Source organism: Phyllobates terribilis, unplaced genomic scaffold (assembly GCF_046119375.1).
Source record: "Phyllobates terribilis strain yellow unplaced genomic scaffold, ASM4611937v1 Scaffold_11__3_contigs__length_659146591, whole genome shotgun sequence".
Lineage (NCBI taxonomy): Eukaryota > Metazoa > Chordata > Amphibia > Anura > Dendrobatidae > Phyllobates > Phyllobates terribilis.
The window spans coordinates 395,577,094-395,649,182 of NW_027362771.1; the positions used below are offsets into that span (position 1 = coordinate 395,577,094).

General features: G+C 42.4%; 1 protein-coding gene across 1 annotated transcript; it reads right to left on the minus strand.

Annotated features, from left to right (window-relative positions):
• Positions 1–31,470: 31,470 nt before the first annotated feature.
• MAPK6 (mitogen-activated protein kinase 6) lies at positions 31,471–42,340 on the minus strand. The gene is made up of 6 exons (XM_073653035.1): positions 42,176–42,340; positions 37,912–39,074; positions 34,762–34,906; positions 34,335–34,499; positions 34,018–34,219; positions 31,471–33,869 (listed from the first exon to the last, which is right to left on the minus strand). The coding sequence occupies exons 2-6, from the start codon at positions 38,464–38,466 to the stop codon at positions 32,774–32,776; spliced, it is 2,163 nt and encodes a 720-aa protein (XP_073509136.1). The 5' UTR covers positions 38,467–39,074; positions 42,176–42,340; the 3' UTR covers positions 31,471–32,773.
• Positions 42,341–72,089: the final 29,749 nt, after the last annotated feature.

Below are 72,089 nucleotides of genomic sequence, written 5' to 3' on the forward strand. Positions count from 1 at the left end.
CCTATAAAAGGAACTGACAACCAGATGTATATATATCCAATAAAAGGAAAGAGAAGTGGAGAAGTAAGGCCAGTATCCACTGAATAGTGTGTGGAAGGCACCGCTCACACTAATAAAGAACAGAAATACCACTTAAAGTGCAAATAGTATTTATTTTTATTGTACACGATATTCCAGCAATTTAAAATAAGTGCAAATATCAAAAAGCATAATAAAGAATGGCTAAGGAGAGAAATACGGTGAGGGGTAAGATGGAAAAAGAACCCCAACAAAGAGAAAAAAAAAAAAAAAAAGAAGGCTCATACCCTGCTACAGAAAGCACTCCATAGAAAATGCCTACAAGTAAATCCTAGAGCTCCAGCCTATATCCAAGGATGTAGGAGGCAATGGGGGTCTAAGAAAATAAATATAAATAGAGGGTAGGAGGGCCAGCGGATAAGTACAACAATATATAATAAAATAGCATATAAGTAGATATTCAGCATAGCCACAAATTACCTTGAGTCATGGCAGAGGAAGGAGATGCAAAGTCTGCACTACGGGTAAAGAACAGCGCGCCTCGACACGCGTTTCACCTGAATGGCTTCGTCAGGAGCGAAGCCATTCAGGTGAAACGCGCGTCGAGGCGCGCTGTTCTTTACCCGTAGTGCAGACTTTGCATCTCCTTCATCTGCCATGACTCAAGGTAATTTGTGGCTATGCTGAATATCTACTTATATGCTATTTTATTATATATATTGTTGTACTTATCAGCTGGCCCTCCTACCCTCTATTTATATTTATTTTCTTAGGCCCCCCATTGCCTCCTACATCCTTGGATATAGGCTGGGGCTCTAGGATTTACTTGTAGGCATTTTCTATGGAGTGCTTTCTGTAGCAGGGTATGAGCCTTCTTTTTTTTTTTTTCTCTTTGTTGGGGTTCTTTTTCCATCTTACCCCTCACCGTATATCTCACCTTAGCCATTCTTTATTATGCTTTTTGATATTTGAACTTATTTTAAATTGCTGGAATATCGTGCACAATAAAAATAAATACTATTTGCACTTTAAGTGGTATTTCTGTTCTTTATTAGTGTGAGCGGTGCCTTCCACACACTATTCAGTGGATACTGGCCTTACTTCTCCACTTCTCTTTCCTTTTATTGGATAAATGTACACTCCAAGTATGCAGGAAATACTGGAAGGATGGTCTGAACCACATATCGTTGTTTTGCAATATGTCGATGACCTGCTCATTTGTGCCCCTTCTAGGAAACAATGTCATGGTGCAACTATATCGCTTATGATGTTTCTCTATCTTCAGTTTTGTAAATCTTCAGTCACCTTTTTGGGACATTGCATTACACCAGGAGCCCGTCATTTAACAAATGCATGCAAACAAGCAGTACAGGCATTCACCGTCCCCATTAATGTTGCAGCCCTCAGAACTTTTCTTGGACTTGTTTCCTATTGCAGACAGTGGATTCATGCCGTCTCTGTTTTGATGCAGCCCCTTTATGACTGTCTTACCCCAACACCTTTTGTACTAACACCAGAGGCAATAGACTGTTTTTATTCTCTCAAAAACCGTATTTTGGCTGCTCCAGCTTTGGGTACCCCTAACTATGAGCTCCCATTTACTCTGTACCTTCATGAACAAGCTGGACATGCAGCAGGAGTTTTAACTCAAACACACGGTGATAATCAGAGACCTGTTGCCTACTTTAGTGGCAGATTAGACACGGTAGCCAGAGGTACGCCATCCTGCGTACGTGCTCTGCATGCTGTTGGACTATTACTCCATAAATCCGCAGACATTGTTCTTGACCACCCGCTCACCGTTCTAACGCCTCATGATGTCTACACTATATTGAATCAAGTGCAACCCGCTCACCTCTCAGCAGCACGTCATCTTAGGTTACAATGTGCACTGTTAATGCCTCCCAATGTTTCTTTACAGAGGTGTACTACCCTGAATCCAGCAACTTTGTTACCTCTCTCGGATCTAAAGGAGGGGTCAGGCACTGTGCTTTTTAAGGAAGATCCAAGAGAGGAAATTCCTCATGACTGTGTACAAATGATGGCACAAGAAACGGCAGGTTTACCTACTGTATTTGAACATGAATTAGAAAATGCAGATTTTGAATTTTTTGTAGATGGATCCCGTCATCAGGACGATTCAGGTACTTTCCATACTGGATATGCAGTTGTCTCCCTCAATGCAGTAATCAAGGCAGAACCAATGCTCCCACACCAGTCGGCTCAAGAGGCCGAACTTAGGGCCCTAACCGAGGCCTGTAAACTAGCAGAAGGTAGTATTGTTAACATTCACACGGATTCTAGGTACGCATTCGGTATATCGCATGATTTTGGTCCCATATGGAAGTCAAGAGGCTTCCTGACGGCAGCAGGACACCCCATAAAGAATGCTGATGCGGTCCAGCAGTTAATTGATGCACTACAACTACCAAAAAAAGTAGCTGTCATAAAGGTAAGAGCACATACCAGACGCACCGACCAGGTGAGTAAAGGAAACGCGATGGCAGATGCAGCAGCAAAAACAGCAGCCTGTAAGACGCAACAAGGGCCAACAGTACGTCAGTTAAGTGCCCCTAAAAACCCCTTTGTGTCGGAGGACATCTTATCCCAAATGCAGGCTCAGGCTAAAAAGGAGGAGGTTGATAAGTGGTTAAAGGAAGGTGCATGCCTGAATGAAGCAAATGGGGTATGGGGGAAAGGGACACGACGATGCCTTCCAAGGGCACTGTACCCAATGGCTGCCCAGATGCTACATGGACCGGTACACCAATCTAAAACGGCTGTGATGAGTGTGATGCAGAAACATTGGGTGGCACCAGGATTCTCCACCTGTATAGAAAGCCTGATACAAGGGTGCATGATATGTGCTACACATAATCAGGGTAGAGTAGTTAAAACACCACCCAAACACACCCCCTGGCCCCTCTATCCATTCCAGAGACTGCAAATTGATTATGTTCAGCTGCCAAAGTCAGGATCATGGGAATATGTGTTGGTCTGTATTGATTTGTTCTCAGGATGGCCAGAGGCTTTCCCGATTGCCAAAGCCACGGCTGCGGCAACCGCAAAGAAACTGCTTGCGGAGGTGGTCTGCAGGTATGGGGTACCAGAGGTAATTGAGAGTGACAGAGGTACACAATTCACAGGTGAAATAATGAATGAAGTCATGTCAGCTCTAGGAATTCAACAAGCATTCCACACCCCATATCACCCGCAAAGTAGTGGTAAAGTGGAAAGACTGAATGGGACACTGAAATTAAAAATTCAGAAAGCCATGGCTGAGACAGGAAAACCATGGCCGGACTGTTTACCGCTTGCTCTGTTTTCAGTAAGATACACGCCTAATAAAAAGACTGGACTCTCTCCATATGAGATATTGTTTGGCAACGTACCCAGCCTAGGGTGTTTCTATCCGCAAGCATTAGAAATGAACAACCTTGTGCTAAGTTCCTACGTGAGGGCTTTACACAAAAAGATTAAGCAAATACATGATAATGTCTTCAGTTCTCTTCCAGATCCAGATCAAGACTCTAGCAGCCATACGCTGCAACCTGGAGACTGGGTGGTTATAAAAAGACACGTGAGGAAAAGCCTAGATCCACAGTTTGATGGACTCTTTCAAGTTCTGCTGACCACAAGTACAGCCATAAGCTAGAGGGAAAAGAGACCTGGATCCACGCATCCCATTGCAAAAAGATACTAGGGGAACCAGCGGACAAAGAATGAAGACATTGTTTATACTTACCTGCATCCTTGCGACCACAGGTGCATGGACTACGTTGGGTACTACAGATGGAGGCGACAATAGATTCATTAAACACCATCTTGCTCTAATCGATGGACTAAAGGAGCAAAACCAAACTATTGCTAATTGTTGGATATGTACACATGCCCCTGTGACATCCACTAGCATACCCTTTCTCGCTGTCCCAGTCTCATGGGAAGAGATAAACTTTTGGGTGAACTGTTCAGATACTTGGGCCAATAATGCCACCCAGAGACTATGGAATACCACCGTTGGGATTCCTGTGGTAGGGTGGACAGAATTTCCCTCGTGGCAAGGGAACCTGATGGGTCAAATAATTCCCAGGTTGTATATAGCATTTAAAGGAGGGGAGTGGGTACCTCGTAACAAAACAAAAATTACTGATTTTGGTAAGATACCACAACAAGGGTTAAAAGTAAGTTTCAAGCCCACCTCAGACTGTAGTGATGCCTTTAAACCTTCCCTGTTGGAAAGATAGCTTTATGATGAGGCCAACCTAAAGAATCAGGATTCCTGGTGGGCAAACACCTTTTCCTTTCTAAATCCCGTTAATTGGTTTAGAGGTATCGGTGGGTGGTTGGCTGGTATAGTGCAAGCTATTTTTCAGGTTTTGCTAATGTGCCTTGCGGTTTATTTGGTTTTTAAGTTTTTTCTAATGTGTATTCAGCGTTGTACTAAAAGAAAATATAGAAATACATATTGATAAATGAAGGAACAAAAGGACGGAATGTTATAGCAGAAGATGAGGTCCCTCAAGTTTAAAGGCCCCATCTATGCTATATAAGTCTGACAGTTACTTTAGGTCAAAACAACACCAGCTAAATGTTCCTTCCTTGTATCAATAGAGACTAATGTGTCCTTGCTAGCCATCAGAATGTATCTGATTAAATGTGTCTAATCAAATGTGTCCGATTAAATGTTTCAACACAAGCACGAGAATAGAAATCAGTCTTTGTTTGCTAAATTGTATAATCGGACCATATATGGTAAATCCGTTTCCTGCCTTCAGGGTGTATAAAAACCCTATGCTTTGTAATAAAATTAGAGCTTGTTGACACATACATCCTGTCCTGTGTCTCATTCTCTCCGATATCGTAATCTAAGGATAGAAGACCCAGGAAGCAGTGACGTCATTATCTTGATCTGGTCTTTCTGTAACAATTACTTCCCATAAATCATCCTTAGATAACAACATCTCTACTTTGAATTTCCATAACTGATAATTTTCACTATTCAGTTTAGCTGTGAATTTCAGTTCTGTGTTACTCATCATCTTTATATAGTCTTACTTGTTTAGAGAGTTGTACTGAAGATATTCTCCTGTTTTTTCTTCTTGCTGATAGTTCCTGTATGTCCTGCCTGTGTTGAATTCTCTGTAATTATATCCAGCTCCTGGGATCATGAATTCCTCTGTCACTCTGTATCTGGATTTATTTCCTTCTGTTTACAGAGCTTATCTGTGTGCTCCGTTATCTGGGGTTATAAACCAGGATCCTCTTGTAGTGCGGGCCTGTAGTGTCTGGGCTTTAGTGTCTGGGCCCATAACCTGTCGCAGAGTGCATCTTCTTACAATCACCACTGTACTTACAAGAGCTTCAATCAGCAAGATATTTTGAGTAAACAGTATTTACTTCATACTGGTTAAACATGAGATACAATTCAGTTTCACACAGTCCGTGTGCTGCTGACATAGCACATTCAGGAAAGAAAAAGAAAAAAACCACAGGAAGTAAAAACAACCAACAATTGAGAGCTTTCCTCCCCACCATTACAGCAAGCATATAACTTTACACACTATCGCCATCTGCTGTCTGGTTAGTATAAAGTCCTCCTTTCACTTATAATAAGTCCTAATCTGTTGCATATGTCAACAGATTTAATTCCAGAAAATCTAAACAGGGACATAGACGGCCATCTTTTTTCTTCACGAAGAAGAACCCTGCCACCACGGGCGAAGATGAAGGCCTGATGTGTCCCTTCTACAGATTTTCTGCAATGAAATCCTTCATGACTTGTTTCTCAGGGCCAGAAAGATTATACAGTCTGGACTTCGGTAGTTTAGCTCCAGGGGTCAGGTTAATAGGATAGTCATATGCACGATGAGGAGGGAAATCCTGACACCCCCTCTCAGAAAAAACATCATCAAAACCAGACAGGAAAGCAGGTAATATTTCCATAGAGATTGTAGCAAGGGAAATATGTAAACAGTTCTCATGGCAGTAATCTCCCCATTCAATGCCAATCCAACAATGGATTATGTTTCACCAACCAGGGGAGACCCAAAACAATTGGGGTGGGAAGATTGTCCATGACATAGCAAGGGATTATTTCACAATGAACTGACCCCACCTTCAATTTTACATAATGTACAATCTGAGTTAATACTTTCTGTGCAAGTGGCGCTGAGTCAATGGCCAAGATGAGAATAGGTTTAACTAAAGTACAGCAAGAAAGACCATAAGTTTTCACAAACTCAGCATCAACCATGCTGACTTCAGCTTCACTGTCAACAAACACAGAAATTTTCTCGGTTTTGTTCTCTAGCACCACCTCTGCTGTCAGGACAAACCGGGAACTGCAAGTTGGCTATAAATGCACCCCTTGCTTATCCAACTCCAGACTACCAAGAGTTAATCGAGTCTCCTTTTGCTTAGGAACTGAAAGACAGGCCTCAATAAAATGTCCCTTTCTCCCACAAAAAAAAATATGCCTTTTTTCTTGCGAATCTTCGGGGAAATGTATGATGCAGAGGCACCCCTTAATTGCATGGGTTCATCCACCTCCCCCAGCACTGGTTCACCACCAGACCGCTCCCCTGGCAGAGGTACACAACCCCGAAAAGAAGGCCCAGGAGAAGGTTGTCTCACCCGCCTTTTCTGAAGGCGTCTATCAATACGTATAGCCAACGACATGGTAGCTTCCAAGGACTTAAGGGTTTCATATACTGCCAAAGCATCTTTCAACCTTTCAGTAAGGCCCTCACAATATTGGCTTATAAGGGCTGAGTCATTCCATTTAGAATCCGTTGTCCATCTACGGAATTCAGAACTGTAGGTCTCCACTGACCGATTCCCCTGCTGAAGGCGACGTAGCCTAGACTCAGCCAAGGCGACTCGGTCAGGGTCATCGTAAATGAGGGCCAGGGCCCCAAAAAACCCTCCACAGACTGGAAACAAACTGAATCCTGAGGTAAAGAAAAGCCCAGGATTGAGGATCTTCCTACAATAGTGAGATAACAATTCCCACTCGTTGCTCCTCACTTCTGGAGGAGTAAGGACGAAGTTTAAAGTACAGTTTGCAGGCCTCCTTGAAAACAAAAAACTTGTCCCTACCTCCTGAAAACCTGTCCGGGAGGGCAACCTTGGGTTCAGGCTGGATAGGCCTACCTGCGAGGCCCCCACATTAGCGACCAGTAGCCGCTTATGCTGTTGCTGAATCTCATAGCGGAGGTCATTCACCTCCAGAGACAGACCGCGCAGCTGCTCTGCGAGCTCTGCTACTGAACCCATACCAAGGATAAAGGAGGAAAAAAAACACGGCCAAAAAAAAAAAATTAAACCCAAGTGTCAGGTTTTGTTTTTTTTTCCTAAATGTGCACGGCCGATGATAATGTCACACACATTGTAGGAAAGACAAAGTGCAACACGAAGGGATGAGGGGAAGGGAGCCCAGACACTAAGGAAAGAGGGGGTGGAGATCTCCTAGGCTGATCTGATATCACCCTGTCTTCCCTACCGTCCCTATATTGGTTTCTCACCAATCGCTGATCAGGAACCTAAAACCCTGTATCTCCCTGGAGCTAGGCCCTGGCTAGGGATGGAGGATGAGCGCTAGTCAGTCCCCACTAACAAGTAAAGACAGCAAGGGGAGACAGACATAGGGGAAGTAACTTAGCTTGAGCCGACTTCAGAGAGATTACACACACGGCCTCTTAGCACCAAAGAGGAAGTAAGCAGACTGCAACAGCTCCAAGCCTTCACAAGGGGTCATGTGAAGATCACTGGCACCTCCCTATAGCAAACAGGAAGTATTTAAACACCCAGACCTGGGTGTCAATTAGCCAGAGGGAGGTAGCCGCTGGGTCCTAGAGTGAGACAGATCTAAGAAGGTGTCTGTAATGCCAAACGAAGAGATCTCCTGCAACCAACTGCAGGGCGACTGTCTGTAACATCTGTCACACTCATGACAGCCATTTACCGATCGGATTATTTTTTTTTATATTTTGATAAATCAGGCATTTCTGAACACGGCAATACCAAATAGGTATATTTTTGATTTTTTTTTAGCAGAAATGGTCTTCTGCTATGAGCGCCTGCACGAGGCGCTCTTAGCAGATCAGCAATAACAACCACAGGGGTCTTCTGCAGACCCCATCAGCGCCCCGCAATCATGTGAAAGGCACATCGTTGGGTGGAATTAGTGACGCACTTCTGGCGCGGGCATGTTAAATGCCACTGTCAGAGATTGGGATTTAACATGTTAACAGCCACGGGTAGATCATGATTCCATCTGTGGCTGTTAGAGGCACATGACAGCTGATCTGATTAGTTGTCATGTGTCTGAAAACATGCAGGCTCAGTGCCGGAGCCTGCATGGAATGCAGGGATACGACCTATGACGTACCTCTACATCATAGGTCGTAAAGGGGTTGAGGGCGCATTTATATTACACGACCTGTGGCCATTAAGCGACCACCGGTCAACTACATGTTAATCGATCGGCAGTCACTTAATATCCTATTTAGACAAGCCGACTATGCTTTCATTGTACACGAAACCATCAGTAATAGATCGTTCTATGCAAATATATTGTCATTGTTCTCGGTAGCACATTTCCTGTTTATACAGAATGATATGCGATTGGGAATGATGATCTTTAAACAAGCTTTCACCTGAAGAGCATTTTGGTCACTTGTTAGATGGTTGGCGGCTCTTTTACACTGCTCAATTATCTGAAAATGACCATTCCGAGGAACACTCGTTCCTGACAATCATGAAGTGTAAATACACCCCAAGGCTTCTTTCACACATCCTGATATTTCCGGTACTGGAAAAACTGTAGCGAGCGGGCCCCAGAATTGTGCTGAGCTCACTGAGTGACAGAACACTGCTCAGTGAGCTCAGCGCAGTTCAGGGGCCCGCTTGCTGCATCTCGTTATTCTCCCCTGCTCCTCAGCGTGTGCAGTTGCCTCAAGCCACCACACACAATGATGAAGAAATGTCACACAGATGGATTACGATGTAGGACACTGGATTATTTCAACTACAGGTGAGAGATATTGTTCTTTTTATTTTTGGTTAGTTTACAGGTTACAATGGCTTCTGGGAATTAGGTGTAAAGGTGAGTATAATGTGTTTTTATTTAATTTTTACACTTGATGTATTCAGCGGGGGCTAAATACAACTCTCAACATTGTCCCAGCGTAGTGCTGATCGCAGCGCTGGCAGGGGACAATGGTGTGAGCTGCCTCCAGCACCCGGCGCTTGGGAACAGTGAGAACTGTACTGGTGTTTCCGAGGCGCCAGTAAGTGTCACACTGATGACACACGGATGTCATCCGTGTGTCATCAGTGTGCACGTATGTGGGACATGTTGCAGCCCGTGCGGCGTGCAAAAAACTGACATGTCAGCGTGTTTTGCCCACAGACACATGGTCCGTGGAAATACTGCTGTCAATCGTGACAGGGACAATTAAGTAGTTAAAAGGGGGTTAAAAGACCCTCTTTGACACCATCGACCCCCCACGATCATGATCGCGGGTGCCGATGGTTGCCATAGTACCCCAAAGTCATCTGATGACCCGAAGGCACCAGTGGGCTGTTAGATCGTGATATAAGCAGGGTCAAACAAAGTCAGTGAGACACTGACGGGTCTCAGGCAATGCAGTAAACGAGTACCATTATGCATGAGACCCGTGATCAAAGCATAAAATATACATGTCCCCCAGTGGGACTAAGTGAAAAAGTAAAAAAAAAATTCTGGAGTATTTCTCCACCTATTAGGTGAAGTAAGTTACTTGCATTTTTCATTGCAGTTTTGAGTGCATTTTTTACATGTGTTTTTATCGTGGTTTTGGCACTGTGGTTTTTAGCTCTTTTTGGTATGTCAAGTTTTAAATTAAGTTGCTTTGTGTTTAATACCTCCTGGTATTTGGCTTTGACAACATTTTATTGATACAGTAATGTACTGATTACATGCGCTTTTAATGCGTTTCTTCAGCGGAAACATACTAAAAACTATGTTTTTTTACCTGTTGATTTTTCGCATGTAATGCAATTCTGGGGGAATCCGCACATAAAATTGACATGTTGTGGATTTGAAATACAGACCGGAGTGGGCATAAGATTTCTATAAATCCCATCTACTTTGCTGGAACTTTAATATGCTGCATTTTTTGCACAGTAAAAATATGCAGCTTTAAAAACTCATCATGGTATTTTACTCTCATATACCTATGAGGAGTTTGAGTTTTGGTCAGGAGACCAAGAGATGATCCAGAACCAACTGTGCTTCCAATGTACACCACCTGCACCAGTAATAGATCCTTCTGTACAGATATACTGTCATTGTTCTCGGCAGCACATTTTGGTCATTCAGCAGATGAATGGCAGGCCTATTTACACTGCTCAATTATCGGAAAACGAGCATTCTGAGAAACACTCATTCCAGAAAATCATATGTAAATGCATCCTAAGGGTAAGTATTGCAACAGATTTGCCAGATGTGGACTTTCCATGGTCAACATCCCACATCCTTGTTTCACAGTCCATGTAAGGGCCGCAATTTTTATACTAGAGATGGGTCTCATGACCAGACCTCTACAGCCTCTTATAAGCCTTATGAGGCTTTCAAGTTTTGGAAAAAAGACCCACTTATAGTCCAGAATTCTTGAATCATAAGTTGACCATGCAACTTGATGCCTGAAACTGGCCAAATTCCCCAATTACATGAGCAGATAATCAATCAGATTCTAACACTAACTAATGAGTGCATGTGATAAGTAGGTGAGGCGACTGAACAATTAGCAATAAAATGCTTGTTGATTGTGTGAAAAATCACTCATGAGAACTGAAAAATAATAACCATGATGAGATTGTTGTATGTAAACTTGAACTGATTAACTGATAGGTATGACATCATTTATATAGGTGACCAATTAATGAAGTAAGAAATATTACTCAGACTTTATGACTGTGTAGGTCGCTCATAGCAATTGGTATTAGTAATACGAACATCTGCTCAAGTAAATGGGCCTCTGGAATAGACTCACACATTGACTTTCATTTACTAATCAGTTCATATCAGTGTTTAATGTAAACTGAGCCTCAAACAGTTCCAAATTAATTGTGCAAAATGTTCAATTTCCATGCTTTGCCCTCAGAAAGGTAAAACAAATGTGGGCATGTTTTAACAGGAGGGGGCAACACCAACAACATTTAGACAAATTTGTTAGGCATGAAGCCAGAAAAGAGAATAAAAGCCAGAAATTGGTGTGCACAATGGGCTGTACACTGAGCAATATAAGCCATTGTACAATTTTCCACACAGAATTTAATTTTTTACGAACAGCACATACCTCATGACTTTCCTACAGTACCCCATGATGTCTCTGTACGCCCCTGATGCTATGCCAAGTTCAACAAGTTACTGTCATCTGGTTTCTTTACAGTGTCAAGTGTCTGTAGCTATTGTAATATTTATGTATAGAGTCCTTCATAGCCCTAATTTATATTTTTTGTACATGATTTATATGTTGTATAAACTATCTCTTACAGGGAATGCATGTAAATGTATGCAATGCAGACACTGTGTCTGACATATTTTGTGAGTGGTGGGTGTGCAAGCTGGTTGAGGTCACATGGGCGAATGTTAGAGCATGACGATGCCCAAGCTTCGTTAGTGGGTCAGGAGTATAGAACAAAGAATCAACTGGGCCTTATGGACAGTAGAAAAAAAACATCAGGTAAAGTTATCTAAGAGCATTGCTAGAGAAAGATGTCTGTGAGTCAGACTTGGCTGTGGATGCAAGTTTAGTACTGGAGGAACAATCAGACATCAATTTTCACCTTACTGTCCTAAGGTTGACCTGTAGTGGCAGACCATGCCAACCTGGCCTGCAAACATATGTGTTTTGAATAGCGTGGCCTAATACAGTCATATGGTCTGTAATGTTAAATGATGCTGGGGCCTGAGACAGTGAGAGCAAATGTGGCCATTGATGACAAACTCTGTCATGGCATAAGACAGTGGAGATATGGAGTTCTCTAAGCCTTCAGTGGCCTGAGATGAGATTAAAAGTAGGACAGTGGCCTGAGAGTTCTGCTGAAGGATCAGTCTCCAAGTTCAGTTTTGACTTGCATTATTTATGTATATTTTTGCTGTATATTTCTGATGTACATGTTAAAGTTGTATGCCATAGCCATAAAGCATAGTGCCACAGTTCTGTAAAGAAACCATCAAGCCTGGTGACCCAGTTCTGTAGTGAAACCCACCATGCTTAGTGCTACAGTTCTGTAGTGAAACCACCAAGCCTGGTGCTACAGTTCAGTAGCAAAACCACCAAGTCTGGTGCTAGAGTTCTGTAGTGAAACCACCAAGTCTGGTGCTTCAGTTCTGTAGTGAAACCACCAAGCCTGGTGCTTCAGTTCTGTAGTGAAACCACCAAGTCTGGTGCTACAGTTCTGTAGCAAAACCACCAAGTCTGGTGCTAGAGTTCTGTAGTGAAACCAACAAGTCTGGTGCTTCAGTTCTGTAGTGAAACCACCAAGCCTGGAGCTACAGTTCTGTAGTGAAACCACCAAGTCTGGTGCTTCAGTTCTGTAGTGAAACCACCAAGTCTGGTGCTACAGTTCTGTAGCAAAACCACCAAGTCTGGTGCTAGAGTTCTGTAGTGAAACCACCAAGTCTGGTGCTTCAGTTCTGTAGTGAAACCACCAAGTCTGGTGCTAGAGTTCTGTAGTGAAACCACCATGCCTGGAGCTACAGTTCTGTAGTGAAACCACCAAGTCTGGTGCCACAGTTCTGAAGTGAAACCACTAAGCCTGGAGCTACATTTCTGTAGTGAAACCACCAAGTCCGGTGCCACAGTTCTGTAGTGAAACCACTAAGCCTGGAGCTACAGTTCTGTAGTGAAACCACCAAGTCTGGTGCTTCAGTTCTGTAGTGAAACCACCAAGCCTGGAGCTACAGTTCTGTAGTGAAACCACCAAGCCTGGTGTCACAGTTCTGTAGTGAAACCACCAAGTCTGGTGCTAGAGTTCTGTAGTGAAACCACCAAGTCTGGTGCTTCAGTTCTGTAGTGAAACCACCAAGTCTGGTGCTACAGTTCTGTAGCAAAACCACCAAGTCTGGTGCTAGAGTTCTGTAGTGAAACCACCAAGTCTGGTGCTTCAGTTCTGTAGTGAAACCACCAAGCCTGGAGCTACAGTTCTGCAGTGAAACCACGAAGTCTGGTGCTTCAGTTCTGTAGTGAAACCACCAAGTCTGGTTCTACAGTTCTGTAGCAAAACCACCAAGTCTGGTGCTAGAGTTCTGTAGTGAAACCACCAAGTCTGGTGCTTCAATTCTGTAGTGAAACCACCAAGCCTGGAGCTACAGTTCTGTAGTGAAACCACCAAGTCTGGTGCCACAGTTCTGTAGTGAAACCACTAAGCCTGGAGCTACAGTTCTGTAGTGAAACCACCAAGTCCGGTGCCACAGTTCTGTAGTGAAACCACTAAGCCTGGAGCTACAGTTCTGTAGTGAAACCACCAAGTCTGGTGCTTCAGTTCTGTAGTGAAACCACCAAGCCTGGAGCTACAGTTCTGTAGTGAAACCACCAAGCCTCCAAGCCTGGTGTCACAGTTCTGTAGTGAAACCACCAAGTCCAGTGCCACAGTTCTGTAGTGAAACCACTAAGCCTGGAGCTACAGTTCTGTAGTGAAACCACCAAGTCTGGTGCTTCAGTTCTGTAGTGAAACCACCAAGCCTGGTGTCACAGTTCTGTAGTGAAACCACCAAGCCTGGTGCCACAGTTCTGTAGTGAAACCACCAAGCCTGGTGTCACAGTTCTGTAGTGAAACCACCAAGCCTGGTGCCACAGTTCTGTAGTGAAACCACAAAGCCTGGAGCTACAGTTCTGTAGTGAAACCAATAATCTAGAAACTGCTTCTCCTGTTATGCAACCCCCAAGCTCTCTATGTATGGATTGTTACAACTGCACATAGAGGACTATGGGTCCATTGTAATTTGAGGTTACGTTTTGTTGTGTACAGATAGTTTAAAAGATTTTTAGACAACTTTTGTCCATTATTTGATATGTGTTTAAAGAAAAAAATGAAGTTTTTAATATTTGAGGAGAGTGCCTCAAATGACCCTTTATTCGTTTTGTTTGGGGTAAATTCTCAGTGCTCCAGCTCAAAAAAAAAGCTCCACATTTTTATGAATTAGAAGCAGAAAAGACTCCACAACGCTCTACAATCAAATACCCTGTGTACAGGAATTCCCCTTCACCACTCCCGTATTCAGAATTACCATACTCTGAATATAGCATGTGGATGTTGATGAGCAGCAGTTGAAAGGAGCTTCTTAAGGAGCATGGCTGTGCATTGAAACAGCACTGAAACATAGTGTTTAGGGAGAGAGAGAAAAGGCAAGGTAATGAAGTATGTTACAAAAATTCATATCTTTGCAATACCTGGAGGATAATTTCATTTTTTTTTTTAAAAGTTTAGTTACTCTCTACCAATAAGCAAACTATTTGCAATTCATTTCTAATTATACAGTGGAAAGCCGCGATGACTGTTAGAAAGTGGCAACTCAGCAGGCGAACCTCAGAAACGTGTGGCAAACACTACATAGCACATCAGCCTCAAAAGCAGAAAAATGCATGTCTAATACTTTGTGTGAACATACTGGTATAAGTAATAGTTAACCTCTATAAGCTTTTGTGGAAGGCATGAGGCAACTGTGCTGAAAGCGGTGGAAAAATTGCAATTACTGTGTGAAGCAAGTTCATGTTAATATTTGACTAAATGGCTTCTAAACAATGTCCCCTCATATGATAGTCAGCAGTCATGTCGCACACAGAAAAAATGTTTACATTTGTAGAAGGTATTGTTTTTACCATTTTGTATCAAACAATTATGCAGATAGGAAGCTAAATCCGGGAACTACTGCATGGGAATTTGGATTAGAAGATAGCACCTGAATAACATCCTTTTCAAGAGTATTTGCTTCTCTTTTGACATGCAAATTGCTTACCCATGACCTTAAATCACATTTCACTTATTAAGTTCAAAGTCACATCAAGACTATGTTCATTAATCCCATAAAATGCTAAGGAATGGCACGTGGTTAGTTAGGAAAGAGTTGCTGATTGTTGACTATGTGTAGTGTAGTAGGGCTATGTGGTACTCTGTTGGAAAATGTCCACACCAACTTATATATTTTTTTCCTCCATAGCTAGTAATGTCCACACCAACTTATATATTTTTTTCCTCCATAGCTAGTAATGTAATATATTGCTTCCTCATTAGTGAGGTCCACTGCCAGAACCCCACGAAATCTTGGATTCAGGCTGCATTCACACAGTTGTGGTGTTACCATCTGAGAGAAACAAACTGATAATGTTTCTCAGGTATCATGCTTGTTGCATCCATGTTGCATCCAATGTTTTTCCTCATCCTATTTTAAAAACTGAAGGAGGTAGACTCTGAAGAATGGAACAGTAAAAACATGGATGGAATATGAACTCTTAAAGGGGTCCTGGAGTGTAAAATGAAAAGTCTGCAGTCACTCTGTGTGACTGCACACTTGTGAATCCTGTCAGCGTACGCACTGTACTCTGCGAGGATTTACCGTTGTCTGCCCCGGGAACGGCGGTCAAGTATGCGATATGTACACTCCCGGGCAGTGACTGCAGACTTTTCATTTTAGGCCAAACAACCCCTTTAAGCAAAAATAATGTCTTCTGTTTTTCAGCGTGTCAAACAGATCTCCATAGATCTTAATGTCTGATCTGCAAAACAGATGACAATAGGACATGTTCTGAGTCTCGTGTGTATGGATCAATTAAATTCTATGGATCAGTAACATGGCGCGAGGCGGTAGCTGAGGGCAAGGTACTCGTCTCTTGTACCCCGGCATGTTACATGAAGGTGAGGGTCCCGGCTGGGTGTGTGGACTTGTGCTGTGAGGGCACTACGCCCATGCAGACCGCATGTAACCGATGACGCTGGTTTGTCAGGACAAGATGTTTCACCATTCAATGAGGGAGACTACCAGTCAAAAAAACCCTTTTTACTGAACAGGAACTTGGTAGGGATTATGTACAGTAGATAGTGGGCACACAACTTGATGAACGTTTCCTTTACAATATGGAGCATTTTTCCCCACACAGTTTCACTTCCTTCCTCTTTACTTGCTTAGTCTCTCTCTTCAATGTTCCTCTCTACTTCATCACAGCCCAGCTCAGTACCAAAGTCCAGTTTGTAAGAGTTCTATGCTCAACCCACGGTTCTGCGTCCTTTTTCCCTTAGGGGAGCTACTTTGGCAGTATGGTGGGTACTTATCTGTTCTGTCTCCGACGCCCTGGAACTCCCGCCCGGGGCTCTCTCTTCATCTTACGTACTCTGTCCCATTTAGGCCTGTTACCTCTCTGAGTTATAAACTCCAGGCTGTACTGCTAGGCGTCCTGACCCAAGACCCGTCTCCTATCGATCACTCTGTTCTTTCACTCACTTCTGTTCTACTCTGCTCAGGATCTGGTTATCCTCTGTCTCTGTCTACTCTCTCGTTAGCGACACCCACGTCATGCAACACTGCTCACACTAGACCTTAAAGGGGTATTTCCATCTCCAAGATCATATCCCGATATGTAGAAGGTGTAATAATAATAATATTAGTAAATACCTCCAATTAGAAAGGTAGTATAGTTTTTCTGATTCGCTCTGTCTCTTTCCTCACGTGCAGGCATTGCTGGACCTTAGATATCCATTCATCCATCCAATTAGCTAGTTGCTAGTGGTCATAACCATGGATACCTAAGGTCCTGCAATGCCTGCACATGAGGGAAGAGACATAGCGAATAAGAAGAGCTATACTACATTTCTAATTGGAGGTATTTGCTAATATTATTATTATTACACCTACTACATATTAGGATGGGAACTTGGAGATGGGAATACCCCTTTAAGTCTTTTCTCTATGCACATTAGGCCTTTTCTAACATTCTAACAGGAAATCGTCTCTGTCCCTGCAGCTTAGGACCTCTTGCTCTGGGCTAGTCCCAAGCATTAACTATTGCTTTCCCTACTGTCAAACAACACACATTAGTAATATCATTAACACATTGCACATTTCACATTACACAACATAACAATATATTTGCTCTTCAAGGGGGAACGTGGGCATTATGTTAATTTCCGTGTTCCGTACATTCAGACACAGCCATTATACAGTACATAGCAGGGGCACATGTATAAGATTATCTCAGCACAGGAACATCTTATTTAAACACATCCAATTGGGGAACTTATTATTATTCCAAGAACTATAGATTAAAATTAACTTTTGTTCATGAGAAAACCCCTTTAAACTACATGAATTTGAGAGTTATTTGATTAATAACTAAAAATCTAAACCAAATTATTACTTCAAAACAGAATAGGAATAAAATCAATTGTTTCTTGTGTGACCAAGAATAACAAGGGCTTACATCTTACATTACTACAGTAAGATTCACACCCAACCTTGCTGTGGATGATTTAGGTGAATATTGCTTTTGGCATGGCTTGCTTCCTCTTCCACCCACACAGCTTTTGACATTCTCCTCTTGTCTGACCGCCACCACCATTGCATGATAAGTTCCTGTCTTGTAGTAAACTGCCTTAAAGAGTTAGAGCAGGCCAAGAATCTGCCAGTACCAATATAAGTCAGATACGGGAGTTTGGACTAAAAGAAAATATTGTGGGCATCTTTGCAACTGATGGTAGTGGTGAGCCTGGCTTCTAACTAGTCAGCAGGATAAAAATGACTTTAGGTATATGAGACTTATTGGCTTTATTAAAGACACAGAAGTACATTTCACATATCGGTTGCAAGTGCAAGCTTATATCAGTTTCCTGTTTACTCAGAACATGAGCTGAGCTTACAAAGCTATTTCATACCTTTTTCATATTGGCCCAATGAAGTCTAAACAGACATACCTTTTTGCCTGTCATGTTAATTGAATATTATGGACACGCTTAGCATGTATGTTGGGAGCTTCTCTTATTGTTCACGCTAAACAAAGGCTATACAAGGCGCTTTCTCATGACAAAAGACATTCAGCAGTGTCAGAATGTAAAATAAAGTGAGCAAGTTACTATTTTTAAACCAGCATACCCAATTAAAGCCTCAGTCACATGCTGCTGTTTTCTTGTAAGCTTTGATAACTGACACAGCCTAAAAGCCCCTATACATATTAGATGCTTATTGGCCAAATGATGCTTAGGCCAATCATTTGGATGACAAAGCAAACAAAAGCGATCTGCAGTCCAAAATCAGACATGCCTGATCGACATCTACCCCTACACCCATACACATTTGAGTGTCGGCCAATAGATGTCCGTGGGTGCGGCCAAGGTTAATCTAATGTGTATGGGGGGCTTTAGAGAGCAGGGAGCTTTCTACCCTAACAGATTATCGGCATGTGACCAGTGATATGTAATCATTTTTTTAAAGAAACCTATCAGAAACCTTTGCCGCCCCCCCCCCCCCAAAAAAAAAACACATTAAAATAATTGTGCAGATGAGCCAGTTGATCCCTTTATGAAACCTAGGCTCTGCTTCAGAAGTGAGAAATCACATTGTGAAGTTGTGCCTGGAAATGCATTGGAGCATGACAATCCACTTCTCCATGCAGGAGCAGTGCTTTGGTCATAAAGAGCTCGAATGGCTTATCTTTTAAAGGGCTACACCAGGGGTGGGGAACCTCCAGACTGTGGGCTGTAAGGCTAAGTGCCCACGATGCAGAAATGCTGCAGACTTTTTCTGCATCTCCCTGGCAGGAAAAACGTATGCGGATTTTACATGCGTTTTCCCTGCCATGTAGAAGCGTTTGTCAAGCGTTTTTGCATGCATTTCTGCATGCGGGTTATCAAGCGCTTTTCCAAGCGATGTTAGCATCACTTGGAAAAGTGCTTGACAACTTGGTCACACTATATAAGTCCATGCAACCAACATGGATTTATATAGTGTGACCAAATTAATAGTTAATAAAAGAATAAAAATGGTGAAAAAAACCCCAAAAAAACATTATACTCACCTTCTGATGGCCCGCGGTCTTCTCTCTGGTGCGTCCGGTCTCTTGTACGGGTCGTGGTGATGTAAAAGGACCTTCCATGACGTCATTTAGTCATGTGACAGGTCACGCGACCGCCGACGTCAGGGGTCGCGTGACCTGTCACATGACTAAATGACATAATGGAAGGACCTTTTACACCATCGCGAGCCACCGGGGAGCCAGGACGCACCATAGAGGAGACCAGAGGACATCAGAAGGTGAGTATAATGTATATTTTTTATTTTAAATTCTTTTTTTTAACAGCTACTATGGTACCCGGGTCTGGAGGAGAGTCTCCTCTTCTCCAGACCCGGGTACCATCCGCACATTGAATCGCTTAATATCCGCATGTGCACATGTAGTCATGCAGATATTAAGCGATTCAATGAAAGTCAATGGCGGCAATTACGCTGCTTGTCCGCAAAATTAATTGACATGCTGCAGATTTTTCCGCAATGATAATCCGCAGCGGAAATCTCCGCAGCATGCGCACAGCACATGCGGATTATCATTGGGGACCATGGGGCACGTATTACCAAGCATTTTTTAAGCGTTTTCGCTGCGGAAATTCCGCGGCAAAAACGCTTGAAAAATGCATAGTGGGCACACAGCCTAAATGTCATTTTCTCCGGCCCCCAGGCAGATTCCCAGGGAATTTTTTTGCCCCATGTTGCTGTCACTACTGAACGCTGTGGCGCATGCAATGAAAGATTACGTTCTTTGTGGCTGGAATTAGCACGCTCTGAGCTCCCTACCCTCTGATGATGAAGTCAGCATCTGTAGTGTCTCCTTTGTGATGTACACCAGCTCCTCTATAATGTAAGCACCAGCCCCACTGTCTCCTATGTGGTGTATGCACCAGCTCCACTGTCTCCTATATGATGTGTGAACCAGCACCACTGTCTCCTATGTGATGTTTATATCAGCCCCACTGTCTCCTATGTAACGTATATACATCAGCAGCCAGTGCATCCTATGTGATGTCTATACATCAGCTCCAATGTCGCTTATGTAATGTATGCACCAGATGCACTGTCTCCTATGTAATGTATACCCCAGGCCCAGTGTCTCCTATGTGATGTATATACACCAGCTCCACTGTCTCCTGTGTGAAGTATACAGCAGTCCGGTGTCTCGCATATGATGTATACAGCAGTCTCGGTGTCTTCTATTTGATGTATACAGCAGACCTCAAACTGTTTGAGTAGTTGAGAAAAGGGTAAACTGCGCTCCAGATTGATGCAAACCTGAAAAAAACTGCTGTAAGTAGTAAGTAACATCATTAATACCACCTAACAGAACACGCCTCACCAAAGTGATTCAAGCCATAAAATTAGGGGTCAGTTAATTAATTGTTTGACCAAATATAGCAGGATCATTTTTAAGTTGATAATTTTCTATGAACCAAGAATGATGGTATAAATATCAAAAAACCCATCTGAGAGGTTACATTTATGATGTGAATACCCTTTTAAGACTACATGGTGTAAAAAGGTGAGCATACACTTTTAGCACCCGTCTGATCATGTAAGCTTGTGATCTCATGCAATGGCTGCAGGGTGTGTGGACACAAACCAGCGTTATTTTCCATAATGATGGATCAATTATGAGGCTAATTAAATAAGATTTAATCAGATTTTTCTATGATGGAGTGACACATTTGGTAGTCATCAAGAAAACAGTGTATGCTGGTAACAGAACAGGCTGTACATAAAAGTAACAATGGTAGAGAGAATAGAAAAACAAAAAGAGCGGTTGCAAATGTAGAAATTTCATACGTTTAAAACCTTATTTGCAAGCATCTATGTGATCCTAGACAGATTGAAGACATTCTGTAGTTTTAGTACACATTAAGTCAAGCTGTCAATCCTGTATGACATCAAGCTGTTGTTTACCATTGATGTAAGAAAACACTAGAGGGAAACATGTTTTCAATCCATGTCATATATTAACTAAAAAATCTAGTTCTTAGCTGCATCAATAAGCAGAAAAAGTAACACGCGCCTAGCAGATACAAGTTTTTTTTCTCTCTATTCAGAACTGGCCTAAACATTGTTTATCGAATAGTTCCTCATCTGTCCTGTGGTCCTTTTGTCTGGACACAAATCTCATCCTTTTCAGTAGAATGGAGCACACAGCTCATGGACTGTATTATTCATGGAATAATTTTTTCATTCCTTACCTTTTCAAACAGTTTCCTCTTTTGTAATCATTAGAAAGGGGAGTGGACAATGAGCACTATTAAAGGGAATCTGTCAGTAGGATCAACCATCCTAAGCTGTTTATATGGGCATGTAGGTCATAGGAAGCTGAATAACATGATATCTGCAATCTGATATGTTATTCCAGAGTAATTCACGCTTTTTTTTGTTAGGGAAATGAGCTGCTAAGATCCATGGGTGGGACACAGATCACCCTGAGACTCTGCCTCCAAAGCTTATTTCAAATGAAAAAGGGCGTTACCAGTGTGAGACTTGTAATGACTGACAGTCTGGTCTCCAATTCTACATGTCTCATATTGGAAACGCCCTCTTCATTTGACATACGCTCTGGATGTAGATTCTAGGGGAGATGTGTCCCACCTTTAGATCTTAACAGCTCATTTACATAGTTAGAAAATGTGGATTTCCCTGGAATAGGATATTGGATCGCAGATATCAAGACCATTTTATTCAGCTTCCTATGAGCTACATGCCCATATTTATGGCTTAAGAGGGTTGATCCCACTGACAGATTCCCTTTAAGCTTTACTCAATGAAATCCTTTTCCATGAGTGAATGACTTGCAAGTAATGATCCTGATGTAAGTGAAAGATCTTTGTTCACCTATATAGGAGATTTTCCACAATGTACAGTGAAGTGTTAAAATGAAATTTTTTTTGGAAGGTATGGTAAATTCCATGATGTGCACCCAATTATTATTTTGTCACCCTGATTATTGAGACTCTTATATATGAGAAATTGGGAGCAGTAGAACCCACAGTCAAAATAGTTATGTACCTCAACTATCATTCTTTGTATTCAATACAGATTTTTTTGTCAGAAATATGTCTCTAATGAAGTCATTCGCTGTAATTTTATATAAAAGCTATTGATGTTGACAATCATTTGTAATCATCCGGCTAATACAAAGACCCAACTGCACTGCTATATGTGTCTGATAAATGCTATAATCAAGCAGCACAGGAATTACATTGAGGTTTGTCCTTCATCTTTGCTTCAGTGATAGAAAGCCATCTTAGAAAAGTAAAGACTATTAGTATTTGGAATATGTCTGGTGGGATACACATCAATTTATTCAGATGGGCATCATTGACGCTGGGCTGATATGTTAGTCAATAGCAGTTTGGTTGTAGTCATTTTATTTTGAGGATTGTTAGTGGAGTTGAGGCCAGGACATTGAGGTATCGCAACAACAAACTTGGCAAAGAATTAATATGTAAATTCCTTGCCTTCTGTACAGGAACGCTAACAGGCTAAAACAGGGTACCCCCACCCCAAGCTTGCCACATAGTTGGAATTACATAATTCTATAGCATCACATCATATGCTGTAGACTTAAAAGGGTCAAGTATGCAGAACCAGGCAGTGACTGCAGATTTTTCATTTTAGACCGGACAACCCCTTTACGCAAAAATAAAGTCTTCTGTTTTTCAGCGTGTCAAACAGATCTCCATAGATCTTAATCTATCTAATCATCTGCAAAATAGATAACAATAGGACATGCTCTGAGTCTCGTGTGTATGGATCAATTGAATTCTATGGATCTATAACGTGGTATGAGACGGTAGCTGAGGGCGAGGTACTTGTCTCTTGTACCCCGGCATGTTACATGAAGGTGGAGGTCCTGGCTGGGTGTGTGTCCCATTTAGGCCCATTACCTCTCTGATCTCGCTATCCTCTGTGTACTCTCAGTAGCGACACCCACGCCATGCGCACCATTCACACTAGACCTTAAAGCGGTATTCCCATCTCCAAGATCCTATCCCAATATGTAGTAGGAGTAATAATAATAATAATATTAGCAAATACCTCTAATTAGAAACGTAGTATAGTTCTGATTCGCTATGTCTCTTTCCTCATGTGCAGGCATTACAGGACGTTAGGTATCCATGGTTACCACCACTAGCAAATATCTGTCACTATATCAGTGGTCATAACCATGGATACCTAAAGTCCTGCAATGCCTGCACATGAGGAAAGAGAGATAGCGAATCAGAAAAACTATACTACATTTCTAATTGGAGGTATTTGCGAATATTATTATTACACCTACTACATATTGGGATAGGATCTTGGAGATGGGAATACCTCTTTAAATATCTTACATGAGCCAACCCTATTATACATTATCAGATCACTCGCATATGCTCTAAATGCCTGATTTCTGGTTGCACTGCTGGAGCATGTAAAAAAAAAGATGTGGCATGATTTCCTTTATTCACTTCTATACAAATTAATAGAAAGTCCTGAGTGGCCACCTCTCCATTCCCAATAGTGTAGGCTACATCCTAGTTTATTACACTGCTCAAAAGAATTAAAGGGGTTTTCCCATGAATAAAGTTCATTTAAATAGATCTTGGAATAATAACAACTTCCACAATTGGATGTGTTTAAATAAAATGTCCCTGTACTGAGATAATCTTATAAATGTGCCCCTGCTGTGTACTGTGTAATGGCTGTGTCTGACTGTACAGGAACATGGTCTGATCATACCACATCTCCTGGACAGGGAAGACCGCAAGAGTGTACACAGACATTACAGCAAGTGTTGGCAAATTATTCATTTATTGAGGTAAAATATTGCTTAAAAACAAGCAGGGTAATGTTTTACTTTACAAATAAAATCAGCTGTGATCCTCTGCTGTAATGTCTGTATACTCTCTTTTCTATCATATTATCCTACCCCACAGGGCAGACATAAGAAAACAGGAGATTGTTGTCACATGCAGTGCTTGACAAATTCCTGCGATTCTTTAATGTTGCTGTAGACCTCTCGGTAGCCTTACTGACCAATTTCTTCATTCTTCACATTTTTAGGGACATCCAATTCTAAGTAATGTCACTTGTGCCAAATTTAAGCCAAATTTGATGACAGTCAGTACAGTCTTGCGTGGTATATCTAATGCTCTGGAATTTTTTTGTACCCTTCTGATACAACACAGCAAAAGAATCTTTTTTCTGTAAGCCAAGTTGTGTTTGGCTCTGAACACAATCACATCCTTTATTATAAGAGGGTGTTCACACGAGAAATATAATATGTGGTTGGATATGTTTATTTTCCCTCTCAAAAATGATTTCATTGGATTTGTACAGATCGTAAGCGACATTAAAAGTTTGAAAAAGTTCTGAAAAGATTTTATTTTTTTTTTTAAATATGACAAAAACCTGACATTTTAACAGGGGTGTGTAGACCTTTTTATAGCCACTGTGTAGCTGAATTTTTTCTGAATATGGATTCTGATAAGGGCTATTCATACGAATGGTATAGTAATAAAATTTACTGCAACAATAGTGATTACTGTATTTTTCGGACTATAAGACACACCCCAAATTTTGGGGTGGAATATAGAAAAAAAAATATTTTTAGAAGATGGGCTCCGTCTTATAGTCTTGATAGGTACAGTATTTTACCTGGGTGGGGCAGTGAAGCGAGGGTCACAGTAGGCAGGGTCCTTAAGGAATCCGGTGGTCCAGCAGCGGGGAGTTGCGGTGGAGCAGGATCGCAGGGCCCTCCGTTCCTTCTGTCACTGGGGCCCCGGGACCTGGCTGCGTGCCACCAAGGCCTGCCTGAGGCCCTGGGTCTGGCTGCTTGCCACAGAGGCCTGCCTGGGGACCGGCGCAAGTATTTTGGATGCTGGCCGGTGAGCGGCGCAGGTTTCCGGTGTGAACGGCCATCTTCCTGAAGCTGTGATCTACAGCAAAATGGCCGCCCAAGCTACAAATGTTCGCATGCGCCGGCTCGGGCTGCCATTTTCCTGCGGATCACAGCTTCAGATGGTCGTGCACACCGGAACTGTGCACCAGCTCCCCAGCCAGGCACCCGCAACATCTCACCTCTTCCTCCTTTGCTGCCGCCGCCGGGTTCTTGGAGGAGCAAGGCCCTGCGATCCCGCTCCACCACCGCAGGTGCGCAACATTCGGACCATAAGACGCACCCTCCCATTTTCCTTCCAAATTTGGGGGGGAAAAAAGTGAGTCTTATGGTCCGAAAAATACGGTATGTATAATGGCTTCTTCACACTACATCCTCTATGGGAGATTGCTTTCTGGAATTTTCCAAGATGAGTGAGAGAAGAGTATACAGTAGCGCAAATCATCGAAACTCTTCTGTGAAAAAAAAGCATTCTTGCAACAAAACACAAATGGCATTATATTTTTCAGCTCGCAGTGATGTTAGTGGAGTTTACCTTTGAGAAGTGTGTTAACACCATGTCGTAATGACTGCATTTCTAAACGGGGATGGGAAAACGGTAATTAGTCTTACCAGTAACTGTATTTCCAGGAGTCCATCCTGACAGAACCATGGAGGACGTCCTTCTTATCCTTACAGGGACCGGAAACACAGAGGTTAAAAGCCCTCCCCTCCTCAGTCTTATTTCTAAGTACCACACCAGGTTGGTTGCAACAAACAAACTTTTTTATTACAATTCTATATAACAATGGTACTTCACACTGTATATAACATAAAGGAAGGGAACTAACTGTGCTGTCAGGATGGACTCCTGGAAATACAATCATTAGTAAGACTAATTACCATTTTCCAGGACGTCCCCCTGACAGCACCATGGATAATACCAAAGTATTGATTTTAGAGTGGGACCACTGCATGGAGAACTTTCCAACCAAACGCCATTCTCTGACTGGCTGCAACATCTAGCTTGTAATGTCTAGAAAATGTACTTAGGTTAGACCAAGTTGTGGCCGTACATACAGTATCTGCTCCACCGAGGCCCCCCCTCTCTCTGCCCAAGAAGTGGCCATTGATCGAGTCGAATGAGCCCTCAATTCAACAGGAGCAGTCTTTCCTTCTGCCGCATAGGCTAGACCTATAGTAGACTTAATCCACCTGGCAATTGTCGTTTTTTACCTCTATTTCTACCCCCAAACTGGACAAACAGGTTGTGATCCTTTCTCTAACCCTGGGTGGCCTCTAAATAAGTGATGACTGCTTGTCTAATATCCAAGGAATGGAAGAAGACTTCCTTTTGATTTTTAGGATATTGGCAGAAGGACGGAAGTACCACTTCATGATTTATATTATGGGTAGAAGCAACCTTGGGTAAAAAGGATGGATCGAATCTAAGAACTATTCTATCCTCATAAATCTGTAAGTACGGGTCCTTTGTGGATAAGGCCTGTATCTCCCCCACCCTTTCAACAGGCAGTAGTAATTGCTACCAGGAAAGCTGTCTTAAAGGTGAGTCTGCCTATGGTCAAGTCTTTGGACGGCTCGTAGGGATGTTTACAAATAGCATTAAGTACAAGATTGAGGTCCCAAGGAGCAACAGATCTTTTAACCCATGGTCTCAATCTCTGAACCGCCTTGGAAAACCTAGCTATCCAAGGATTTGCTGCCAATTGCGTATCAAAGAATACGCTCAGGGCAGAGAACTGGACTCTTAGGCTATGTGCCCACGACGCAGAAATGCTCCAGATTTTTCCTGAGCGTTTCTGCATCTCCCCTGGCAGAAAAAACGCATGCGGATTGTACATGCGTTTTTCCTGCCAGGGACATGCGGATGTGAAGTGTTCTTCACATGCATTTCCGCATGCGGGTTGACAAGCGCTTTCCAAGCGATTTTAGCATCACTTGGAAAGTGCTTGTCAACTTGGTCACACTATATAAATCCATGCAACCAGCATGGATTTATATAGTGTGACCGTAAAGAATGTTTAAAAATAAAAAAAAATAAATCTATACTTACCTTCTGATGGCCCTTGGAATCTTGCTTCGCTCCGCCCTAGCTGCCGGCAGATCGCGGTACAGTGAAGGACCTGCCGACGTCAGCATCGCCTGACCCGTCACATTTTTTATTCTTTTTTTTCACAGGTTCTATGGTACCCGGGTCCGGAGGAGAGTCTCCTGTCCTCCACACCCGGGTACCATCCGCACATTGGAATGCGCATTTTCATATACAGTGATGCGGAATCCATGCGTTCCAATGCAAGTCAATGGCGGCGAAAACGCTGCGCTTCCGCAAAATAGTTGGTAGTGCTGCGTTTTTTTCCGCAATGATAATCCGCAGCGGAAATTTCCGCAGCATGTGCACAGCACATGCGGATTATCATTGGGGAACATGGCAGGCCTTCTACCATGTTTTTTTTAAGCGTTTCTGCCGCTGCAGAAACGCTTAAAAAACGCATTGTGGGCACACAGCCTTAGAGTACTTGGTTTTAAACCCCTGTTAAACCCGGCCTGTAAAAAATCCAAAATCTTAGGGCTATTTGGGTTAGAAACATCGATAGCCGAGTCTCCACATTCTGAGTAGAATTTTTTCCAAATCTTACTATATATGGCCGAGGTCACCAGTTTTCGACTGGCCTGTTGTTATCACCTGATCAGAAAGTCCTCTGGACTTCAAGATCTGCCTTTCAGCATCCATGCCGTAAAATGCAATCTCTCTACTTCTTGGTAGAACACAGGACCCTGATGAAGGTCCTTCCTCCACGGAAGCTGGACAGGGTCTTCTAGTGCCATCTTGGCCAATAGAGGAAACCAGCTCCTCCTCGGCCAAAAATGTACTACCAGTATTATCCTTGCCTGATCTTCCTGCACTTTCCTTAGTACCCTCGGTATCAGAGCTAACGGAGGGAATGCATACAACAGGCCCTGGTTCCATTGCTGGGATAGGGAATCTATTCCTTCCGGATTGTCTAGCAGATTTAGGGAATAGAATCTCCTGACCGTGACATTTTCTCTGCTTGCAAAGAGGTCTATTTCTGGAGTACCCCAACGACGGGTAAGATTGAGGAAGACCTGCATATTCAGTTCCCACTCTGTGGGACATATCCATCTGCTCAGGAAGTCTGCTATCTGATTCTGAGCCCCTGCTAAGTGTACAGCTGTTATAGATAGGGCTGTTCTTTCTATCCAAAGAAACATCTTTGTAGAAAGGCTCTGCAGTAAAGGGTGTCTTGGGCCTCCCTGATGCCGCAGAAAAGCCACCGCTGTTGTGTTGTCTGACAAGACTTTTATATGTCTTCCCAGAAATAATGGTCTGTTCTGGCGGAGAACTTCCTACACGGCTCGTAATTTCCGATAATTTGAGGACCTTGCACGAATTTCTGTGGACCAGGTTCCCTGAAAGAACTTTCCCTCTACATGGGCGCCGCACCCTGACTGACTGGCGTTGGTGGTAATTACTATGGCTGGGGAGGGGATCCAAGCTACTCCCACCTGGAGATTTTCTGGAAGCATCCACCATACTAGGGACCTTCTTACAACTCTGGAAAGGGGCATTACTTTATCCAAGGATATCGGACGCCTGTCCCAGGCCGACAGAACGGCTTTTTATAGATATCGGGCATGAAACTGGCTCTATCTGACACATGGAATGCAGGCCGTCATCAGTCCCAGGATCCTTATTGCACTTCTGATGGAGTAATGATTCCTTGGAAACTGAACAATTTCTCTTCTCCGTGACCTCTGCTTTTCTACGATTAGAGATTAGGTTCTTAGGCAAGAATCCAGAGTGACTCCCAGAAAGTTTTTCCTTTCCCCGGGATCTAGGTCTGATTTGTCCCAATTTATCAGCCAACCCAATTCTTGGGTGGAAATGGATACCCTTACATGGTCTAGAAGCCCCTGACGAGACCCCCCCCACCAGAAGGAAATCGTTGAGGTAAGGGACTAGGATGATTCCCAAATGTCTTAAATGGGCTACTAATTCTGTTATCAGCTTTGTAAACACCCAAGGGGCTGAGGTCAGACCAAAGGGGAGACATCTGAATTGAAAATGGTGGCTCTGATTTCCCACTTTTATTGCAAATCTCAAATATTTCTGATCGATGGGATGGATGGGGACATGGTAGTATGCTTTTTGGAGGTCTAAGGTACACATCACGGCCCCTCTATCAGGGGAATGGTAGACCGAACTGACTCCATCTTGAATCTTTTGTATCTCACGCAGTGGTTTAATGGTGTTAGGTTTATTATTATACGAGTTTCCCCTGAGGGTTTCCTGATGGAAAAGAGTCTTGAGTAGTGTCTCTGGAACCTCTCTACCCGTGGAACCGGACTTATGGCCCCTATTTTTAAGAGTTTCTGTACTTCCAACCACATGGGTGAAGTACCGGACACTGGCTGGGGATTGGCGAGAATAAACCTCTCCGGGGGTAATTGGGCAAATTTGATTTTGTATCCTGAGGATACGGTTTTTAAAATCCAAGGATTCTGTGATATTTTTTGCCAGCCTCTGAGGAACGACATTAGACGCCCCCCCAACGTGAATGGCGTAATTGCTTTCTCGAGCCGGATGCTGAACTAAAGGGGGGCACTCCGCCCTTGTTCCCCTTGGGGTAACTCCATCTGCCGGACTTTCCATTACCCTTATAATCTGGCTTACACGAGGGGCGGGCCCTCCGAAAGGGCTGATACCTATGAGGTTTATCCTCGGGAAACTCTGTTTTTATCAGATGCTTTTTCTAAGATGTCGTCTAATACTGGCCCAAATACCCTATCCCCCGAAAAAGGAAGAGTGCATAATTTATTCTTTGACTGGTTATCCCCAGACCAGGTTTTCAACCAGATAGCCCGTCTAGTTGCATTAGATAAGGCGCTGTTTCTGGCCGCAAATCTAACGGACTCTGCCGAAGCATCAGCCATGAAACCTGTAGACTTTTTAAGGAGGGGGAAGGGACCTGAGAATAGCTTCTCTAGGAGCTTTTGATGTGAATTGCTCCTCCAGATCTTCTACCCACAAACACATTGATCTAGCTACAGAGGTGGCAGCAATATTAGTTTTTATGATAGCTGTCAACGTCATCCAGGCCCTTTTTAGAAGGCTATCCGCCTTTCTGTCCATAGGATCCGTCAGGCTGGACGAGTCCTCAAAGGGGATTGAGGTTTTCTTGACCACCTTTGCAATGGGAACGTCGATCCTGGGAATTTCTTCCCAGGGCTTAATGTCTCTGGGATCTTAAACCCCCGAACATCTCATCCTGCACTATATGTGATGTTTGGGTGTCTTCCACCTGCATAGTGTCTCTGACCGCTTTTAGCAGTTCGTCTGTGTCCGCCGCTGAGAAAAGATATCTCTTTCCCTCCTCCGGTGGATCTGAAGCTATATCTTCATCCTCCTCCTCAGAAGCAAAGGGCTGTAACTCTTCTTCTGAGGATAGCTCCATCTCCCACCTCAGACTTTTTGCCCGGGATCCCAGCTGAGACATCTGGGGGGAAACTACACCCGAAATGGAGGCTCGAACCTCTTCTCTGATGATGGACCTCATATCCGAAAGGATGGTTGTTCATCCTTCACAATTTTAGCAGTGCAGCCTTCGCCTAACTGTTTAAGCCATGCTTCAGGCAACCTGCAATTACATATGGGGCATCTCTTCATCTTCTCCCCCGACTTTTTATCCTTCTTTACCGTCGCTGGTGGGTTAGCGGAGCAGCACTGTGGTATTGAGGTGACCCTTTGACTAATTCTGGCGGGTTACCCTCTCCCCCCCAGATAGTCCTACCCCCACCCACATGTACCATTGATGGTTCAGATGGGGTCTCTGGCTTTCCCAAATCCTCCATCATGCAGTCTCCAGCCCAGCAGGGAAGCCAGACACAGGCAAGCGCTTTTATACTTACCTGTCTGATGTCTTCCCTGCCTTTTGCGTTCCATCGTGTAACGCACGCCGACAGCCGCTTTAAACTTTCAAATTTCACACTCTGCCTCGCGCGCACTCCCGTGACGTCACCGGAATTGCACGCACATGTGGCCGGAACCAGATGCAGAGGCAGGCGCTGGGGCCCTCGCCGGAGGGAAGCGGCTCCTGGGTTAGGAGCAGCGTTGCACTGACCGGGCTGAGGAACCCCCGTTTGAAGGGTGTCAGCCGCAGGCTGCTTCCAAGGAGGAAGGGGAAGTTTTGAGCCGCCCGAGCCCCTGAGCCCGCATATAGGTAAGCTCTTCTGCGCACTACACCGCTCTGTTCCTATCCTCACAGGGACAGGAAAAACACAGTGGTGGAGGGAGGGGAGGGCTTTTAACTTCTCTGTGTTTCCCGTCCCTGTAAGGATAAGAAGGACGTCCTCCATGGTGCCGTCAGGGGGATGTCCTGGAAAAAATTATTTACCGCATTTTTTTTTCAGGAGCACAGCTATGTGAAAATCATTGAACGTTAAGGGGGAAGAAAAAAAAAAAACAAAAAACACACACCCACAAATTAAATCCGATTTGTTGCTGGCCATGTTTATTTGTCTTAAATAGGGGACCCAATAGTACACAAATAGTATGCAAAATTCAGAGGCAAAACAAGTTTCCAGGGAATTTAGATACTACATGCTATTCTTCTCATGCAGGTTTGAAAACAAAAATAAGAGGGAATTTCAGTAAAAACATACAATAAGAGAAAAAAAAAATCTTACATAGACATCTTAACTTACAGTAATGTTGTACCATAATTAACTCCATGCACGCCATTCTTAGCATTACAATAAAAAAAATGAAAAAAGTTTCTAGGAGTATTTAATATTTAAGCAATTCCTATAGTCTTGTAGAGATCGGTCAAGCACTTTGAAAATACAAACTCCTACACACAGTGAGAACTTTCCTTGAAATGAAAACAAATTGGTGAAAAGAAAAGTGAAGACACATCTTGTTAATATGCAGGTTAAATGTACAAAAATGTAAACCGTAAATAACAAAATTCAAGAGATGGACAACCTAAGGTTTTCTAGATGTCGATGCCCCAGCATAGTGTTTTTATAGGGGGCCATATAGAGTTTTTTAACCACCAGAGATGGAAGTTGCTCAGTGTGCTTCCAAACCATTCAGGACATCGATTCTCAAATAACGGTGATATAATAAATAAAATACTGCATATTAAACACTTCACTACATAGGATGCAATCCAGAACAATTATAAATATCTCTGCAATTTCTCATTTAGGAATAGCTACTACAATAATGCTGGCTTAACAGAGGTGCCTGATGGAGAGCACTACTGGTGGCCTAGAAGTGACCACCTACTGTTACCTTGAGGTAGATAACACATGCGTACCAAAATCTGCATTCTTCAGTTGCTGCTGGTATCATGTGTTTAAAGAAATCGATATGAAATAAAAATCTAAAAAACACAATGAACTAGCTCAAAAATAAAACATGAAACTGACATTTCTATGAAAATATGTCTCACTGTGTTACATCAAGGCAATATCATTATATGCTGAAAGTTAGCAACTGATTTGACTTCGACTTCATTTAGTGCATTTTTCCTGTCTCCACCTATGTTGCATTATTTTGTGTGTTTTTTTTTTTCTCTCCTTGTGTGCAAATGCCATGCCAGTTTAAAATTAAAATGTAGAAAGTAATAATTCTAGATCATAAAAACAATGGTAAACAAAACTAAATGTTAAATACATACTAAAATACAATTCAAGTAAGAAAATTATGTTATGTAGAAAGGAAAAAAAAAACAAAAAAAAAAAAACACGGGACAATTGATAAAGACATATAAAGAAATTTGAGTGTTTTAGTTTAGATGTTTTAGAATGCTGCTGTACGTTTTACGGGGAATTTGTGGGGACGATTTCATGACAGATGGGGTCAGTGTGGCTTGTATCGATTTAAGGGGTGATCCAAGAGGATTATGAAATTGTGGGATGCCAATACAATCCAGCTGCTTATTAAATAGGATGTCTCCACTAAAGCTCAGGATGCCCTCATCGTTTTCTTTACTTCCAACCTTTTCATCTTCTGCTGGCTCAGGATCTAACACTTCTGCCTCTTCCTTCTTACTAAACAAATTATCTAAGTAACCGGTGTAGACATTTTCCTTTTCAACATGATCATCTTTTCTTACTTCACAACAAAACTGGTCTATGAGGAAACAGTCTTCACCACTTTTGATTGGACTGTCCCAAGAATTTTGGTTTAGGGTTCCCAATTGTGCCAAGTTAACCATTCCTTTCTCCTGTTTTTCTAGACTTACAGACTTTGATATTAAGGATTTGTATTCAAGTTGTGTTACAGAGCTATTTAAGTCGTTGAGTTTGTCAACACTGGAAGAATCATGCTGCAAACTGAGCTCAATGGTACCTGCAATAAATGAGTCAAAGTCAAACTCTTTACGTTTCTCCCTTTCCTTATCAACTAGCTGCTGTGATGCTTCCTTAAGAGCTATTTGAGCTTTCACCAGACCATTTCTTTCACACTTTGATTTACCTCTCTTATCAGACCTCTCCTTACTTTGCTCTTTCCAGTTAGACAGATCTATAATAAGTTTTGGCTCGTAATAATGATTCACTTCAGTCTCCCTCCACACTAGATTATCTAGATAAGATGTGGACCTCATTTTGAAGTTACAAGAGTTGCTACACTCCAGGTCACAATATTTGTTCTCATGGTGATCTGAATATTGCCAAGAAGGCTCGGCAGAAAAGTATGGGTCAAAAGCTGGATCTTCCAAATACTTTTCTCGATCTCCATCAAGATATTTGCGAGGGTCGACCTGCACCTCTTCTTCATCACTTCCATCAGAGAGAGCCCTTGGATCTCGCTGGACTTCATCAACATCAAAATTATAGTGTATTGGCCAATCATGGTCTGAATACTGACTTTCATGATATCTGGAGAGAAAAATAGAAACTTAGTTTACTTTTTTCTTCCTCTCTATATGATGCAATTACATTAAAAATGCATCATGCATATGGAGTCAGTAGCAATAATGATATTCATAGCCTACATTTAAATATATAGTGAAAGTATCAAAAGTACCTTTCCCAGTTATAAACATGGCTGTGGTTGTCCTCCATCAGCAAGATATCATCCACCTCATCTTCAATATGAAAAGGATGGCTGGAAATTGGCTCATCCAGTGGAAATGAATAGATGCTCATGTATGGGTGAGACAAAGCTTCTTCTGCTGTTAGTCTATCCATAGGACTGAATGTCAGAATTTGCTCCAGAAAATCTAGTGCTGTTATGAAGAAAAAAAGTAAAAATACCCTTTACAAATCATTTTTTTTCCTCCATCTGATATCAATACATTTACAAATTCACACTTTTTTGTTTCTAGTATTTCAGGTGCTCACCTTCAGGGCTAATGCCCGGGAGCAGCTGTGTCAGAGGAGTATGTGGCATGGTCATATCCTTTTTTATATAGACTGGGATTACATTGAGAAGTTCTTGTCTGTCTTCTTCGTGTACAACAGGGATCGATTCTAAGATCAGCTGCATCTGCTCAAGTTCATGAGCACCTATAAAAAGGAAAGTAACATTACAAAGACAACACAGAATAAAGATGAAATATACAAGCCTAAGTAACTACCATATAATGCAGATAATACAAAAATAAGTTAATGTATTTCAAATATTCTCATGAATACTGCATCATTAAAAACATTATTATGCACAAACTAAAGAAAGCCCATTACTAAGACCTACTAAGTGTAATGACAAATGAGACAAAATTAGTTTGATAAGACTAATTTTATTAAATTGTCTAATAAAACTACCAACCTGCAAACAAGGTCTTTCCAGTCAGCATCTCAGCAAAAATGCACCCGGCCGCCCACATGTCGATAGCTTTAGTGTAATTGTTGGGTGAAAGTAAAAGGCGAGGAGATCTGTACCATTTTGTGACAAGACCTTCAGAAAGATGTCCCTAGGTAGAAAAGAGAAATAAGTGATTAACTTGATGGAAAATCTGTACTTTTCTATCTGAAATGACCACCTGCTAGAAATGTTTGTGTCAGGCTTGCAGATAAATTAGGTTTCTTCTTTAGCGTAAAGTCTTCCCACTTGTTAGTGCTAACTTGACAAAACAATCACAGTACCGACTGCAAAGCAATAGATCTCTTCAAGCAATGGCTGGACAGACATCTGTCAGAGATGGCTTAGTGACTCCTGCATTGAGCGGGGGGGGGGGGGGGGGGGGGGGGTTGGACACGATGACCCTGGAGGTCCCTTCCAACTCTAACATTCTAGAACAGGTACTAATGTATAACTGTCGCGAAAAAAAAATAGCCCATACTTTGTCTCTTTGAATGTATTTTTCATCATTTTCTATGGCTGTATATTCTTGAATATTCCATTACATCTAATTTGTGTTCTGCAGTTTTTCCAGTAAAATTCTAAGAAGGTGGAGAAGAATCTAAAGACCCCCTTTTTGGTGGAACAGGCCCCACTAGCATGCATCTTCTGTATGGCTGACTCCAGATTTTCCCTGAAAGGCGGTGCTAGGCATGTTGAATTTCAGGAGCTGATGCTTCGGTCCTCTGGGAATATAAGCCACCATATGAGATTAGAGGTATATAAGGAAAAAAAAGGGGAAATTTCAGCCTACCACGCATATGCCATAAGGGTCCACTGGTGCATGGAAATCCTTGGTAGCAAATCCAGGGATGAGAAGCAGTAGGAAGTAGATGAAAAAAAACATATGATTAAGAACCCCTGTTTGGTTCGAAACGCGGAAGGTCTGCCTTACATATGGCGCTTTTTTAATGGAACTAATAAAATGGACGTTTTAACTTTACATTTCTTGTGATGGATACGGAGAAGGTGCTGGAGTTTTTTTCATCTACTTCCTACCACCATATGAGATTGTCTGGCAATGGCTTATACAACCCATCACTGAATTAAATGTATGGTGTGAATCTTACAGACCGGGGCCATTAACGTTGACAATTGTTCAGAAGTGAATGTGAGGTCACACTCATATAGTATATATATTTGTAAGCACTACAAAAGGATTTGTGCTGAAAACAGAATTTTAGGATGTATTCCTTCTTAGGTAAAATTTATTTCATTTCAGATTCAAAATATCATCCAATATCACACACATCAAATCTAGTAATGTAGAAATGTTAGCATGTAATTGACTAGGAAATGTAAAGGTTCTTATGCGGCAAGAACAAGCAGCATATGCCCCGTCTCTGAACAACACGGTTACAGCACAAATCCCTATTGAGGTTATCCAGTAATTATGGTGCATAACAGGATGTACACAGCGCTCATAATAAATCTCACAAGTCTCATTTGTTTGGAGATTGTTCTTGCGCGCTTTCATTTAATGAAACGTGCATACGTCAGTTAGGCCTGGCACGGGATTTTAGTCACTGGGGACAACCTTTATAGAAGTTACAGTCTTGAAGGAAGCAAAAAGTTTAAAATCACTGGTTCTATTGTTCCTTACAAATGTAATGTAATCCACTTTTCTAATGCAGATATATAGTAGCAAAACCGCACCATGGTAATAAGTCTGAAGAAAATGCACACAAGTCAGGTGCCATGTGGTCATGGTATGAAAAGGGCCAGCTGTATGTGTAGGCCATTACCTATAATGGGCACCACAATATCACTGCATCAGAAAACAGTAGTGAGCAGGTTTAGGGCCTATAATGTAAGTAATCATACCCCTCAAGGGTACTTGGTAGACTCAAAAGGTAATATCCACTGATCACATGCAACAATAAGACTACCTGCCTAATATGTAGATCGCTCTTGTGCTGCAAAAAGATCTGTCAAGGTATGGCCTTTACAGGACCTCTGAAGGCATCTTGTGGAACCTGGCACCAAGACATTGGCAGACCCTACTTCTTTTTTAATAATTTTGTCAAGCAAGGAAAGTTATAAAGCTTTGCAAATCACTTTACTAGGGAATTTGTCTTCATTCATGTGAAGTAAGATGCTTGAGTGTGGCTTCCAAACCACAGCTTGCTATTCAGCTACATCGGTGTCAGAACATACTGATTTGGAGTACAGATGGTTGCAGTGAAAGGGTCAGCACCTGTTTCCTCCTCAGCATTGTGCTTATCAGAACAATCCCCTGCAGCAGCTTATCCCCAGAGTTAGTGAGACAGGTGCTGAGCTGACCCTTTCACACCCAAAGTAACTTGAAAAGTTTCATAACTTTTCATGCTGGACAAAAAAAAAAATGAAAAGATTTAGATACTCTAAAGAGGACCTTTCACCAAGTGAAAGTGGCCAGTTTTTGTTCCTATTGTAGAAGTATACCATTTTTTGGCTCCCTTGGTAAAGACCCTAAGAATTAACACTACATATAAAAGGCCAATATCTCTGGAACGGTGTGGTGCAGATATGTATTAAAAAAACACGGGTGAGCAGTGAGAATAAATGCAGAAACTGGACACTTAGATCCTCTAAGCATTAGAAGTTGCAAAGTGAGACCTCCATGTATAGGATAGCACACAGATGCTTTATTGGATTGAGATTGGGGAAATTCGGAGGCCAGACTTTTTGCTACTTGTAAAACTATTTCTGAGAAACATTATCCTGCTGAAAGAGGCTACTGTGGCACACTAGGCCACGTTCTTCCAAGGACTAGTTTGTTTACTCATGTGGCCATTTTAGGTGCTTTCAGCAGTGTACAGGAGTCAGCATATTCATATCAGGAACATCACTCACGTCCTGATGTTTAGGAGATGTTCTCACCCAGCCATCTAGCCATCCCATCCCAAAAAAGATTCTAAAGAGCCTAATTTTTTTTTTTACTAAGAAACAAGCTCAGGTCTGAACCATGGTTCATTTACAAGTCATTCTTTAAGCTTCATACTTGGTTCAACTGTTGCTAATAATTCTATTTATTAGTTAATGACTTCATGCCAGTAATCAAAAAAAATGGACAGAAACATATTCTGCAGCGCTCACCTTATGAGAGTAATGGGGATCCATGATACGTGCAAGACCAAAATCTCCAATCCTTACGACCAAGTCTTCAGTGTTTATGAACAGGTTTGCTGGCTTGAGATCTCTGTGTAGCACATTAGCAGAATGGATGTACTTAAGCCCACGTAACAGCTGGTACATGAAAAGCCTTGCATGTTCTTCACGTAGAGGGCCTTGCTCAAGGAGCTTGGCTAGATCGGTCTCCATGTACTCCTGAACTATGTAAACTGAGTTCAGCTCGGTTAGGGAGCTCACATCATCGATTAATTGATCTCCATTGGGGCCAAGAATTTCATATACTTTAACAATGTTTTCATGATCGAGTCTCCGGATAATTTTGATCTCCCGCAGAGCATGTTTGACGCTCTGAGGATCAGTCAGGACAATTTTCTTCACAGCCACTCGCTTATCACAGTCATTGTCAACAGCAGAAAAAACTAAGCCGTTACCACCGTAGCCAAGCGGTTTTAAGTCCATATAACGAGAGCCCAAATCAAACCCATGAATGTTCATGAGGCTTTCAAACTTTTCGGCCATTTTGGCTTAACCTTTCTCCTGAAATTTTCACTTTTCCAAAATATTTGACAATAAACCGCCGCTAGCTTCTAAAGAAAAGGTTTCATACACGTTACAAAATACTCTTCTTTAGAATGGTTCACTCCAATTTCAAAGCATATGAGCCTGCCAGGCCTGGTGTATCCCGCAAGCAGTAATGCTAAAGCTCAGTTTTGACTGTATAAAAATGACAGTATTCATAGTTCACAAAAGATGCAGCATTCCAGCAAACATCGACCAAAACACTCGCTAGAAGTGAAACGGAATGAAATGACATACTATGCACACTCTTCTACTGTGCAAAACAAGGTAACATGAAACAAAAATGTGAATAAATATGCAAGAAATAGGCTTCAATGAACATCCTCCTCACAGTGCAGATACATTCAGTGTTGAACTGGTCCTGAGCAGCGTCATTTTATGGTGCTGGTAAGCACTAGAAATTTTATTTGATATTTTCTATACAGTGCATCCGAAGAGGAAAACGTGGCAGACTTGATATTATAGAAGAGTTTGTCTGTTAATGATCAGGTGGCTCCAGCTCACCACAATCACAATCGAAGCTGCTATCCATCTTATTCTCTCAAACCCTGAAAGAAAAGAGAAACGGATTATTAGGAATGCCTGGAGCAGGAGACACTTCCACCTTCCTAAAACAGAAAAGAATAAAGACAGGAGACGCAAGGAAACAAATCATTAACCTACACAAGAAGTTTTACTACGTTTATGAACACTGACAAAAGTGAGATCATGAAAATGTTTATTTTCTCTATGTAGAAAATCCCTTTATTTCCGTATTATAATGAGTACTTACGTTTAACCATAATATTATATTCCAGGACATTTCCATAATATATAGATCTCCTATTCCTCCCTGACACTATTAAACCTCCAGGGAAGGATGCAGGCTATAAGATTTGATACTCTGTACAGCAGCATCAGAAACAAGGAGAGAATATCTTATATGAATTTTGTCTGACCGCTTAAAGGAAAAAAAATAAATAAATAAAAAAAAAATCGCTTGACTTCACAGAATCACTCAGCACCCATTTTACTTTCAGTTCACGGACTAGAAATTTTACTGACTGTGTCCTATATTAGGTTACTTCACTAGTACTGAGGGCTGTCCTGTGTAACATTACTACTGAATGTAACGTAATATAATGGACAGAAGTAATATGTGGTACTGAGGGCGGCCCTGTATAGCATTATTACTGATGTAACGTAATATTGCAGTAGTTGCTGTCCATCTCCAGTAGCACTATATCCCTGAAAATGATGCCCATCAGAGTGCACGTTGGCTCTATCGGCACCATTATAGTCTATTGCCCTGCCGGGCATATGTCCGAATCCTGCTTTGCAGGTGGTGGTTCGGACAAAAGCCCCGATGGGACCCACAAACATGAAGAAAAGCGCAACGTGAAAGCACCCTTATATAGAACTGTCCTCGGAACCCTAAATTACTAGGAATATTACAGTATCGCCCACAAGATCATATATTACACCACTCAGTAATGTTATACAGGACTGCCCTCAGTACCCTATAATATGCTACATTACTAGTAATATCACAGGATAGCCCTTATATTAATGTGTTTTTCCAACCTCTGCACATATACAAGTTTTCCCTGCGTTTATATAGTGGTTGTTTTCCAGCATTAACTCTATCAGGTCCCATCATGAGGTTTTATTTTATCAAGTCCTATAAGCCATATAAAATGCTGTCATAGCTAACGTTCTCCAAGATCAGAGGGATAGTTAGAATTATTACCGGTTTTAAAATGCTCATTTTCCACAATGTTAAAGAGTAATCCTCTTTAAAAAGGGATGACAAGTTGCTGGGTTAATCAATAGGGGCCGACCTCAGACCATTGCAGATCAGTGATGTGGCTCAGGCACTGCATTCCCCTCGCTTGTATTAACAGTTCCCTCCTGCACAGGGGGGCTCGGGTGCTGCGCTGCAGGGAAAACAGAAGGGGGCAGTACTAAAGCAGGCCGAGTATTTTTAAGATGTATGGGGATCCTGGTGGTCAAATCCACTCTGATCATAAAGCAATGGCATATCCTGGCAATATTCATGTGACCACTGCAGCCAATCCCTGGCCTCAGTCATGTTAGGCTGTAAGGCATATGACAGAAGCCAGTAATCATACAAATGATGACGGCGACGTCATTGCTTCTATTACTTTAGCTCACATCCTGCCTTTATTGGAGAATTACCTTAATTATTTTAAATTGACGGCTTCTATTTATAACATAGGTGATGTGTTCTTGCCACGTTTATGGCACAGAGCCTGACTTACAGTACAATTGTCACAGCTATTGCAATCCTTGTCAGTGGCATGTGCGCCTGCTGTATCCCGAGCTGGAGCACCACAAAGCTGCAGCGATACTGTACTGCAGGATATAGGGCTGTGTCACTGGTCTTTACAATAGACAAACTCATGTACCATCCTCCTAAAACCACAAGAGCTCAACGTCTAAATGTCCAAGACAAGTGGGAAGCCATCCTACATGCCCACCGCTTCAGTATCTATAGTGGGTGATAGACGGCGGGCACCACATGCACACACAGGCCAGTATAACTGCCATGCCAGTGGGATTGGGGGGCCATCTACTGCACATGGGGCCCCCAGACTAATGACATTAGGCAGCTCGAAGTTAAACGTCCTATCCTTTTGCTTACTAGGGGCACAGCTGATGTCAGGAGTTTGGGGGCGGCTTTCTCCCCATTTTGGTCAGGTGCCCCTTTGATGTAGAATAGACGCAGCCAGCAGAGGAGCAGCTCACACGTCACCATACAATACAGCAGCTGGTACAGACTACAGCACTACGCGTGACGTCACTGATGACGGTCCGTGCACTCTGCAGGGAATTCCCAGCGCCTACGTTTCCGCCTCGGCGGCTCATTATTCTCTATGGCCCTAGGAGCGATCAGCCGATGGGTGTAGTATTCCTTCAGGCCGTGATAATCGCACATTGCCTGACAGGAGCAGTAGTCCACAGGACAAGCCGGGTAGTGTAGTCATCGGGCTCCAGCAGCCGACACGTTGCAGACGGAGCATGTGAGTCACATCCAGATCCCCCTCCTCCCACACCCGGATGTGGCGCCGGTACAGCACAGCGCCGTACACCAGACTACGGGCCCCATACATGAGGGGGCTGGCGAGGGAGCCGCCATTGGCCGCACAGCACGCAGAGCGGCCTCCTCCCCACAGCTGCCAGCTGGAGCGGACGCACGTCAATCACCGCCGGCAAATAAGAAGGAGGCCCTTATTCACAGCGGCCAGTACGTCACCGTCCGCAGCCCCCCACACAGCCGGCACGTACCCCCCGAAAGCCCCCCACACGGCCGGTACGTCCCCCCGGAAAGCCCCCCACACGGCCGGTACGTAGTCCCCCTACCCCGGCCGTGTGAGGGGGCTTCGGGGGGTTGAGAGGAGGACGGACCGGCAGTGTGGAAGTCTCGGGGGGAGCCCCTCACACGGCCGGTCCGTTCTCCTGTCCACACAGTGTCCCACACGGTAATTACAGGACCGGTACGGCCGCGGTGTCGCTCAGGAATAGTCCGTGGGAGCCGCCGGTCCCGTGTAATGAGGCGGCTGAGCTCCCATTGTTCCCTTTCCGTAGACTTCTCACACAATGGAGGCGCCAGGTGCCGCAGCGAGGACCGGCCCGGAGCCGCACTCACCGCTCTCGTATGTGTCATATGGAGGGAACACCGGGGACAAGGCTGGACCGCTCCGCTCAGCTGCTCCTCTTGCCCTGCGTCTTGTCTCTGCTTCTTTGCCGCAGTCGCCATGTACTCGGACTGACTGCTGAGGGCGGAGACTCACAGACACCCGATCTGACGCGTCACCCGGAACGCCCCCTGCAGGCGGCAGCGTCACCTGGCGGGAGGATTCAAAAGTCTCCTCATTGCCGAGAGTCCAGGCGGGCGGCTTCGTCCCCCTGCAGACGGCCGTGGGCGGTCCGCTCTGCGCCATTGTGCCAGGCTACCTCAGCAGAGGACGCCGGCTCTGCGGCCACCAGTGTCTGTCGAGAAGTGGCCATTGGGTCAGGATGGCTGATAATGCAGATCAGTAATACAGAGCGGCTCCTGCCAGGAGGCAATGTACATGCAGCGTTTTGTGGAGCCGCTCTGCCCAGGCTGTGTGCACTAGGCTTACACTCTGCCGTCCCCCTTAGCTTGTGCTGTAGGAATACTGTAGGAACACACCGGCAGGTGTTTTACCTGAAGCGTCTCTATGAGCGTCTTTTGCCGATGGCGTCTTTTAGTTTTTAGCAGGAGCTGTGAGAAGAATGTCTGGTCATTTTTTTAGTCCCTTCATAGCTTCCAAACTCCAAAGCAGTTTTTCAGGTGAATTCTGCACCTGCTCTTTGGGTGTGTTCACTGATTTTTTTTGCTCAAGTTTTGAGTGGCGTTTTTCCAGTGAAAACTCAGCAAAAAACAGTGTGAATATACCTTAAAATCCTCAAGAATTGCTTCAAAAACATGAATGAGCATAGTTTTCTCTGCGAAAGCACTTTTCTTTCTGCTGGCTCAGAGGCACAGCTTGCTGGAGAGCGGTGATTATCCTGAGGAGAGTGCTGGAGAGCGGTGATTATCCTGAGGAGAGTGCTGGAGAGCGGTGATTATCCTGAGGAGAGTGCTGGAGAGCGGTGATTATCCTGAGGAGAGTGCTGGAGAGCGGTGATTATCCTGAGGAGAGTGCTGGAGAGCGGTGATTATCCTGAGGAGAGTGCTGGAGTCGCTCCAAGGAGCGCGGCTGTCTGACAAGTGCACTTCTGTGCTACACATCTTCAGCCAGAGCTAGGCCAAAATGGCATGAGAACGCCAACAGTCGCAAAATGTTAGCGCAGCCTCGCATTGCCTTGTAATTTAGCACCTTTACAAAACTTTATTCCAGAGTTTTTACGTTAAAGCTTTGATCAATCAGGCCTGGAGGTTTTGGAACAGCAACGGAGCGGAAACTCTCCATATCCTCCTCAAACACTTGTGAGATTTTGTCTGAAAACTCAGTAAGAAAGGCCGCGTGCACATACCCTCTGATCATAGGAGGAGGGTTTGTTTTTTTTTTCCTGAAGATATTTTGGGAAAATGCCTGGTGGAAATAAAATAAAAATACTCTATGTCTATGTAATTATAATAACACCCGTGTATACTCAATCATCGAGAACAGGGCCAGCTCCAGGTATATGTGGGCCTTGGGCGAAAGAGTCTCAGTGGGCCCCCATATAATGCCCCATGTCTCCATACATAAAAAAATAAAAAAAATCAAATACTCACCTCACCTGCTGCCGTTCCTCCGGTCTCCTCAGCCGCGCCGCCGTCTTTCCGCTCCGCCCTGCGCTGTGACTGCTCAGTAGAGGGCACGGTGGACAGACGTCGCCGCGCCCTCTGACCTGAGACGTCACGGTGCAGCAGCCGTGGAAGAAACCGGACCTGCTGCATAGGCACGAGGAGAGGTAAGTATTGTGCTGGGGCCCTGACCAAGTGTGTGGGGGGGTGTACTGGCACCGCTCTCTTCCGCTCATGGGTCCCATCCCATAGCGTGCCGGGGTGCCCGACAGAGAGTGGGCCTTCCGCCTGCTCAGAGCCCCAGCACTTGCCCGTGTGCTGATGCCGGGCCTGATCAAGAAGACCACAACTCGAAAGCAGCAAGTGGAAAAAGTACACCCCTGTAAGTGTACAAAGAGATATAGAAATAAAGCTAGATTAGCACTGCGCTAATAAAGTCACAAGTATACAATACGTACTAACAAGCTCACGAAAGCACGATGTATCACTACAAACAATACACAGGTGGCCACTGCAAAAACAAGCAACCAATGTCCCAAATATAGAAAAAAGTGAATAATAGTTAAATGGTTGCGAGCGTGTTTGGTTGGTTTTGAGGGATTTGTTGTTTTTTTCCACAAGCCTGTGTGTTCTGGGCTTTTTATAACATATGCTTGCATTGTATATTATTGACACTATCAGTAGTGGGACTATTGAAAACACGCTTGCAACCACTTAACTATTATTCACTTTTTTTTCTATATTTGGGACATTGGTTGCTTGTGTCTTCAGTGGCCACCTGTGTATTGTTTGTTGTGATACATTGCTCTTTTGTGACCTTGTTAGCACAATAGTACGTATTGTATACTTGTGACTTTGTTAGCATAGTGGTAATCTATCTTTATTTAAATCAAATACTGTAAAAAAAAAAAAAAAAAAATCAGGAAAAGAAAAACTCCAGGAAAAGAGGAGCGTTTCGAAAGGGATCTCCGCATGAAAAACCCTTAGGATTTGTTCACCTCAAAACCCCTGAACATTGCCTTGCAGGCAGGAGGGAGAGGAGATAATGGACGCTGTAAATGCTTTCTCAGGGTTCTGTACAGTACACAGAAATAGCACAGAGCCACCCACCATCTTCCACAGTGGCACAGAAGGGCAGTGCATGTTGAATATGAAGACAATGGCCCAGAATAGACTGTTATCTGCTGACCGTATTGTACCCTGACAGCAGGGGCGTACATAGGAATCATGGGGCCCCATAGCAGAAGCTCTAATTGCCCCCCCCCCCCCCAAAAAAAATGTAAATAATTGTCGGGGTCACCAAAGATCAGATCTCACAACTTTCCATCCTTTACATAGTAATTTTCCTCCTGCTGACATCCCAGATCTCTCTTTCATTGCCCCCATAAAGTGTGATGCCAATAAAAGGCCCCCCCAAGCACAGTATGAAACCCCCATGGTGAATTCCTCCATATGCACAGTTTAATGACCCTACTGTACTCCACCTCAACTCCCAGGGTAAAGTATGCTGACCCCAACACAGTATGATCCCCCAACTGTGAGCCGCTAGAGAGGATGGTACATAATAAGGGAGGGTGTTATACATAATAAAAGAGGAAACTATATAACGAAGGATGGCGCTATACATAATAAGTGAGTGCACTATATACTAAGGGACTGTGCTATACATAATAAGGCTACATTCCTGCATCTTTGTGCAGTGTCGGTGTGCTGCCCTGTTTTACTGACGCATTGAGCATGTCCTATTCTAATCCTCAATATCGGATCAGAACAGGACATTCTCTGACCCTCTTAGATCTCATTCTCAGATCCGTGATTTTCATGGATGTGTGAATGGATCTATAAAACTGTACGAGTCCGTGGACCATCCGATAAAAAGATCTGGCAGCACACGGACATTTCACACAAATGTGAGAATGTGGCCTAAGGGATTTTACAGATAATATCACTCCAAGTCACACAGTGCAGATACAGAATAATATTTACATCCAGGCACTTACCGCTGACGTCTCATCTGATCAGAGCCGGTTTCTGCTGCTTCTCCATCTGGTCAGACCTTCATGTCGACATCTCCCAGCCACGACTCGTCTTGTCACGATGATCTCCAGCCTAGAAAATAACAAGGTCACATATTGTATGCATACATGTGTCTCCCCCGCTCTGCGTCCTCGACTACAGATATGTAACCCCCCCATTAATATACTATTAGCCACTTAGTAATCAAAATATAAAGTGATAAGCAGCACTGTGCCCCCCATTAACTATAATCTGCACCGGCCAATAATATAAATTATTCGGTCTCTGTGACTCTCCCCAATTAACTGTAAGGCTGTGTGCACACGGAAAATATACAAGGCTTTACAGTACAAGCAAAGTGAAACCCCCATAATTGCTCTCTCCCAGCACCCCCATCATTGCTCTCTCCCAGCACCCCCATCATTGCTCTCTCCCAGCACCCCCGTCATTGCTCTATCCCACCACCTCCATCATTGCTCTCTCTCAGCACCCCCATCATTACTCTCTCCCAGCACCCCCGTCATTGCTCTGTCCCAGCACCCCCGTCATTGCTCTGTCCCAGCACCCTCATCGTTGCTCTCTCCCAGCACCCCCATCATTGCTCTCTCTCAGCACCCGCATCATTGCTCTGTCCCATCACCCCCATCATTGCTCTCTCCCAGCCCCCATCATTGCTCTCTCCCAGCACCTCCATCATTGCGCTCTCCCAGCACCCCCATCATTGCTCTGTCCCAGCACCCTCATCGTTGCTCTCTCCCAGCACCCCCATCATTGCTCTCTCTCAGCACCTGCATCATTGCTCTGTCCCATCACCTCCATCATTGCTCTCTCCCAGCCCCCATCATTGCTCTCTCCCAGCACCTCCATCATTGCGCTCTCCCAGCACCCCCGTCATTGCTCTGTCCCAGCACCCTCATCGTTGCTCTCTCCCAGCACGCCCATCATTGCTCTCTCTCAGCACATGCATCATTGCTCTGTCCCATCACCCCCATCATTGCTCTCTCCCAGCACCTCCATCATTGCTCTCTCCCAGCCCCACATCATTGCAATCTCCCAGCCCCCCACCATTGCTCTGTCCCAGCACCCCCATCATTGCTCTCTCCCAGCAACACGTCATTGCTGTCCCCTTCCCCACCATTGCTCTCCCCAGCTCTATCAGCCCCATTATTGCTCTTCCCAGCCCCTTCATTCCTCTCCCCAGCCCCATCAGCCCCATTATTGCTCTTCCCAGCCCCATCATTCCTTTCCCCAGCCCCATTATTGCTCTCCCCAGCCCCATCATCCCATCATTCCTCTCCCCAGCCCCATCAACTCCATTATTCCTCTCCCCAGCCCCATCAGCCCCATTATTGCTCACCCCAGCCCCACCATCCCATCATTGCTCTACCCAGCCCCACCATCCCCATCATTGCTCTCCCCAGCCCAATCATTCCTCTCCCCAGCCCCATCATTGCTCTCCCTAGCCCCACCATCCCATTATTCCTCTCCCCAGCTCCATCAACCCCATTATTCCTCTCCCCAGTCCCATCATTCCTCTCCCCAGCCCCATTATTGCTCTTCCCAGCCCCAATAGTCCCATTATTCCTATCCCAAGCCCCATCATTCCTCTTCCCAGCCCCATCAGCCCCATTATTGCTCTCCCCAGCCCCATCAACCCCATTATTGCTCTCCCCAGCCCCATCAGCCCTCTCCCCAGCCCCAATATTTCTCTCCCCAGCCCCTTCATAGCTCTCCCCAGTCCCATCATTCCTCTCCCCAGCCCACCTCCCCTCCGCAGCATTTCAGTAAAAAAAACAACAACTTACCTCAGCTCGCTCCCCTGCCGCAGCATTCTCCTGGTTGCCGGCAGCTTTCTTCCTGACCCAGGCGCGCCCTGCATGATGACGTCATCAAGCTGCACGCGCCTGGGTCAGGGAGGAAGCAGAGGATGAACCCTCCAGCTCCGCTGCTATTCTCCTCCTGACAGCAGCGGAGCTGCAGGAATCGCTCCCTGACCGCCGCGTGCTGGGAGCAGCTGCACCTTGCGGGCCCCTTGGTGCAGCTGCATGGTGGGGACCCGGCGCAGCTGCACCGGCGGCGGTATGTCCACCCCTGCACTGCTATGGGACCCCCCCGACTCACGGGCCCCATAGCAGTCGCGTGGTCTGCCGCCATTGGCGGTACGCCACTGCCTGACAGGCTACTGTAATTTGTGGGGCTGTGCCAGACCATGTAAGCCGTATATGTAGGCAGAAAAGCACAGCACCTGCTCTGTGTGGTGGCCATTACTTGGGATTGCACTTCAGCTCCCAATCATATGACCTCCGATCAGTAAGCTTTTATGGGTGGGCAGTTGTTTGCCTATTTACATATGCAGACCAAAGCAGACTATGCGCACTGAGCAAACTATATTAGGCTGCCATAGTTCTCGGCAGTTCGGGTCCTGTTCACACAGGACGATGCACTGCTGAGAACAATGATCTTTACCGTAACCCATTAAACTCAATGGATTGCGGTAAAAAAATGTCATACCATCACCATTAGTATGGCATCCATTTTTCCCCAGATCCATTGCAAATACTAACATAGGAAACTGTATTTAGTTTCCTAAAATGTTATCACTGTTGATTTATACAAGTCAGATGTCATACAGATGTAAAAAACGGACATACAGATAAAAAATTATTTCATGTACTAGTCTAAGCGCAGCCTTAATATAAAATAAATAGAGTACTGCAATGAATGCATGTTATGAGGGGTAGCCTCTATATGTATGTGTCTTACTGGTTCATTTATGGGGCTGACGTTACATGCTTATATTATCACTTTATAGTTTCCCACATGGGCAGTTTGCATGATTCTAACTAACACTCCATACTCTGTGTCTTGTATTACTTAGAAAAGGTCAAAAAAGCTGCTTTTAGGTAAGAGCTGTGCAAGTATCAGGTTTACAAAAGAAATAACTCCTTCCCCAGAAAAATAAAAAAATGATGGATCCCGAGTCCGACCCAATTAGGCCAGGATAGAATGATTTCTTCCAGGCTGGCACATTGATCCTGTATGAAAGCTTCTACTCCAGCTATAGATATTCTGTATGTGCTTTCAATTGTCTTCATACAAATATAGATTGCTAATCTGTTAGACTCTTCTAACCTTCACCTCACCGTTTCAGACACCTGAAGGTTGTCATTCAACACTGAGACAGAGTCAATCAACCTGGCACAAGTCCAAAGGTCTGAGAGAGCTTTAATTTGAGTAGCTGTAGTGTCACAGGAGCAGCCCCGTGTATGAGTCAACAAGTCTACAAACCTGGCACTGTAGACGAGCATTCAGTGTATCGGGAGTAACCTGGCAACCTCTTATGGAGAGGTTAAATAAAGCAGGATGGATCTACCTAGATAAATATACGTATGTGCTAATTAATCTTATTAAATACAAACCCACACTGTTTACACTTATCAGTGGTATTAAAAGCCACCTGCTTAGCATTGTGTACGTCCTCATTGTGCCATCAGAGCAGCTATGACCCAATGACGCTTCTACACCACAAAACCTCTAAAGGTGTCCTGAGGTACCTGGCACCAAGACGTTGGTGTCAGGTCTTTTAAGTACTTTAAAACCCATATTAGATGGCTGTCGGCTTAATGATGGTTCAGCTGTAAGCTATCTCACCCAACTCTACCATACACTGGAGTGCTCCATCTGACGAGCGCCCCTATGTTCTTTATGAAAGCCGGCTGCCAGATACCTTTGAAAGCAGCTGATCTACAGTGAACAAAAGGATCAGCGTCTAAAGTCGTTCATCTGACAATCATCTGATGTGGGCCCCCATACACATTAGACTATTGACTGTTAATCTAATGTGTCAAAATCCAATATAAAAACATAATAAGCAAGTATCCTGCAGTAAAAAAATAAACAGCAATAGTGCATGAAAAGAAATAGGGTGCTTAGTTAACATAATTTTGATAAAAAAAATGTAAAAGCCATCCTACCACGTCACTGTGACCCTATTCGGGGCGGTCCTAACCTCTAATATTAAAACCTTACTAAGTGACGTACATGTGGATAAGGGATGAGAAGGACTGAGCCCGGCTAGTGGACACACAGTCGTGGGGAACTAGATGAACGTAATGTCCAGCTCAAAAGAAAGGCTACACCTTTATTTGCACAGGGTGCAAAAAAACTGAAACAAAAAACCTAAAGAGATAAACTGGAATATAAGTTGGTGTGCATGCAGCATGTAGGCGCATGTTCATACTGGTCACTAAACAGACATAACCCAAGCTGAAAATATAATAAACAAATACCCTGCAGGAAATAAATAAATAGCAATAGTACATGAAAATAATATAGGGTGCTTAGTTAACATAACACACCTTTCTTTTGAGCTGGACATTGCATTCATATAGTTCCCCATGGCTGCATGTCCACTAGCTGGGTCTCTTATCCACATGTACGTCACTTGACAAATGGTAAGGTTTTAATATTAGAGGTTAGGACCATCCCGAATAGGGTAACCGTTACATGGTGGGATGGCTTTTACATTTTTTGGATCAAAATTATGTTAACTACGTATGCTATATTATTTTCATGCATTATTGCTGTTTATTTATTTACTGCAGGGTATTTGCTTATTAAGTTTTTATCTTGGGTTTTGTCTGTTTAGTGGCCAGTATAAACATGCGCTTACACACTGCATGCACACCAACTTATATTCCAGTTCATCTCCTTAGGTTTTCTGTTAAGCTAATGTGTATGGAGGCCTTAAAAAGCAAGATGGGGCCTCTATGAATTGGACCTCACACAGATATTCCTCAAACTATTCCCAAATAAGTCCACTAAAAGAGGCCACTGCCATGAAGGATTGGATTTGGTCTGCAATGACAAATGTTTAGGTAGGTGACTCATGTAAAAGTTACATATGAATGGTAAAACCCAAGGTTAAGCAGCAGAACATTTCCAATAGCATCAAACCTCTCCCGGGTTGTCATCTTCACCTAGTACATACTGGCTCGATCTCTTCCCCATGTAAAAGTTGCAAACACCTGTGTCTCCATATGATGAAAAGAAAACCTGATTTATCTGAATAGATCTTCTTCCATTGCCCCATGGTCCAGTTCTGGTGCTCCCTTGCCCAATGGCAGTGGACAAGGGTCAGCATGAACACTTTCAATCAATAGGCAATATGTTACATATTCTATTTTCTATCACAACCAGCATAAACTTTTCCAGATAGTAGTGCTACAGCAGCTCTTCTATAGGATTGTACCAGACAGGTTAGTCATCGCTCTCACAAGTATCAATGAAACTTGGATGTTCATGATTATTTCTGGTTCCCAGCTACATAACAGGAACACGCTATCTTTTTGGAAATGCTCTGAGCTGGACTTCTAGCCAATACAATTCAGCCCTTGTCAAACTCTCTCAGATCCTCCCACTTGCCCATTTTTCCTGCTTCTAATAAATCAATTTCAATAACTGTTCACTAGTGGCTTAATATTTAATGACCGTTCCTTTGTAATAATGAGATCATCAATGTTACTTACTTCATCCTTCATTGCCTGGCAATGCTCTTACTGTTATGGCTGATCAGTGTGAGTACTAAAAGAGTATACACCATGGAGTTTATATTTTACCATTGTTAAAAGTTGTCACATGACCTGTGTGCCATTATTACAATTACCCATAAAGATAGCACTGTTCTTTTACTATTGTGTTTGTGCTTGTTGCCAGAGAATTGTATCTTGATGTTTTAGTAGAGGGTTTAGTCTTCATGTTAATTGCTGTTCACATGAACAATGAGAAGGTGAAATGTGATATACCTTGTGTTGTGTCCTTGTTTTCATCTCTCTGTGACATTGATGCATGGTCACTGAAAGAGCTCTTTAGTATCTCTATAATGTGTTTTTTCTAGAAGATACAGTATATGAAATCAGTTCTCAAATGGTAAGTCAACCAAAGATCTATAGTGTCGATTTTGTGTAAAGATGCATGAGTAGAATCAAAGAGCAGAAGAATGCTAAATTTGCCTTCTGATGTTTTCCTTGTTAACCCCTTTATCCCCGAGGGTGGTTTGCACGTTAATGACAGGCCAATTTTTACAAATCTGACCACGGTCACTTTATGAGGTAATAACTCTGGAACGCTTCAACGGATCCTCCTGATTCTGAGATTGTTTTTTCGTGACATATTGTACTTCATGATAGTGGTAACATTTCAATATCACTTGCGTTTAATTGTGAAAAAATCGGAAATTTGGTGAAAATTGTGCAATTTTCAAAATTTTTATTTTTATGCCCTTAAATCAGAGACATATATCACACAAAATAGTTAATAAATAACATTTCCCACTTGTCTACTTTACATCAGCACAATTTTGGAGCCCAATTTTTTTTTATTAGGGAGCTATAAGGCTGTGTGCCCACTATGCGTTTTTTAAGCGTTTCCGCAGCGGCAATTCCGCCGCAGAAAGGCTTAAAAAACGCTTGGTAGAAGGTTTGCATTGCGGAAAAATCCACAGCACTACCAATTATTTTGCGTAAGTGCGGCTTTTTTTTGCCATTGACTTGCATTAAATCGCTTAATATCCACATGACTACATGTGCACATGCGGATATTAAGCGATTCAATGTGCGGATGGTACCCGGGTCTGGAGAAGAGGAGACTCTCCTCCAGACCCGGGTACCATGGTACCTGTAAAAAAAAAGAATTTAAAATAAAAAAAACATTATACTCACCTTCCGATTGCCCCTGGTCTCCTTCTCCGATGCGTCCTGGCTCCCCGGCGGCTCGCGATGGAGTAAAAGGACCTTCCATGACGTCATTCAGTCATGTGACAGGTCACGCGACCGCTGACGTCGGCGGTCTCGTGACCTGTCACATGACTAAATGACGTCATGGAAGGTCCTTTTACACCACCACAAGACACCGGGGAGACCGGACGCATCGGAGAAGGAGACCGGGGGCCATCGGAAGGTGAGTATAATGTTTTTTTTTTATTTTTTACCATTTTTATTCTTTTTTTTTAACTAACTTGGTCACACTATATAAAATCCATGCTGGTTGCATGGATTTATATAGTGTGACCAAGTTGTCAAGCACTTTTCCAAGTGATGCTAAAATCGCTTGGAAAGCGCTTGATAACCCGCATGCGAAATCGCATGTGCAAAACGCGTGATAATCGCTTCTACCTGGCTGAAAAAAACGCATGTAAAATCCATGCGTTTTTTTCTGCCAGAGAGATGCAGAAACGCTCAGGAAAAATCCGGAGCATTTCTGCATCGTGGGCACATAGCCTTAGGGTTAAAAGTTGCCCAGCAATTTCTCATTTTTACAACAAAATTTGCAAAACCATTTTTTTAGGGACCATATCACATTTGAAGTGACTTTGAGGGGCCTTTATGACAGAAAATACCCAAAAGTGATACCATTCTAAAAACTGCACCCCTCTAGGTGCTCAAAACCACATTCAAGAACTTTATTAACCCTTCAGGTGCTTCACAGGAATCTTTGGAACGGGGAAGAAAAAAATGAACATTTAACTTTTTTCACAAAAATGTTACTTTAGACCCAAATTTTTTTATTTTTGCAGGGGTAACAGGAAAAAATGGACCCCAAAATTTGTTGTGCAATTTCCCCTGAGCACGCAGATACCCCATATGTGGGGAAAAACACTGTTCGGGCGCACGGCAGGGCTCAGAAGAGACGAAGCGCCATTTAACTTTTTGAATGTAAAATTTGCTTGAATAATTAGGGGATGCCGTGTTGCGTTTAGAGAGCCCCTGATGTGCCTAAACAGTGGAAACCCCCCATAAGTGATACAATTTTGGACACTAGACCCCTCAGGGAACTTATCTAGATGTGTGGTAAGCACTTTGAACCCCCAGGTGCTTCACAGAAGTTTATAACATGGAGCCTTGAAAATTTTCACATTTTTCCCACAAGCCGCCATTTTTGCATTTTCATAAGGGTAACAGGAGAAATTGCACCATGCAACTTGTTGTGCAATCTCTCCTGAGTAAGCCGATACCCCATATGTGGGGGAAACCCACTGCTTAGGCGCATGGCAGGGTTCGGAAGGGAAGGTGCACCATTTGACTTTTTGAATGTAAAATTTGCTTGAATAATTAGCGGATGTGCCCCTGATGTGCCTAAAACAGTGGAAAACCCCACAAGTGACACCATTTTGGAAACTAGACCCCTCAGGGAACTTATATAGATGTGTGGTGAGCTCCCTTAACCCCCAGGTGCTTCACAGAAGTTTATAACATGGAGCCGGGAAAATAAAAAAATCTAACTTTTTCCACAAAAATGATTGTTTAACCTCAAAGTTCAGAAGGGAAGGAGCACTGTGTGACTTTTTGAATGCAAAATTGGCTGGAATCAAGAGCGGATGCCATGTCGTATTTCGGGAGCCCCTGATGTGCCTAAATAGTGGAAACCCCCCACAATTGACTCCATGTTGGAAACAAGACCCCTCAAGGATTTTATCAAGGGGTATAGTGTTCATTTTGAACCCAGAGGTATGACAGAATTTGATAACATTGGGTCATCATATTGAATAAGTTGTCATTAGTCTTGAGCGCAAGTGCTCGCTACTTGAGTTTGCATTGGGTACTCGGGTATGCACCATGTATCGCGGGTGCTCTAGTGACATGCTCGAGTCCCTGCCCCGCAGGTTTCACGGTTGTTAGACACCCAAAAAAAAACATGCGGGGATCACTCGTGCATGGCAGGCGAATCCAGCAACGTTTTTTTTGGCCGCGAAGTATATGGGGCAGAAACTCGAGCATGTCACTCTAACACCCACGATACTCAGTGCATACCCGAGCACCCGATGCAAACTCAAGTAGCGAGCACTTGCACTCAACACTGGTCGCCATATCGTCATAATTTTTTTTTCTTTACTTTTGAAAAAATCCCAACCCTAACCCCAACCCCGTAATACAACCCCAACCCTAGTACAACTCTAGCCCAACCCTAACCCCAACCCTAGCCCAACCCCAACCCTAATACAACCCTAACCCTAGAGTTTATTTTTTTATGCCATTCCTCATGCGGTATAAGTGATTAGACGACTTTATTCTTCGGGTCGGGGCGATTACAGCAATACCAGATTCATATCGGGTTTTTATGATTGACAGCTGTCACACACTAAAAGACGCAAAGACTAGTTTTTGCATCACCATATTTTGAGAGCTATAATTTTTCCATATTTTGGCCGACAGATTCATGTGATGGCTTGTTTTTTGCGGGACAAGTTGACGTTTTTATTGGTACCATTCTCGGGCATGTGACATTTTTTGATCGCTTTCTATTCCGATTTTTGGGAGGCAGAATAAACAAAAACCAGCAATTCTGGAATTGTTTTTATGTTTTTTTTTTTATGCCTCTCTGCGTGTGGTAAAATTGATAAGGAAGCTTTATTCTTTGGGTCAGTACGTTTACAGCGGTACCGCATTTATATTTTTTTTATGTTTTGGTGCTTTTACACAATAAAAACTATTTTCTAGAAAAAATATTTTTTTTGTATCGCTTTATTCTGAGAGCTATAACTTTTTTATTTTGCAGATAATGGAGCTATATGGCTGCTTGTTTTTTTTTGCGGGAGAAGATGACGTTTTAAGCAGTACCATTTTTATTTACATTCGTCTTTTTGATTGCGTGTTATTCCATTTTTTGTTTGGCTGTATGATGATAAAGCATTGTTTTTTGCTTCGTTTTTTTATTTTATTTTTTTTACCATGTTCACTAAAGGGGTTAACTAGTGGGATAGTTTTATAGGTCAGGTCGTTCCGGACGCGGCGATACCAAATATGTGTACTTTTATTGGTTTATTTTTTATTTTTTCATAATAAATAAATATTATGGGTTCAATATATTTTTATTTTTTGGGGATTATTTTTTTTCATTTTTTTTTATATTTTTGCAATTTTTTTTTTCACTTTGCTACACTTTTTTTTTACTTTTACACAATGTCCCACTATGGGATATTCACTTTTTGCAGCCTGATCGACTGTATAGCATAGAGAGCAGCAGCTCCCTAAGCAATGCAGCCTTTCAGCGCTGCATGCAGGGGAGACATTACTTTGGTCATGCACTGCGCATGACCAAAGTAACGTCCTGCCTCCTGGTGACCCGGATGTTGTCATGACGACATCGGGTCGTCATGACAACATCCGGATGCCGCCGCAGACATCACTGGATGCCGGCAGGAGAGGTGAGTATAGCGATCACCTCCCCCCTTGTCTCCGCAATGCTGCGACTTCGATCGCAGCATTGCGGGGGTTAATGTGCAGGGGGCGGTGCAGGACTACTCCCTGCACATAGCACCGGGTGTCAGCTGTGCCAATCAGCTGACACCCGGCGGCGAACGCCTGCACCGCTTGTGTGTGGGCTCGATCGCATTATGTGTAATAGTACGTAGCTGGTCCATAAGTCCCAGGGCGCAGGTACATACTATTACTGACGTTGGAAAGGGGTTAAAGGTTTAGGCCCCGATTCATCATGGTATTTACAACAGAATTCTAGCATAAAACACCTTCAAATCTTGCAGAATTTTTTCACAACATGCAGTTGCACAATAAATTTAGCATCTCTTATGCCAGTTTTTGGCAGGTCCGTCAAAATGGGTGAAGCTGGGAAAGACACGCATCGGGAGGGGCATGGCAATACCGGCCTAACCAATTTATTAAAAGTAGCGGCATTCCTTGCTCCGGAAATGGTACTTCAGTCTCTGAATGGAGTAACATTTCTGGTGAGGCACATAAAGGTGCACTCAACTGATAAGATTCACCTAATTCATTAAAGAAGCACTGCTCCCATCAAAGTTTTTATCCTTTTAATATACTGCAATCATTATATTATGTAGCACTGTATACTTACAATTGCTCATTTTGCCTTTCTACCCAGTCAATTACAAGCCTCTTGTCCCTGCATTTATCATTCCCCTCTTCAACTTCTGACCCAGCTGTTCCCTCCTCCCCACTGCCATAGACTTTTTCAATGACTGATGACGTGTGCAGACAAAACTGACCTCCTGTTTCTACATAGAGATTAGAAGGATTCACTAGTCAGTTTTTAATCACGTGATTTCGTAGACCTAATGGAAAACAAAAGAATTGGCTGGGAAGGCAAAATGAGCAATTGTAAGTGCACAGTGCTATATAATATGATCATTGCAATATATTAAGAAGATAACAATTTTGAAGGGAGGAGTGCTACTTCAAGTGGTGTACACCTCTTAATGAATTAGGCCCATCGTATTCCTGCACACCCATCATTAAGACTGGCGTGCAAAACGAGACCGCAGTAAACAATAATGCTAAAGGTGAGCATGGGATCAGAAGGTGAATAAAAGGAACCACAACTCAGCGATATATTGCTCAGTAGCAATGGCAAATAATTAAAACAGAGTGTAAAAGTAGTCCTAATTAATGAACAGCCCACCTCCCTATATCACAGTAGCGTCACATAAGTAACTCACCCAAAACGAATATCCGCAAGACCCTCAAGTCACTGGGACCCCCCAACAGAGGTGATGATGAGAGCAGCGCGCCCCATATGCTCTGCTAATATGTTTGCCTCTCAGCGGCTGCATGCTTTCCGGCGGTAGACAACGGCAACACATGCGGGGATTGCCTGTTTGTTAGCCAATCCCCGCATGTGTAGTGTCTGTCTACCGCTGGAAAACATGCAGCCGCTGGGAGGCAAACATATTATCAGAGCACGCCGATAATACTCTGATAACACTCGAGCATGCTCGGATAGCATGTTATCTGGGCACGTTCGCTCAACACTAGTTATGAGGCTTCCATATACGTGGCCTTGAAAAAGTATTCTTACCCCGTGAACTTTTACACATTACTTTATGTTACACCCACAAACGTAAATGTATTTTATTGGGATTTTATGTGATCTACCAACACAAATTAGCAAGTATTTGTGAAGTGTAAAGGAAATGATACATGGTTTTCTAATTATTTTAAAAATATAAATTTGAAAATTGTGACTTGCATTTGCATTCTGCCCCCTGTAGTTTGATACCCCTAAACAAAATCCCGAGTGACCAACTGCCTCCAGAAGTCACGTAATTAGTAAATTGATTCCACCTGTGTGTAATTTATTCTCAGTATAACTACAGCTGTTCTGTGAAGGCCTCAGAGGTTTGTTTGAGAAGATCGCAGCTTCAAGTCTCCTAACGAGACTATTGAAGCAAGTGAAAAGTAAAAAAAGTTTTTAAAAATATTAAAAGTTCAAATCCACCTCCCTTTTGCCTCATTCAAAATAAAATAATAAAAAAAATCAAAAATACACATATTTGGTATCGCCGTGTTCAGAATCACCCGATCTGTCAAAATATAAAAATAATTAATCGGATCAATAAACGGCATAACGAGAAAAATATCAAAACGCCAGAATTATATTTTTTTACTCGCCGCAACATTGCAATAAAAATCAAATAAACTTTATTAAATAAAAAGGACAAGATAAAGAAAACTAAATAAAAATACAGAATCCGACAGGTGATATAATACGGGATACAGTGCCAAAACAAATAAATAGATAGGTAAATGTACAAAATCCTGGGAAATGGACTAAATAATATGAGTAACAAATAATACTCAAAATTAAATAAACCCAAGAGAAATGAAAAAGGATACCAATCTAATAAATGGTAGGTATAAGCGAATATAATCACAATAGAAAAAATCTCTCAACAGCTCAAAAAGTAGATAGGTGGATAAAACACTTATCAAAATGTACATATATCACAAAATTGTAAAATTTGTATATAAATATATATTTGTGATTATTCCCATAATAATGGAATAAAGTGACAGTGCTAATAATGGTGCAAATATGCAGCGATAAGTGCAAAAAAGATAGTTCAACATTTGAAGTGTAATATCCACAGATCAAGCAGACAGTCGTTCATATAATATAGAGGGGAGCAGATATAGAGAGCAGTAGAGTGAACATGCTTACCACCAGTATATAGGCACTGAGCCCCGCATATCCCGACGCGCGTTTCGCCTTGCTGGCTTTAACGAGGGATAGTAAGACTATGGGTACATGGTCCTTTAATAAAATCCATTGGCCAATGGAATGCGATAGGTAATTATGGACCCCCGCAACAGGTGATCATGTGGGGCCGTCCACAAATCACAGCGCCACCTCCGCAACACGTGACGCGACCCAGAGGTCGTGGCACAAGAGCGGACATGACATCTGGATGCGTTCCACCGTGGGACGCACGGCGCCATCCCCACCTTATGCGGCGCAACCAAAGGTCGCGACACAGAAGCGGAAATGACGTCAAGATGCGCTCCACCATGGAATGCAGAGTGCGCTTCACCTTGGAACGCATGTGGAAAATAACGGGGATAATAGGGAAGGATGTGATAGAACAGAAAAATATATATTCCTATAAGAATGATGAGGTATATAGATAATCTATTACACAGAACATATTAAAGATATTATCCAATATCAAATACTCATAATCAATATTAAATCCACAGTGATCTCCCAATCACATAGTGATAACCAAAATTAACAATAATATAGAATAGTAAAATAGACATGGAATTGGGTCCAAAAGAAGAAAAAGTGCCATAGTGCGTCCTCTGTGCAAAGAAAATAATCATCCGTCCAAGTGAATAAACTCCGGCCAAAGGAATAAAGGGTAACTCGTTGGCGAAAGAACTATAGAATAGACAAAAATATATTAATTAAAATCTAATAAAATCAAAATAAAATAGATAAAACAATAGATGAGAACTAAGACCAAGTAATAAGGACAAAAAACAAAACAAGAAATAAACAACTCAAAGAAAAGGTACAAAACTTACCGTTTCGTTGAGACCTCTTGGGGTGAGGGTGTCCAAAAGAGTAATCCATTTTACTTCCTTCTGTGCAAGAATTTTCTTCCAATTTCCGCCTCTCTGATCTACATAGACTACCATAACTGTGACAGTTCGAAGCTGTCAATCAGAGGCATTGATCGAGTCTATGTAGATCAGAGAGGCGGAAATTGGAAGAAAATTCTTGCACAGAAGGAAGTAAAATGGATTACTCTTTTGGACACCCTCACCCCAAGAGGTCTCAACGAAACGTTCTTTCGCCAACGAGTTACCCTTTATTCCTTTGGCCGGAGTTTATTCACTTGGACGGATGATTATTTTCTTTGCACAGAGGACGCACTATGGCACTTTTTCTTCTTTTGGACCCAATTCCATGTCTATTTTACTATTCTATATTATTGTTAATTTTGGTTATCACTATGTGATTGGGAGATCACTGTGGATTTAATATTGATTATGAGTATTTGATATTGGATAATATCTTTAATATGTTCTGTGTAATAGATTATCTATATACCTCATCATTCTTATAGGAATATATATTTTTCTGTTCTATCCCATCCTTCCCTATTATCCCCGTTATTTTCCACATGCGTTCCAAGGTGAAGCGCACTCTGCGTTCCATGGTGGAGCGCACCTTGACGTCATTTCCGCTTCTGTGTCGCGACCTTTGGTTGCGCCGCATGAGGTGGGGATGGCGCCGTGCGTCCCACGGTGGAACGCATCCAGATGTCATGTCCGCTCTTGTGCCGCGACCTCTGGGTCGCGTCACGTGTTGCGGAGGTGGCGCTGTGATTTGTGGACGGCCCCGCACGATCACCTGTTGCGGGGGTCCATAATTACCTATCGCATTCCATTGGCCAATGGATTTTATTAAAGGACCATGTACCCATAGTCTTACTATCCCTCGTTAAAGCCAGCAAGGCGAAACGCGCATCGGGATATGCGGGGCTCAGTGCCTATATACTGGTGGTAAGCATGTTCACTCTACTGCTCTCTATATCTGCTCCCCTCTATATTATATGAACGACTGTCTGCTTGATCTGTGGATATTACACTTCAAATGTTGAACTATCTTTTTTGCACTTATCGCTGCATATTTGCACCATTATTAGCACTGTCACTTTATTCCATTATTATGGGAATAATCACAAATATATATTTATATACAAATTTTACAATTTTGTGATATATGTACATTTTGATAAGTGTTTTATCCACCTATCTACTTTTTGAGCTGTTGAGAGATTTTTTCTATTGTGATTATATTCGCTTATACCTACCATTTATTAGATTGGTATCCTTTTTCATTTCTCTTGGGTTTATTTAATTTTGAGTATTATTTGTTACTCATTTTATTTAGTCCATTTCCCAGGATTTTGTACATTTACCTATCTATTTATTTGTTTTGGCACTGTATCCCGTATTATATCACCTGTCGGATTCTGTATTTTTATTTATTTTTCTTTATCTTGTCCTTTTTATTTAATAAAGTTTATTTGATCTTCATTACTGTGTGCTGTGCATTCTAGTTGTAGGGGATTATTATTTTGTGTCTGCACAGCCATTTTTTGCTGATTAATATTGGTGTTAATCTATTTTCCTGTGTTTTCACAGAGGTCTTTTCTTAATCTTATTATGGATTGGCGCACTAAAGAGGTGGCTTGGCATTCCCAAGCACTTTCAGTTTTTAAAAATAGGACTCCACAGGTGGAGAACAATGACCTTACTAAAATATCTGATATTAAACGGGACTTGAAATATCATCTCCACCAAAAAATCAAAGTTTGGTGGAACAAGACTACCTTAGAAAACTATGTGAAGGAGAAATTGATTCCCCGGGGTTTGAGAGTGCAGGTATTCCCTTCCTATGGCCGCGATGATGATGAGTTCACCAAACAATGGAGGATCATCTGTGATGAATGTTCTGAAAAGTTTCTCCTTCTCATCATCAAGAAGAATGCTAATACTCTCTTATCATTAGATAAAGAGATTCTTAAATTACAAGATGATCTAAAATTATTAGCGACCACTATAGAACTAGATGACTTTAACAAGGATATGGACGACAGTTTTACCACATGGGAAAAACATATTCAAAATACGAAGTTGACAAAATTTCAACGAGATATACAAGATTTTCGAACTGACAAGGTTTATAAGTGGTTATCTACATCACAACAAGACATACGCCACACGTCTTTTTCATCTGTTGCATCAACTGACACTGAAGGCATACCCGATGAACATTTGGGGAAACAAAAAACTGGACACCGACACTATAATTTTAGACGTAATGTATCAAAACACCTGGCGGATATCAATCCAGGAGGTTCAACTTCAAAGGTAATTAACCTCTCTAACATTGAGTTAACTCAAACCCAGCTAGATGTCCTCAGTAGGGGCCTTTCTTTTTCCCCTACATCCAAGTTCGACTATTTTACAGCTTTAAAAGACTTGCACTTGTTTGGCCGAAAATTATTATTTAAAAAGATGTTTCATAAACCCATTGATAATGTCTTCTCTACCATAGAAGAACAAGAGGCGGTGAGAACTCTGGAAAGTCTATTTGAAGAACAATTTGCTCCTCAGACAGGTAGGTTACCAAAGAATATCATTCCCACATCAAAAAAATTTCCCCCTTTATCTTTATATCCAAACATAGATCTTTTTGTCCAACTAGTTAGTGCCGAGTTCAAACGAATTCCAACCACATTACCATATGATAATTTGAACAAAGAAGAAAGGAAGGCCCTCAGTGAATTACAACAATTGGATAATGTTGTAATTAAAGCATCTGATAAAGGTGGTAATATTGTACTTTGGCCCTCTGCTATGTACAACAATGAAGCTAAACGTCAATTAAGAGATACCACTACATACAAGAAACTTACCTTCAATCCCCTTTCCAAATTCCAGGATGAACTTCAGATTCTTCTTCAAGATGCAGTCACCATTGGAACAATCACTGAAAAAGAACAAGAATGTCTCTTCAATAAAACACCGAAGGTATCTGTTCTTTATTTGCTACCTAAGATCCATAAGGATCCGATCCATCCTCCAGGTCGACCTATAGTGTCAGGAATTGAAAATATGTGTGAGCCTATTTGCCGTTTTATTGATCACATTCTTAGACCTATGGTCGAGACATTGCCGTCTTATCTTAAAGATACCTCTGATTTTCTTAAAAAGATGGATGGATTAACTGTTGATACCAATACGGTGATTGTTGTATGTGATGTAGAATCTTTATATACATCGATTAACCACAATGATGGCCTACGAGCAGCCAGATATTTTTTTAGAAATGTCTAAATACGATGTTCCATTCATCAATTTTGTTCTTGATCTCTTGGCATTTGCCTTGACACATAATTTTTTTCTGTTTGATGGTTCTTTTTTCCTACAGCTCCGGGGCACAGCAATGGGGGCAGCCTGTGCGCCCTCCTATGCTAACCTGTTCCTGGGGCTGTGGGAGAAAGACATCTTCTCATCTGATTCTCTACCTCATTTAGATAAAGTTCTATCTTGGCATCGCTTCATAGATGATGTTCTATTTTTATGGCAGGGCACAGATGAAGAACTATCTATCTTTATGCAATCTTTGAACAACAACACCTTGAACATCAAACTAACCTACAAGATGGGGCGTAAAAATATGGATTCTCTAGATGTACGAACAGAAATTGACACTATGGGTATAATTCAAACAGATGTCTTTAGAAAAGAAACGGCTGCTAACTCCTTACTGCGCGCAGATTCTTCACATCCGAGGAAACTCATTGATAGTATACCGATAGGCCAATTCTTACGCATGCGCAGGATTTGTTCTAATGATTATGACTTTGAAAAACAGTCACAGGACCTGACCATGCGTTTTCATGAACGTGGCTACTCAAATAAATCTATTCAACGAGGCTATCGCCGTGCAAGATGTGCAAAAAGAAATACACTTCTATATAGCACTAAGTCAAGGAAAGATAATGATATTGTGAGATTCATATCCACATACAATTCTGGCAACAAAGACATGTGGGCAAGTCTTAAGAAATATTGGAACATACTTACCTTGGATCCTGTCCTTGTTAATTATATTGCAAAATATCCGGCGATTACTTATCGTCGTTCGCAGAACCTTAAGGATCTACTAGTACATAGCTATATCAAAAAAGATGATCAAAAAACAATCTTTAATACCGGAAAGCCGAAATGGGGCTGTAAACCCTGTGGATCCTGTGTCGCCTGTCCAAATATTGCCAAAACGGAATTCTTCACAGATTCATCTATGACAAGAAATTATAAAATTACCCACACTATCTCCTGTAAAACCATTGGCGTTATTTATTTAGCTAATTGTCCTTGTAATAAATATTATGTGGGCTTAACCACACGTGAACTCAGAAGACGTGTTAGGGAACATGTGCTAGACATTGAGGCGGCGAAAGGAAGTTCTGATTCAACGGAACTGAAAACAATACCACGTCATTTTAAATTCTACCATAACTGTGACAGTTCGAAGCTGTCAATCAGAGGCATTGATCGAGTCTATGTAGATCAGAGAGGCGGAAATTGGAAGAAAATTCTTGCACAGAAGGAAGTAAAATGGATTACTCTTTTGGACACCCTCACCCCAAGAGGTCTCAACGAAACGGTAAGTTTTGTACCTTTTCTTTGAGTTGTTTATTTCTTGTTTTGTTTTTTGTCCTTATTACTTGGTCTTAGTTCTCATCTATTGTTTTATCTATTTTATTTTGATTTTATTAGATTTTAATTAATATATTTTTGTCCATTCTATAGTTCTTTCGCCAACGAGTTACCCTTTATTCCTTTGGCCGGAGTTTATTCACTTGGACGGATGATTATTTTCTTTGCACAGAGGATGCACTATGGCACTTTTCTTCTTTTGGACCCAATTCCATGTCTATTTTACTATTCTATATTATTGTTAATTTTGGTTATCACTATGTGATTGGGAGATCACTGTGGATTTAATATTGATTATGAGTATTTGATATTGGATAATATCTTTAATATGTAATAGATTATCTATATACCTCATCATTCTTATAGGAATATATATTTTTCTGTTCTATCCCATCCTTCCCTATTATCCCCGTTATTTTCCACATGCGTTCCAAGGTGAAGCGCACTCTGCGTTCCATGGTGGAGCGCACCTTGACGTCATTTCCGCTTCTGTGTCGCGACCTTTGGTTGCGCCGCATGAGGTGGGGATGGCGCCGTGCGTCCCACGGTGGAACGCATCCAGATGTCATGTCCGCTCTTGTGCCGCGACCTCTGGGTCGCGTCACGTGTTGCGGAGGTGGCGCTGTGATTTGTGGACGGCCCCGCACGATCACCTGTTGCGGGGGTCCATAATTACCTATCGCATTCCATTGGCCAATGGATTTTATTAAAGGACCATGTACCCATAGTCTTACTATCCCTCGTTAAAGCCAGCAAGGCGAAACGCGCGTCGGGATATGCGGGGCTCAGTGCCTATATACTGGTGGTAAGCATGTTCACTCTACTGCTCTCTATATCTGCTCCCCTCTATATTATATGAACGACTGTCTGCTTGATCTGTGGATATTACACTTCAAATGTTGAACTATCTTTTTTGCACTTATCGCTGCATATTTGCACCATTATTAGCACTGTCACTTTATTCCATTATTATGGGAATAATCACAAATATATATTTATATACAAATTTTACAATTTTGTGATATATGTACATTTTGATAAGTGTTTTATCCACCTATCTACTTTTTGAGCTGTTGAGAGATTTTTTCTATTGTGATTATATTCGCTTATACCTACCATTTATTAGATTGGTATCCTTTTTCATTTCTCTTGGGTTTATTTAATTTTGAGTATTATTTGTTACTCATATTATTTAGTCCATTTCCCAGGATTTTGTACATTTACCTATCTATTTATTTGTTTTGGCACTGTATCCCGTATTATATCACCTGTCGGATTCTGTATTTTTATTTATTTTTCTTTATCTTGTCTTTTTTATTTAATAAAGTTTATTTGATCTTCATTACTGTGTGCTGTGCATTCTAGTTGTAGGGGATTATTATTTTGTGTCTGCACAGCCATTTTTTGCTGATTAATATTGGTGTTAAGATTGCAATAAAATGCAATAGCAGGTGATCAAAACATCGTATCTACCCCAAAATGGTATCAGTAAAAGCGTCAGCTCGGCACTCAAAAAATAAGCCCTCACCCGGCCCTAGATCCCAAAAAATAGAGACACTACAGGTCTCGGAAAATGGCGCCATTTTTTCTTTTACAAATTTTGGATATTTTTTTCACTACTTAAATAAAAAAGTACCTATACATGTTTGGTATTTGCAAACTCATAATGACCTGGAGAATCACAATGGCGGTCAGTTTTAGTATTTAGTGAACATGGTAAAAAAAAACTAAAAGCAATTGTGGAATTGCACTTTTTTTTGCAATTTCACCGCACTTGGAATTTTTTTCCCATTTTCCAGTATACTATATGGTAAAATCAATGGTGTTGTTCAAAAGTACAACTCGTCCGGCAGAAAACAAATCCTCACACGGCCATATTGACGGAAAAATAAAACATTTATGGCCCTGGGAAGAAGAGGAGCAAAAAACGAAAATGCAAAAAAAGGAAAATCCCAAGGTGGTGTAGGGGTTAAAGTATAGATTGAGAAAAGCAAAATGATACATGACGCCAAACTACAACAAACCACTAGAAAATCTTAATGTTGTGTAGATGAAACCAATCTCTGCAGGTTGAGCTCATCTCTCTGTTTTGTTTAATAACAGGTTAAGCTCTGAGAACAGCCCTGACTGTGGAAAACTCCAACAATCTTTTGTTTGGGAAACACGACTTATATGTGACACATTTATCAAACCAGGGCCCAATCTCCTTAATCTCTGCTGAGTTTGTTTATGTCACCGTTATGAAATAAGCTACATAAGAGGCTTTGTTTTATATAATGTATGGTATGTTTATGAAATAATCATGGACACAACATTTAGAGAATAAATACAACCAACTCATTTACAATGCATTTCTGTATCTGAACTTCATTTGGCTTTCCTCAAATATTTTATTGATTAAGCACAGATTAAAGTGAATCTGTCAGCAGGTTTTTGCTACCTCATCTGAGAGCAGTGAAATGGGCGCAAAGAGCGGCTGAATCCAATGATGTATCACTTGGTTTACTGGTTGCAACCATTCTGACACAATCAGAGATTTTAGATTTAGAATTAAGCAGAACTGAGAAATCTAACCCCTCATCCACCAGGCTCTCTGTGTACAAAGTTCATAGACAGTGACCTGCTTATCACTGGAGGGGGCGTTGCCAGACTAGTGTAGTGATAAATCCTTCACAGTTAGTAAACAATAGCACTGCACTTTGACAAGTGACACATCCATGAATTCTGTGTTTCAGCCTCTATCTCCTGCTATCTTCAGATTACATAAAGAAACCAATAGGGTATAGTTTGAAGCCACCACAAAATCAGATCAAAGCTAGCAAAAGGCGCTAAATGATAAAACATAACTTTTAATTAATACTATTAAAAATATAAACACACAAATATGTACAATTGAAAAAATATATTTGTCCCAAAATGGACATAGAAAGTGCAAGGCAGGTAAGAAATGCTCTAAGGGAAGACGTCCCTTCTAAGAAAGACCTCTAGTATATGCACAGTAACCTCATACAGGGTGAAATAATCCTGTCCTCACACTGATTAATTGTGCATATGAGCAGGATATATACAGCATCAACCAAAATCCTCAATATGCAATAAAAAGGGGTTGTTATAGTAAACTTTTACTTGACAGGTAGAGCTCATTTGTAAAACCAATCCATAAACAGAAATAGAAATTGGGACAATCTCACCAAAGGTAAACGTGGAATTATCACTCCTCACCCTGACATGGTCCCATGATGCTTTTCTCTAATATCAGCATGTCCGGGGCTGTGAAGAAAATGAGGTGCGTTGCTCCCTACGCGTTTCCTCTTGTGAGACTTCAAGGGAGTCTCAAAGGGCTGATGAGTCCACCATGACACCAAGCTTACAACTTCCTGCCGCTGGTCCTGCTCCTAGGAACCTCAGCGCAGCATTACCTTACAGCCCAATGCTTTTTATTCAATTTACCCTAGTTTATTCCTCTTGGTTACGTCACATCCTGTGGCATCTCCTTCCATCACTTCCTGTTATTGTGTCATGCAAGGTGTGGGAAACACTTAGTGCAACACAAAGGGAAGAGGGAAAGGAAGCCCAGACTCTAGGGAAAGGGGGAAGTGGAGACCTCCTGGCAGATAGAATATCACCCTGTCTCCCCTAACGTTCCTGTATTGGCTGTTCACCAATCGCCGCACGCATTCCTTGCTCTGTCTTTCCCTGGCGTTTGGCTAAGGCTAGGGAAGGGAGGAGATGAGCAATAGTCGATCCCCACTGAACACTAAAGAAAACAAGGGAGGACAAACAGGGGGAACTAGCTTAGCTTTAGACGACTCCAGACAAATGCGCACACGTCCTCAGCACCAGAGAGGAAGAAGTACTGCTCTTGCTAAAGCCTTCACAAGGAGTAATGAATATCGCCAGCACCTCCCTCTGGAACACAGCAGATATTTATACACCCAGGCCAGGGTGTTAATTAACCAGAGGGAGGTAGCCGCTGGGTCCTAGAGACTGCCTCTAAGAAGGTGTCTGCAATGCCAAATGTAGAGATCTCCTGCAACACACTGCAGGGCGACTGTCTGTCACTTCTGACACACCCGTGACAGATTGGAGCGCAAAAGCCCGCAGTGACACGCAAACATCACATCCTGTTCGCGCGGCTTCCTGATGTTTAAAACCTCCCATCTGGTGAGGTAATGTGAGGGGCGGTGGCTATGGGAGGTTACTTAATATCCTGGACCACCCATGCAGCTTCCCGGAGGACACGATAATCAAAGGTCAGTTCTCCGTCACTCTCCTGCTCCCCCCAGGTTGCGCAAATGTACCTTTTGGGGTGGAGCATACAGAGTGCATATATCGCGGGACGAATAAGTTAAAGAACTGATAGTCACAGCATTGATTAAATAAATGAACTCATAAATGAGCTCTAAGTTAATTGATTTAATCAATGCTTTATCAGTTCGCCAATACCCTAGGGTTAATGTAGCGCAATTGGGATTGATGTCTTTAACTTATTTATCCAGCTCTATATACACCGCGTGCAGAGTTATTAGGCAAATGCGTATTTTGATCACTTCGATACTTTTTATACATGTTGTCCTACTCCAAGCTGCATAGGCTTGAGAGCCAACTACCAATTAAGTAAATCTGGTGATGTGCATCTGTGTAATGAGGAGGGGTGTTGTCTAATGACATCAACACCCTATATAAGGTGTGCTTAATTATTAGGCAACTTCCTTTCCTTTGGCAAAATGGGTCAGAAGAGAGATTTGACGGGCTCTGAAAAGTCCAAAATTGTGAGATGTCTTGCAGAGGGATGCAGCAGTCTTGAAATTTCCAAACTTTTGAAGCGTGATCACTGAACAATCAAGCGTTTCATGGCAAATAGCCAACAGGGTCGCAAGAAGCGTGTTGGCCAAAAAAGGCGCAAAATAACTGCCCATGAATTGAGGAAAATCAAGCGTGAAGCTGCCAAGATGCCATTCGCCACCTGTTTTGCCATATATCAGAGCTGCAACGTTACTGGAGTATCAAAAAGCACAAGGTGTGCGATACTCAGGAACATGGCCAAGGTAAGGAAGGCTGAAAAACGACCACCTTTGAACAAGAAACATAAGATAAAACGTCAAGAATGGGCCAAGAAATATCTTAAGACTGATTTTTCAAAGGTTTTATGGACTGATGAAATGAGGGTGACTCTTGATGGGCTAGATGGATGGGCCAGAGACTGGACCAATAAAGTGCAGGTAGCTCCACTCTGACTCAGACGCCAGCAAGGTGGAGGTGGGGTACTGGTATGGGCTGGTATCATCAAAGATGAACTTGTGGGACCTTTTCGGGTTGAGGATGGAGTGAAGCTCAACTCCCAGACCTACTGCCAGTTTCTGGAAGACAACTTCTTCAAGCAGTGGTACAGGAAGAAGTCGGTATCGTTCAAGAAAAACATGATTTTCATGCAGGACAATGCTCCATCACATGCATCCAACTACTCCACAGTGTGGCTGGCCAGTAAAGGTCTAAAAGAAGAAAAAATAATGACCTGGCCCCCTTGTTCACCTGATCTGAACCCCATAGAGAACCTGTGGTCCATCATAAAATGTGAGATCTACAGGGAGGGAAAACAGTACACCTCTCGGAAAAGTGTCTGGGAGGCTGTGGTGGCTGCTGCACGCAATGTTGATCGAAAACAGATCAAGCTACTGACAGAATCTATGGATGGAAGGCTGTTGAGTGTTATCATAAAGAAAGGTGGCTATACTGATCACTAATTTTTTTGTTTTTTGTTTTTGCATGTCAGAAATGTTTATTTCTAAATTTTGTGCACTGATATTGGTTTACCTGGTGAAAATAAACAAGTGAGATGGGATTATATTTGTTTTTTATTAAGTTGCCTAATAATTCTGCACAGTAATAGTTACCTGCACAAACAGATATCCTCCTAAGATAGCCAAATCTAAAAAAAAAAACACTCCAACTTCCAAAAATATTAAGCTTGGATATTTATGAGTCTTTTGGGTTGATTGAGAACATAGCTGTTGATCAATAATAAAAATAATCCTCTAAAATACAACTTGCCTAATAATTCTGCACACAGTGTATACTCTGTTGGGAGATCAAAGAGGCTGTGTGGCTCTGTAATCCTGCCTGTCATAATAATGATAAGGGAAAACTGACCACTACAGAACATGATGGTAAACTCAGTGGCCACAATGAAAATTGCAAGATTTTAGGATTTTTTTTTCTGCTTTGGAAATCTTTTTGTTACATGGTTTCCATGACATTAAGGTTATAACACAATGTTCCTCTAATGGAACTGATTTATCCTGACATGGCTAGACAACTACAAGTCTTTCATTGTTACTAACAACCATTCAACAAGTGTTTTCCTGCCTCAGCACCACCAAAGATGCCTAGAGAATCAATTACTAGTTAATCAACACACACAGGAAATGTAGGACCTAAGGAAAGAGAATGTAGCAACTGCATGTTTGTTTACTAAGCAAAACCACACAATCAAAAACATTGCTTTTTCTAATATTTTCTTTTTCACATATTAATGTGAGAGTAAGCCATCATGTGTGAAATGCTCTCCTGCTTTGTTAAAGGGAATCTGTCAGCAGGTGTTTGCTACCTCATCTGAGAGCAGCATAATGTAGGCAAAGAAAGGCTGAATCCAATGATGTATCACTTAGGTTACTAGGTGCAGCAGATGTGATACAATCAGAGATCTTAGATTTAGAATGAAGCAGGGCTGAGGAAGCTAACCCAACCCACACCAGGCTCTGTATGTACAATGTCCATAGACCGTGAGGTGGCTATCACAGAAGGGGGAGTGTCGGACCAAGGAAACATGACCAGCTAGTCACAGCAATAATAAGCTACTGGTGCTAAAACAATCATTGTAAGCAAACAAAACCTCAGAACTTCATAAGAGAGGCATCCCTGAAATCTGTGTTTTAACCCCTACCTCATGCTGTCTTCAGATTACATAGCAAAAACCTGGTGACAGATTCCCTTTAACTGCATTTAGATGCTGCCTGTTAACCAAAGAATCTTGTAGCTTAGAGATAACTCATTTACTTTTATTGGAGGGTGATCTGATCATGCTCTGTGACCTGTACCTGCCTCCAGTTCTATAATATAGCAGATCATTGTAATCCCACCTGTGATGATTAAGATATTGCTGCTGAATAGTGATCTGTAAAGAACAGAAAGTGTCAGTCCATTACCAATGCTAATATTGATGGTCTATTCTAAGACTAGTCTTAAAGAACTGAAAAACCCTTTAATACCTATACCCCACTCTTCTGGCATTTCTCTATATACAATAATAAGTAAACAGTAATTCAATGTGCAGTGGATGTGTTATTAGACACTTCAGTGTTTTTCATTTTAGGTAAGATCAGATCTCTGTCTTGGGCAAATGTCTGTGTTCTGAGCAAACAAGACATTTTGTAAATGGTTTTGTCTGAGCTTAAATGTGGGTCATATAGCAGGTGGATGCGCCTGCTACTATTTAGGAAGTTAGGGGGGACATAAAAATCCTCAGCTTGTATGCTTGGTGTATCAATATATGAATATTTAGTAAACTGTTGTCACCGTTGAGTGTTTAGTAATGATAAATGCTTATTATTTTTTCATATCCATTCGCAAATATAAATATGATAGCCAGCCAGGAACAATTTTTCAGGTGAAACTCACACATATATATATATATATATATATATATATATATATATATATACTGTATATATATACAC

Coding starts and splice junctions, on each gene's coding strand:
- MAPK6 (XM_073653035.1), bottom strand. CDS start 38,466: ATGGCCGAAAAGTTTGAAAGCCTCATGAACATTCATGGGTTTGATTTG. Junction 34,500..34,761: donor TGGAAAGACCTTGTTTGCAG/GTTGGTAGTTTT, acceptor TCCTTTTTATAG/GTGCTCATGAACTTGAGCAG. Junction 33,870..34,017: donor CATGTTTATAACTGGGAAAG/GTACTTTTGATA, acceptor TTTTCTCTCCAG/ATATCATGAAAGTCAGTATT.